Below are 71732 nucleotides of genomic sequence, written 5' to 3'. Positions count from 1 at the left end.
TAACTAGACTTAATTTTCCAAAACACAGATAACACAGGTCAAATGATTAGTATCTCTGTTGAAAAAAAGACTCAAAACAGCTACGTGTACATATTTATAATATAAACAGAGCTGTCAGTGTGATAATGCAAAAAAAGGCTCACTAAACATGTTTAAAAAAAAAAAGTGAATCTTTGAAGTCGGTGTTTCTAATAAAGTGGCCAGTGAGGGTAGCACAATAGAGGTGTTTCTAATAAAGTAGCCAGTGAGTGGAAGTACAAGGTAGGGGTTTCTAATAAAGTGGCCAGTGAGTGGAAGCACAAGGTAGGTGTTTCTAATAAAGTGGCCAGTAAGTGGAAGTACAAGGTAGGGGTTGCTAATAAAGTGGCCAGTGAGTGGAAGCACAAGGTAGGTGTTTCTAATAAAGTGGCCAGGAAGTGGAAGTACAAGGTAGGGGTTGCTAATAAAGTGGCCAGTGAGTGGAAGCACAAGGTAGGTGTTTCTAATAAAGTGGCCAGTAAGTGGAAGTACAAGGTAGGTGTTTCTAATAAAGTGGTCACTGAGTGAAAGTACAAGGTAGGTGTTTCTAATAAAGTGGCCAGTGAGTGGAAGTACAAGGCATGTGTTTCTTGCAGTGAATGTGAGGGTATAGAAAAACAACTGAAACCAAAAGGAAATAAAACCCAGGCTTAAACATACCTGCGACAGGACTGCCCTCCACTCTCCTCAGCCCTGGGTGAGTCTCATTCGCCTCCACTGCAAAGTAATAGAGAAAGTCCAAAGCGCTTTCACCTAGGAGACAGAATCCAGATGGTGTCTGATTTATCACTGTAGCTCATATCTGGGAATGGTCCGTTTTAAGTGCGTCATAACCAGCATGAGAGAACTGGCTGTTTAATGTGGTGGTTAAAACATTAGCACACAGTAATAAATATTGTATAAACATGTGTACAGTAAACTGATAACATTGACCTGATTAAATTTATGACCATTCCTTACACCAGTCTTAATGGTCAGTGACGTATTTCACAGCAGGACCAAGTTCAAACAGAACATGAATGAAAAGAGACCATCTGAATAAACAGAAGCCTCTATGCTTACAGACCTAAAGACCAGTGACCCACTAATATAGAGTTTATGATCGTATTCATGCAATATTGAAGTCTGACCTAATATGGTCAGATATAAATGCTCTGGTATTTGTTTAAAGACAATTGGGCAGACCTGCTCACCTAAGACATTGAAAGTGAATGGCCCATGGGCTGTGACACTGAGCTGCCATTGGCCAGGCTGTATGGGCGGCAGGAGTGTGACTCTGTACAGACCTTCAGACTGATCCAGTTTACCCAGAGGACCAGCTGTACTGAGAAGAGACTGATGGGCACCTGTGGGGGAGGGGGAGAGAGAAAGAGAGAGAGAGAGAGAGAGAGAGAGAGAGAGAGAGACTTGGTTTATATGCATTAATATGTACCTTGTACCTCCACTCATTGGTCACTGTTGTCACACTTGTTAGCCCTCCTTTAACTCATTCATCATCAGTGAGTGTAACCAATGTTGACCAGATTTGCGTGGCAGATCCTCAGCGCTGTAGTGACACTGCAGTGGTAGTGATATTGTAGTGTTTATGGCACTGCTACAGCAATGCTGCTGGGATTTTTAACCGCATCAGTGTCACACAGTGTTCAGTTGCTTGTTAACACAAATAGCTAATCAGCCAATCACATGGCTGCAGCTCAATGCATTTAGGCATGCTGAGGTTGTCAAGACAACTTGCTGAAGTACAAACTGAGTATCAGAATGGGGAAGAAAGGTGATTTAACATCTCTAGAGTTTACAGAGAACGGTCCAAAAAAGAGAAAATATCCAGTGAGCGGTCAGTTGTGTGGACGAAAATGCCTTGTTGATGTGAGAGGTCAGAGGAGAATGGGCAGACTGGTTTGAGATGATAGAAAGGCAACAGTAACTCAAATAACTAACCAGAATCTCTGAGCAATGTTTCCAACACCTTGTTGAAAGTATGTCACGAAGAATTAAGGCAGTTCTGAAGGCAAAAGGGGATCCAACCTTTTACTAGCCGGTGAGTGTATAATCAGAAACTGACCACCAATAAAGAGCTACAGGATAACACAAATTGTGCATCTACAGATGGGCTACATGGTGGAGCTACAAGTTAGGGGTTCCTAATAAAATGGCTGGTGGGTGTGTATGGGTATATCTGTGCATAAGTGTATGCATGAGACAATGTTAAAGAAAAAGAATTATTAAAATTATGGGTACTGGCATGCAAATAATACCAATACAAGTAAGCTGTGCAATAGATTAATCTTTAATTTATTTAATCCCAAACAGGAAATACCAAGGAGGGGGCTTGGGGAGGAGGGGCATAGCTAAAAGTAAATAAAAATGTATCTCTCTGAAATAACTACAGTGAAATGGGTACACTGTTAAAAAAAAGTGGGCATGCTGTAAAAAATAAAAAAGTGCCAGACAAAACATGTTAATTAACAGTAAATGTATTTTCTCATTGAGGGTAAATATCAGTAAAATTGCTTTCACTGTTATTTATTTATTTTTTAAATACTGCCTTTTACTGTAATCCAACACTTTCAACTAGTTATTCTGACAGACATCATTTTACCATAATAGTAACAGTAAGTTTATATATGTATGGTTTATTTACATGCATCTAAACTCTAAAAATATTATTACAGCACACTGACAATCAAACAAATAAACTTTTTTTTTCTTTTTTTCTTTTATACACAGTGTAGCTACAGTGATGTCTCTGCGACACTGGGACACAGTGATCCTTGGCTCCTCTTACGTCTTATTCTCTAATCAGGCCCCACAACATGGAATTCTGGCCTCTGCATCCACTCATTCTGTTTAATGCCTCAAATGCTACTACTGTATACTATATATTGAATGCTGGTTGGTATAGTGTAGTGGGTAAAACCTCGGCCTTCTACACTGTAGACTGGGATTCAATCCCCTCTAGGGCAAGCACCTTACACTATACCAATAAGAGCCCTTGGGCAAGACTCCTAACACCACCTTGGCCTACCTGTGTAAAATGATCAAATTGTAAGTTGCTCTGGATAAGCCAAATGCTGTAAATGTATTGTTTAAAGCCCTCTCATAACTGCATAAACCCTGCTGGTGTTACTGTAATGCGTGGTAGTCGAGTGAGTGTGTGTGCTCATGTGTGTACCTGTAGGGTTGCTGAGGACACACTGTATGAGTTTTCCTGCAACATGCAACGTAACCGTGCTCACTCCACGGTCAACTGTGAAAGAGTGGGATGAATCAGCTTCACTTTCTGCATGAAACAGAGTGACCTGAAAAAATAGCAACATAAACATTAATAACATTAATTGTCGGAACACATTTGCTGCATTGTACACACAATATTAGAACAAAAGCAAATAAATACAAATATAAGCTTGTACCAATAGAAGAACCCTTTCTGGTACCCTGGAGCCCTGTTCAAAAAGGTTCTATATAGAACCATACACGGCACATTCTCCATCAATCTAAAGGACAGTTTAAACATGCAAAGAACCATTTAATTATACAGAGGGTTTTTAAATGTTCAAGGTTCAACCATTTTCTTTACTGAAGAACCCTTGAAGAACCATCATTTCTATTGTGCATAACATGGAAAATGGAGCTTCCTGTAGAAAATCAATTCTTGCCCTTCACTTGCAGTTAGTGCCAGCAATGCAGTGATGCGGTATGCTAAACAGGCTGTTGAAACCAGTTCGCCTACCCAAAGTTTTATTTTTATTTTGTACTGTTTTCAACATTTTACAACAATTATTACAAAAGCTATAAAAAAAAAACCAATCAAAATGAACATGATTCTATAGAATGCATTATATGTGGAATGCATGCTTGTCTGTGCTGTGGTTTCAGCAGGGTTGCTAAAGCAAAGCCCTTATAGTTGGTCCTTTTTTTGTGAAAAATACACATTTAATACTTTTTTTCCAGATAACATAGCTTTCGCTCTCCATTTTAAAAATTCACTGTCAACAGTTGTGTACTGTGTAATGATCGACAGTGAGACCTTCTAGAAAATAGCTGATTTCCTGAGGAGAACCCTAGCTATTGAACTAGGGAGCCCTTTGAGGCCCTGAATTTGTGAGTTTGTAAAGCATGTTTCATTGTACTCTGTGCTGGGTCTTGTTGACCACAGTACTTTTGTCTAATTTGCTAAAATTTGACTAATTTATTAGGATCAAGAAATTCATGTCCAAACATGTAACTGGAACTGAATGACCCATGCTCTGCCCGTACCTTGCTGGAAGCAGTGCTGTCTTCTACAATGGCTGAAGCTTTGTGGATGTCTCTTTTAGTAGTGAAAATGGTCATCCCTCCAGACAGAGAGGACAGAGAAGAGTAGACAGAGAACCTGTCAGGAGACAACGTCTCTCTCCTCTTCCTCTTTCTCACGTCTCTCTCCCTCACTCCATGACTCGGATCTTCAGTCAACAGGAAGGTCACCTGCGGTAGGTAAGGAGACTGATTGCAATTGATGGTCACTGATCAGAAGCAAAGACCTAAGGAGAGAAGTATCCATCTCCTTGTCCACCTAATTCCATCTGAAATGACTAATGATGTTGGTGATGGTGTACTAAAGTACAAAGGATAGTCAAAGCAGAGCATTACCAGCAAACCAGCATTTTAGAGCATAGTTTTCCACCCTGCCTTTCTTCTGTTCCTCATACATGATGCCATATAACACCTCTAAAGGGATTTTTGGAATAACCATTTGTGTAAATGGGATGTGAGAATGTGAGGTTTAAGGAACATACACATAAATGAAAGGTTCTGGGAAGAACTTCAATTAGTAAAGAACCCTTTAGATTGTGTGAAGCTTTTTGAACCTTTGAAAAGTTCTTCATGTTCACAAATGTCTTCAGCAAGCAGACAAGGACACAGACATGTTTTTTCTATGGCATCGCTGAAAGAACCCTTTTGTAAGAAAAGAGTGTAGGTCCATCTGCATGTTATCCTGTTCACCTGTGTCTTGTTTATAACCCCAACCAGTTACTGCTCTCAGTTATTGTGTAATGGCTGATTTTACTAAATATCTCATTAATCAGTAGATTAGGAATTGAATAAAAAGGGAAATGTTTTGTCTTTGTACTGCTTTCATTTAAATGCAGGTCAAAGTGGATTTACTGATCATTGTTTTCAGATTTTATTTGCAAACCTACCCAACTTTTTTAGCATTGGGTTTGTATATGAGTGTGTGTGTCTACATGTGTGTGTGTTACCTTGCTCTTTTTTTCTAAGATGAGGGCCTTTACAGTGTTGTAGAGGTAGCGATCTTTAGGAGAGGCATCAGTGAAAACAAAAATCTCAGACAGTGGTGGGCTATGGATGAGGGCCAGCTGAAATAAATAAGCACAGACATAAAAAGAGTCATCAGACTGCAAGTCTGTACCATTAGTACAGTTAAAAATACCCTAAAATGGCAAACAAATCTTGGTTCATGTTGAGAGCCAGCACAAAGTTTAGAAGTGTGTTTGAGACTGGAAGACTGGGGACCGAAGGCACAAACAGTTCCAGTCTTGAAAGTGGAATTTTTTGGCTTTCCACCGTTATACAGGACTTCAACTGTGCAATTGTGCAGGAAATTTGTTGTCATACTTTGAGCTTAACCCCTTAAATGGCCAGTGCCCATTAGCAGGCCCAATGTTTTATTTTTATAACTTAAGAATAGCTCAGCTAATTTGCATTAAAATCCCTGTACTTACAGAATAATACATTTTAGTATGTAATAAGCCTGAGATTTTTAGATAAGGGGTTAAAAAGACATGTTTTCAATGGGAGACAGGCTAGGCTGTTGAAATAAGCACTGATGTCCCTGAAAAAGACGTTGTCTGAAAGGCTTTTAAACTTTACACTGGTAGCAATCTGGATGGTTCTTTGGTCCTGAGAACATTATTAAGATTTAAACACTTATTAGTTCCACAACAGGGACATTTCACCTCCGCATTTAACCCATCTGTGAAGTGAAATACCACAAACACACTAGTGAGCACACACACACACACACACACACACACTAGGGGGCAGTGAGCACACTTGACCGGAGCGGTGGGCAGCCCTATCTGCAGCACCTGGGGAGCAGTTGGGGGGTTAGGTGCCTTGCTCAAGGACACGTCAGTCACATACCATCAGCTCTGGGGATTGAGCCGGTAACATATTGGGGTAAAGAAATGAAACATAATATATAATATAAAAAGCACTTTTGCACAAGCCGTATTATAAGTAAAATTTTTCCCAATTTTTAAAAAATAATAAAAAATTCCACACTACATACATACTTTAACATACACTGATGTGCCAAAAGTCATGGGACTTTGATTATGGCGGAGACCCCATGAATCCATGGACCAGGCTGATGGTGGTTCCATACTGATGTGGAATGTGTTCTCATGGGTTGAGTCCACTGGTCTACCTAAACATGACATTGACCAGTGACTGATGTGTGTCACTGTTTGGTGATCATTTGCAGCCCTTCATGGACTTCATGTACCCCCCACAATGTTGGAATATTCCAGGTTAATGCACCATGCCATCAGGCCCAGTTGTCCAAAATTGATTTGAGGAGCATTCTGGAGAGTTCTGGCAAATCATGTGGCATTCCCCAAGAACCTGCACCTATAAACACCATGGAACTTTGAATGGCTATCCAGATGGCATGGCTCAACGTCATTCATCCACTTGTGGAATCGATTCCACATCCAGATGCTGCACTTCATCAGGCTAAAGGGGGTCCTACACAATATCCGATCTTGTCCCATGACTTTTGACACGTCATTGTGTTTTCACTTAGAAAATAAACTAAACATGTAATTTGCCTGGGGATATTTAGACTTTTGCATATGACTGTACATCTTGCTCAATTTCTGTTTCCATGGCTACCTGAATGGCAGTGAGGCACATCTCTGGTTCATCTCCTCCACCAAGAGCCATTAAATTCTCCATGAAGCTCTGGAACTCATCAGGGTCATCCGTCTCCAAAACTGGACCTACATCTAAAAAAAAATAATAATAATAACGCTCTATATGTGCTACATGATACTACTATGGCCATTTGCCATAATTTGTTATAATTTTCTGCATAACTCAATTGTTGTTATATAAACAAAGTCATTCAGAGTAGTATGATGTGAAATGGTGCATTGTAGAGAAACACACTGAGCCAGAATTGTACACAGTGCTAGTGATAGGAACCAGACATCTGAACACACCGCATGCACGCCTACACCAATAATTGAGTTAGAAACATGTCTTTGTCCAAAAGCTTCCCTCAAAACTAGCATAAAACAATGTCTCTGGCTTAAGACAATGTATTTGTAACCATTGTGTACAATAACTTTGTAATGGAGCTTTTGGAGGCCTTAAACTCTTCAGACATCCACCACTGTGATCAACTCTGGCTCAGTAAGTTTCCTTTGAAGGCATTTCACATCAAACCACTGTGAGTGGCTTTGTTTACATCTTAACTATTTTGTTATTTAGTGATATTGAAAAATTGATGAACCCCCTGTTAACTGCCTTCATAGAAGGAGTTAACCTCAGTTGCATTTGTTAGGTTTTTGAAGCTAAAACTCTCCTTAGTTTAATATGCTTCATGAGACAGGTGGCTAGTCACAAAACTAATGTACACAAAACTCAAAGGCTGTTTATATAAATGTGTCAAGCCAGTATTTGTACTAAAAGTCATCACATTGCTTGCACGCAAGTCTGCTGTGGATTCCAGAAAACCGTTTGTGTCAAGGGGGGGCTCTTACTTGGGTCGTGGAAAGGGACCAGAAGGAAAGTCCCGGGCAGGCCAGGAGCTTGATTACTGGCCCGTGCCTGAACGATGGACAGGACGCGCATGCGTGCAGCTGTGATCTCCTCAAACATGCTGCCTGTTGTGTCTATGACAAAAACCAGGGCCGGCGGCTGCTGGACACTGAAGAGCCTGGAAGAAGCACACATGATGCGGTGCAGAACAGCAACAGCTCAGAGCATTTCAGCTGAATTTGATTTGATTATGTTAAATCTAGTTATGGCCGGTCAAATCCAATTAAATCCAGGACACTGTCAGGTCAGTGCAATTGTGCATTATTTTAGACCAAAGCTTTTCCATTTAGAATTCAATTCAAAGGATTCAATTCAAAGCTTGTGACTCAAGGCTTACAGAGAACACACACATGTGCTAGGGTAAAATAGGATTTATAATACTGGTTATCATTAATAACCATCACTACTTTTAAACTGTCCATAAACATTTTACAGGGATTGTCTCATTGTAAAGAAAATTATATGGTTTGGGTGGAGATGCAGCCCAGAGTAGGATTCCACTTAGAACCCTTAAATGTTCTGAAATGGCCCTGCAATCAATGCCCGCCTGTAAAAGTTCAATTCAAAAATATGCAAAGATTGCATTAAATAAAATGTATTGCTTTTTTACCCTATACACTAGATTGGTGGTTTTTGATGGATTCTTAGACAGGTGGTTCCCAAGCTACTCCTCGGGGACCCCCAGACTGTCCCCATGTTAGGGGCGCCAAAATGTCGACCTCTGCCTTAGATCATAAATTTTGGTCCTGCCAAAAGTTGGCCTCTTTCTAGGTATTTGGTATTCAGTGGTGTGATCTTTCTTGACCCTGAATGAACTTAGAATAGCTGCTGTTTGTTTTGTTGTTGTTTTTTATAGTTAGTGTTTATTATACTATTTTTTGCTAGATTTAATTCTATGTATGTTGTCCTGTTCGTATCTATTACAAATTAAAAGAAAATATTTTCTATCATGGATCATGGAGATCATGGAGATGTCTTTAGAAAGTTGATGTGTTTTGACCTCTGACCTGAGGAAACTCTTGGGCCCCACCTCATCCCGGAGGTCTCGGAGCACTCTGAAGGTTGCCGTGGTTGCGAGCTGGGCAGCCTTTTTATGGAGGTAGTGGTGGGGGGAAAAGAGAGGGGAGGTGCTGTCCTTATTAATGCCACCCTCAGCTCCTTGGTGGCGACTGCTGTCCAGAACACCACCATGACTGCACTTTCCTGTAAGACACCAACATCCTGAAAGCTCATATCTCTCAAACTACACTGAAAAATTGAGTAGGCAGCTCAACAACTAACACAGCTGATTATACAACTGTTTTGAGGTTACTCAACTTGGAAGAACATGTCTGATAAACCTGAGTAAAATCCGATTCAATATGGTTTAACTAACTGAGAGCATAAGTAACAAAAGTTAGAGTTAGCAGAACTTTTAACTAAGAATTGGGTGAGTTGGGTGAACTCTAGGATCCTCAAGTGGAGTTAACTCAAGAAAAGATGTGCAATCAATAAGCTAATAATTTGAGGTTGAGGCGACTTTCTTTTTAGCAGTGTAGCCACCTTGTTAAATGGTAGAAAAAGAGGTTGTTTGCGCAGGTTGTTGTTGAGGTGGTTTAGAGCCAGGCTCAAGTCACCAATGTACTGATTGGCAGAGTTACTGCTGCACCACTGAGAAGCACAGGCAAAAATGGGAAAAATACCTCAAGGAATGGGTTTTAAAAAACTGGCAGGAAAGGCAGACAAAGGGGATGCTGAAAGCAGTGTGCTCAAACAAAGGCTGAGATAGAAAAATTAAATAAAAGATTGCTGGCGGCCAGCGGTGCAGGCTGGGCCTTTACAGATTTGCTTCCATGGTTTCCAGCATATATGGTTTCAACGTATATAATGGCTTTATATTTTGATAAAAATGTTTCTTGGCCAAAGCAATACTTTAAAATAAGTTTATGAAGAGTGACAGGTTGAAGGTTATTAAAGAAAATATGGTGCTGCCATTGTTGGATTACTTAACATGTAGATTTGTAGCTCTTTTAATCTTTGCATTTGTCTATAGCTTTGGGCTTGGCCGTCAGTAAATGTACCTTTAGGTTTGGCTGGATAATCGCTGAAGTAGCCAGTGGTCAGTAGAGGCTGTGGTGGACCCCTGACTAACTCTTCCAGAAGATTGTTATAACAGCTGAAGCGGTGGCATCCAGCACAAGTAGGCGTGTCCTCTGAAACCAACAAGTTCAACAATCGGTTAAGGCCGTGCTGCCTATGCTTTGGTTGCTATAAAAGAAAAAGCAGCATTATCGAGTCAACTGGGGATAAACAAAAAAGCTAAAACATGACATCTTTGTCCTGTTGAGAGACAACTAGAATAAAGTAAATGGGCATTGTTGGGTTGGATCTGTTAGCCATTTTTTTTTACTTTTTTATGTCTTGTCATCACAGTTCAATGCCCATATAGAGGTCTGGCTGGACACCAAAGTACTGTGGAATACCTCGTAGTGCAGGTAGTTGTAGCAATGTGGATAACACCATAACATTTCACACAGAAGATGAACGGTTCGATTCCCTGTCCAAGCAAGCATGACACTGCTATATCATTCTGACTCCTTGGGCTATACTCCTAAAGCTACATGATTCTATTGTTGTAAGTCACTCATTAAACATAGTGTAAACATCTGTGTACACATACAACTGCTGCCTGGGTTTTTAAACTGTTTATTAACTAAAGCCATTACTGTTATGCATGCAAGTCTTTGAATTGTCATACAAATCAGGCCATTTCACCTGTAGCATAGCTTACCTGGGGCCACAGGTACTGCAGGCTCCTTGGGGTGCAGCAAGTGAAGGTACTCAGAATATTGTCCCATTTCCACCCAGTTACTGTGACTATAAAAATCCTACATACACATAAAAATGAATAGAGATTTCCAACCACTGGTTTTATGATTAGCCTAAGCAATATATACAAGGAGATGATACTTGCCATTTAGAAATAACAAGGCCTTGTTTGTAACATTAGTGTAAAACACTGTTTAATTTATAATTCTTGTGATTAAGAAAGTTTTATACTTGTGATTAAGAAAGTTTATTATATTTAGTTAACATTAGTGATCAGTGCAATAAACCATCTCAATAAGTCTCAGTAAGTATCTATCTGGTTAAGGCACTGGTGAGGTAGCTCACAATAATACTGGGTAAATGTTTGTTAGCACAAATTGTATCAAAGAAGGCACACTGTAGTTGCATGACTAAATAAGGATGGATAATATCACCCTTTTAGTGTTTTCTTAGCTATCTAAGTAGCTAATGTGGTAAGCAATGAAGAAAGAAAGCTAATCTTACCTCAACAACGAGCATAAATCTAATTCTTTTATTTTGAACGGACAATAGAAATTTACAGTAGCTATGAGGTTGGGGATGCACCTAACCATAACCTTAATGTATCCTACCTCACTAAACACTAGTTTAGGGCAGCATACCGAGTTTCCCAAGGCCTTGTTGTTCTCGGAAGTCCTACGTGCCAAGGGTGCTATATTCCCAGGGTCCTGTGTTTCTTCAGCTCTTTATACAATATATCATACTTCAGTATGATTAAAAAGTTGAAAAAGGGAACCTTATATAAGAGTTCCTAAGGTTATGGTTTGGGTCTCGGGGTCACTAAAGGTTCTATCGGTTCGAAAGGGTTCTATATAGCACCAAAAATCTTTCTTCTGTTCTTCTGTTGTTAGGATGCTAGCTGTGATACAAAAGAAGTGCTATCTAGAACCCTTTTCAAAGAGGTTCTATGTAGAATCATCTACAGCACATTCTACACCTGCAGAACCCTTTCATAGTGCAAAAAACCCTTAATCATGCAAAGGGTTATTTGAATGCACATGGTTCAACCATAAGTTTTAAGTCTGTAGGCACGTTCTGCACCTGAACAAGTTGGGACTGACAAATGGCACCATGGGAACATGTCACTGAGTGCGACCCTGGAAATTTAGGATCCTGGAAATATAGAACCCTGGGAACATAGGGCTGTTTCCAAAATCACAAAGAAGGAACACAGTGCCTGTTAAATGTAGGGCCCTGGAAACAAAAGGCTGTTGTCTAGACATTTCAAATGGGAAACAATGGGCCCAGAGGACATATAACCCTGTAAACCTTGGACCCTGGGACCATAGGGATGACCTTTTAGATAGATAAATTGATTGGAACCATTCACCCAGTCTGGAGCCACTTTTGAGGCTTTGCCCAGCTTGGGGCTTGGTTTGTGGGGCTACAGCTGGATATTACCACTCTACATATATACATACCTGTAAGGAGTGAAAAAGCTGCCCCAGGCTGTGTCTTGCTGCCTCATACTCCTTCTTCTGGATCAACAAAATGGTCTGCTTCCAGAAATCCCGTAGCATCTGTGTGGCTTCTTCTACTCTTTCTGAGTCAAAGTGATACACCGGGTCAGATCGAGTGGAGCTCAGGAAGTCCATGGCAGCATTGGCACTGACCACCTCACCCACAGTCTGCCAGAAGGCCCTACCCAAGCCTGCCTGTGGACCACAGGTACAGGTGAGTGAGTCAGCATATAAAGTCTGCTTGAGACATTGAATCACAGTGTATATATTTCATCAGTGGAAGCTTTACATCCATCATTTTGTTCAATAAAGAAGGAGGATGATGGGTGATTTTGGTACAGTAAGCAGCTGAGGAAAGTAGAATTTGAGTTGTTGTGATTGTGGCAGTGTTTTTACAACTATTATATATAATTATATGTGCCATTATGTTCCTGTGAGTTGGCTTTTAGAAGCATTACACTCTGCATTACACGACATCTGGGGATGTATTACAGAGAATTCTTAAGTCTGAAATTTGCTATGTTTTCATGGCAACTTCAGTTAAGACTGAATATAGTCTATTACAGATCAACAGTTCTTAAGTCTATAATAATTTCTTATTTCCAGATAAGAAAACGGTTATCCTATGTCATAAATATTAATATCTTAACTTTAAGATAAACCCCAGAACATCTTAACATCTGTTTTAATTATCCATTCTTATTGTTTTATGCAGTCATAGGCATCACAATACACTATAACCAGCATAATGACGCTACATTTATCTACACTAAAAAAGGTGCTTTGACTTGTGAGTTTTTTTAACTGCATTTAAAGAGTTTCTGATTCTGCAGACACGATCTCCACTGTGCCCTCTTATTACTTTCAGGTATTATTGTTGATGATACAATATTACAGTGATGGTGGTGAACAATGAGAAGACAGAGCTGAACCTGTGTCTGTTCATTAGGAGGAATAACGTAAGCGTGCTTGGCTAAAGCGTTTGGGAAATGGAGACTGAAACTGGAGACAACAATGCTATGATAAACTTTACTAAGTGCTGACACATTATTAACTTTCAGTTTATCACAATTTAGTTTTATTTGACTTTCTTTACATCAGTAACGGTAGCTAATGTTAACTGTCTTACTAACTAACTTGATTGCATGTGTACGTTTCAGCTGTGCATGTATGGTTGGTTGCTAGGTAATAGGCATGATAGTTGATTGTCGACTTAAATCGGGCAAGTTAAGATTTCCTAACTTGAGATACTATTACTACTATACTATAATAATAATCATAAAATAATAATAATAATAATAATGGTGATTGTTATTATTATTATTTATATAATAATAATTATTGTTATTATTATTATTGTTGTTATTTATATAGCGCTTTTGCTGGTGGCAGCTCAAAGTGCTTTACAGAGAGGTGATAAAACAGTTATACAAGAAATCATTAATATTTATTTAGCATCAGCTTAGAAAAGATGCTTCATGATAAGACATGATTTTTAAATTAAGATCAGATTTGCTTCTTAAAAATGAATTTGTGAAAAATATTATCTTGACCTGTCAGATTTTAAGTTAAGGCAAAAAGATAAGAATGTTCTGTAATATGGCCCCAGGTTCCTATTGCCACTACTATGAAAAACTGGAATGGAAAAATGGAAAAATGGAAACTTGTTCTACATCTAATCACTACAAATGACTACATTCTAATGATTAAATTATGTGGACGTTTTGGAAAATCTGTGAAATTCCTTTTCAAAGCCAAAAGGATGTCCATATAAGTTCCATTGTGCTGCTTCATCTACCTGACTGCTGGTGTCCTTCTGGAATCCGTCCATACTGCTCAGTGTCTCCATAGTAACATTGACGAGGGCTTGCTCTGTCATGTACTGGTGTGTGTATGAGTCCCAGGACAGGGTCAGCACTCGAGACCAGAAGTTGGGCAGGAAGGCCCAGCAAATTGACGTACAGTGAATCAAAAGAATGAAGAGGATGACTTCTGCACAACCTTTACCCATCGCTCCACACTCACTGTGAACCAGTTTATCACGTGTCACATCTGTAGTTAAAGGAAAGGTATCAACATCAGGTTGTCACAGAAAGCAGGTTACACTTTAATTCAAAGTCCTTATGTATAAGATCCCTACTTATCAAATCAGTGCCTGTATTTACCCATAAGCATTCATAAATGTCTGTACAAGCAATATACACTAAAACAAAGGTGCCAAACATTTTCCTTGTGCCACAGATGAACCACTTCTTGTTCCATAAAAAAACCTTTAATTGATTGTTTAGTAATGCTTCCTATGACTGTCACATTTGTAAACCTCTACAAACACATATATAATATGTTATAATGCATTCATAAGGCATTATAAACATGGTTATAAATAATTTTTAAAAATGTATTGCACTTAATTACTATTGGAGTGAAGGTCTGGAGAGTGAGAGGTGAGATAGCAAGTGTACAACTGTCATTGCAATTTGTTCCCTCACTGGTTCTAATGTCAGGTGCTAGAACCCTTCACTCTGCATCATTACACTACACTACAGTACTGAATGCTCCTTTCTGTTAGCATCATATTGGATATGCAGTGCCAGGCTAACAGTGGTGTACATTAACAGTGGTGTACATTGACTTTCCTCATTGAGTAAAACACTGATGGCAGCACTAGTTTAAACTCTAACATTTGAAGCATGTAATGAGCTTTATTGTGTGTGTTTTAGTGTTTCAGTAAATTCTTCAACTTGAAGCCTCACTCTTAACACTGGAGGAGGCTTTAGTACAGTATGCTTTACTTTACTTAGAGTGGACAAATACAACTTATAAGCTCTTATAATTTGTTAGGAACAATGCCTATAATGCATTATGTTCACAATTCATAATGCATAATAAGCATGGCTATAACATGTAATGCATTTTTATACATGTGGTAACACTTTCCATGAATGTCATGTTTGTAAGCATCTATAAACACATTTAGAATATAATGCATTCATAAGGCATAATAAGGCATAATAATGCATTCATAAGGCATGTTTGTAAATATTTCTAGAAATTAATTACACTGACTTTATAGCCATGTTTATTATAAGTTATGCATTTTTAATATAATGCATTTTAAGTAGTGTTAATAGCATGCTGTACTTTCAGTACCAAAGAAGTCAGTCCCAGCTTGGAGAGTGTGAAGTAAAAGCAAATACAAAGTTTATCTACCCCCTGAGATTTCCGATATTTTATTTGAGCGTAAAGTCACTGTGGAGCGAAGGCCTGGTGAGGGAGAGGCTAGATAGTAGCATGCTGACATTGTAATTTGTTCCTTCACTGGTTCTAACCTTAAGCACTAGAACCTTTCACTCTGTAACATCAGTACACTACACTACAGTACTGTAATGCTAATTTCTGCTAGCATTCTATTGGATATGCAGTGTTATGTTAGTGCCAAGCTAACGGTGGTGTACATTGACCTTCCTACATTGGGTAAAGCACTGATGGCAGCACTAGTTTAAAAACTGACATTTGAAGCCTGCAATGTCTCTCCTACTGTGAACCATCATGCCTACTTAGATCACAAGGTGCTGGTTTATTACTTGTTTAGAATTAATAAAGTTACATTAGAGGGGAGAGCCTTCTCATACAAAGCCCCCCAGTTTTGGAATAATTTTACTGTTAATGTTTGGGACACAGCCTCAGTTTTTAAGTCTAGGCTAAAAACTTACTTTTATAGTCAAGCCTTTATTGATTAGTCTTCCCTGTCAGATCTAGACCTGCTGGAGTCTCTGCTGCTCTGTTAACACTGTAATCTGTGATCAGTCACTCATTGCAGAACTAACTCTGTGTTTTTTTCCCTTTCTTTGCTGTGTTGAACAGCTGCCAATCCTGTGCATTTGATACTGTTGCCTCTTCTGCCTTGATGCCCACTGCTCGCTAGCCTTCTGCACTGGCTTGACCACCATTGAGCTCCACCCTCAAATGCTGCTGCTGCCACTGCATAATCATAAACTAATCAAATTAACTACTGCCCCACCTGTTTATCCCACTATAATACAATAATACTAACAATGTTTGCTATCTGGTGTTGACCAGAGGAGGATGGGTTCCCCTTCTGAGTCTTGGTTCCTCTCAAGGTTTCTTCCTCCTGCCCTTAGGGAGTTTTTCAGTGCCACTGTCACCACTGGCTTGCCCATTGTTTGGACCCAGATTCTCTTTCTGTAATGCTGATTTTTCTGTAAAGCAGCTTTGTGACAACACCTGTTGTACAACTAAAAAGCACTGTATAAATACATTTTGCTTGCTTCAGTAAAATATTTCAGCAAATATTTCAACTTGAAGCGTCACTTTTAACATTGGAGGGGGCTTTAGTACAGTATGCCTTACTTAGAGTGGACAAATACAACTTATGAGCTCTTATCATTTATTATGAACCATACTTATAATGCATTATGTTAACAATTCATAATGTATAATACGCATGGCTATAATGTGTAATGCATTTTTATAAGTATTTACAGCCTTATGATGCCTTATGAATGCATTATAATATGTTATGAATGTGTTTATAGATGCTTACACATGTGACATTCATAGAAAGCATAACCATAAATGTTAATGGCTATGTTTATAATGCCTTATGAATGCACTATAACATGTTATGAATGTGTTTATAGATGCTTACAAATGTGACAATCACAGAAAATGTTACTGATTGTTCATTAAAGAGATACTTGTGAATGAGTTGTGTAAGTACAAATAACTTTTGTTAATCTTTTTAATGAACCTCTACATAAATGTTCTATGTGCTCTAAAAAATAATGGTTCTTAAATTGGATGTTTGGTATTGAGCCTTGGTCTTCAAAAGAACCAACCATCAAAATGTTCTTTAGAGAACCAAACTTGCAAAATCCCAAAGAATCCTCTTAACAGTGTAGATAAGTTATGTTTAAAAGTGAATAGTAACTAGATATATTTACCCAGTGCCATTGAATTAAGTAGAGACTATTTTAAGATGCTAATATTTATATTGGAGTACACTTAAGAGTCTACTTTTCCCTCAGCTCTGCTTTATTCCCGGCTTTAATGTCTTACTGTTCAGCTGGTTCATCACTTGTGCTGCTTTGCTTTTGCTTACACCTTTTACTTTCATGTTTTATCGCTTTGTTTTAAACCAAAATTATCAAGAAAGAGAAAAATAGTCCCTTACAAACTTAAGTTTCTATGCTGATAGATTTCAATGCGGTTCAACAGGCAACTCAGAACTGGAGGAGCTATGTATATGTTTACCATCATTTCATTTAAGCATTATAATAATAACATATTCTACCTGAGACAGACTTTGGGCAACTCTACCTGCATACTACCATGTACTAAGAAGCCTACATTCATAGTTCATAGTAATAAATGTGCTTATATCTTTGTTGCTTGGTAACTACTGCTTTCTAAGCACACTTACAAACTCTATGAATGCTAATGCCTTATAAAGATGTAATAACATGCTATAATTATTTCTTTGATGACTTAGAAACATGTAACAAAAGCATCACTATCCATTTTAATGCTTATTTAAAAAAATAATGAACAGCACATAATTATAAAGCGCCTATAATATTTATTAACCCAATAAAACATAAGTGTTTTGCTGCTGTTGGAACAAAACCTTGCAGCTCTTTTTAGTCATTTTTCAGTTTTTGACATAATTTGAGTGCGATTGTGGTTGTGTGTAAATTTCATGTGGAATGGACCAACAGAAATGATCCAAAATGATGTGGAAAAAAGTCCATTGACTAACATTAAAAATAATGTTTTTTCTTTCTCCTGTAAAGTTATCATTTCAGAGATATGAGGTTTTGTTCCGACAGTAGTGATTTACTTGATTCAAGTAAAGTGGTAAAATTTTTAGGCCGTTCAAATTTGAATGGTAACTGTGACGTGTACTGTGTCTGTTTATCAGTGAGACCTCAATAATATAATAATACAATTTCATTTATAGTTGCAGATTCAGCTGCAAGGTTGCGAGGTTTATTGGGTGCTGCTCACGTATTCAGGCCACGTTTGGGCATTGTAGGATAAACAAATGTTCACAAATGTTGTTCTTACTGTATAAAACATTTGAGCTCACTTGCAAAAACAATAAAGCACCTTATAATTTATTCATAACAAAGATACAGTAAGTAAAACATCAATCACTTGAAGCAGTGAAGGCATTTTAAAAGTTTATAATGCATTAATATGTATTATATAACTATGCATAGACCAGTTTCAATTTAAAAGGCATTATAATGCATAGTGACACCAAGTAGGTTGTTCTACAGAAACGTCCAGTTTTGTGTCCCTAGCATTTACAGATACATTACACTTGAAAAACATGTTATGGTTGCAATTTATTTATATTTTAAAATAAAGCAAGTTATTTTAACAAATATACCTTGATTCTCAATTTATCAATATTGGTTTTTGAATCATATAGAAATCCACATAAGTGCTCGTCCTCACAGTCATGTGCAAAGGGTGAAGGCATATTTTGAGGTAAAAAAAAAAAAACAAAACATGTTTTTCTGCCATTTTAACTACAATACTCTATATATGACTATGGAATACATACATTAAATGACAAATAAAACAAATAAATATAACAAAGTATATCATTAAAGTTGTGGTCCCCAGGAGACGTGCCACTGGTATTACCGCATAACAAAAATTCTCCTATTTTGAAATAACAGTCACACTGATGACATCACTTGACCTCCTTTTACCTGTTTTATGAGGATCTATGAAGAAAAGCACATGGTGAGTCCACTGTGTCTTTCAGTTATCAAAGATTTTATCATTTAGCTTATGATCTCATATGAAGCTGAAGTCACTGGTGTGACCTACTTTGTTCTGCTAAATATTTTTGTGGATATTCCATGATTGACAACATGTGGTTTGATGATCTAGCAGACATGTTGTAAAATAAATTTTTCATTAAAAATGTCTCTGGTGTTACTTTTCTTATGTGTAACACCAATGACGATACATAACACCAGTGACTCCTATGGAGAGACAGAAACGTGGACGTTTCTGTAGAATGACCCAAATAATTAATTAATGTTCACTGTTTGTGCATAGGGAGCATTATTCAAGTTTACAAAGCATTGTTACCAAGTTAGTAAGCACAAATATCATGGCTCATGAATACAGACTTAATAGAAAGTGTTACCAATTTTTTCTTCTTTCGTTTATTTGTTTTTGTCTTGTATATTTAGGTTAGCCACATGTCCGTTCACTTTAAACTGTGCTAAAAGGAACACAAATAAATGAAACTGTGCCAGTCAGGTTGAGGCAAACGTTCCCCACAAGCCATTGTCAGCAAATCTGACTTTGCTAGTCTAGCAGAGTGCTAACCTGTGGTTTAGTCAGCCGAGCTCTCTTTCAGATCATGTCAGTCTGCACAGGATGCGGTGAGACTGTGAGCGTCTGTGAGGGGGGAAAACAGAGGAGAAACTGAGGGAACTGGCTGTAGCTCTTCACCATGGTCTTATCTAGAGCCACTGCTGGACTTATCAATCATGCCAGAGCTCGCTGTGTGTGAGTGTGTGTGTGTGTGTGTGTGTGTGTGTGTGTGTGTGTGTATGTGTAAGTGTCTCTATGGTTGTATGTTTGTGCGTGTGTGTGTGTGTGTTTGTGTATGTTTGTATGTGCATGTGTCTCTATATGTGAATGTTTGTGCATATGTATGTGTGTGTGTATATGTGTCTCTGGTATATTTATGTGTCTCTGTGTGTATGTATTTGTGTATTTGTGTTTTGTGTGTTTGTGTCATGTGAGTGTGTTCAAGTGTCATGTGTTTGCTTTTTGTGTTTGTGTTATTTATGCATGTTTGCATGTTTATGTTGTGTGTATGCTCGTGTGTGTGTTTGTGTGTATGTGTGTGCATGCATGTGTTACTGTTTGTATATTTGTGTGTGCGTCATTTTGTGCCTTTGTCTCATGTGTGTTTGTGTTATGTGTGTATGTTTGCGTTGTGTCTGTGTTGTGTGCGTGTGTATTTCTGCGTGTGTACATGTGTGTGTATGTGTGTGTGTGTGTGTGTGCACAAATGGGTTGTTGACATTAAATCATTGGTGCAGTGTGGTTTAATTCAAATCCAGGCAAAAGAGCAACCATAATAATATTAAACGACTTTATTAAGAAAAGTGTGTGAACTGAATTCTCTGACTAATGTGTTTCTGTCTGAAAGGTTCAGTTTTCTTGACAGATTGATTACAATTAAAAATACTGGCACAGAAGTATTTAAGCATCCCAGTTGTAAAGATCATTTACATGTTTATTTATTCTCACATTTATAATTTTTTAGGTGGTTACTATTTACCAAATAAAGCCTGTTTACACTTGCAGGATGTCCATTAAATTCACTCAAAGCATCATTTAAAACCATTTAAAACAGCGAATGTTGACCAAAGTGCAGCCCAATCTGATCATTAAAATATATTGACGTTTTCGGGCCTAATATTTGATAAATAACAGGTTGAAATCACTGCTAGTTCTAGCATCCAAATGAACACCAGTGATGAAAATATATGCAAAATATCTGATCACTATTTCATATATGTATAGATAGATAGATAAATAGATACCACTGTCGGAATGAAACCTTGCATCTCCAAAATGTTAACTTTGCAGGAGAACGAAAAAACACACTTTACTTTTAATGTAAGTCAATGGAACTAGACATTTTTCCAGGTCATTTTGAGGCATTTCTTTTGGTCCATTCATCATGAAATTTACAAACAATATAAAGCACAGTAGGCATTTTTAAATTATGTTAAAAACTGAAAAACAACAAAAATGGAAATACAAGGTTTTCATCTGATAGCAGCGACATAATATGTGAATAAAGTGTATAAATAAGTAAAAAAATATTTAAATGATATGGGGGTCTAAAAATGACGGTGGATTTAGCTGAAGGTGTAAATGAAACTGTATTGACTTTGCAATGTTAGAATTAATTATAATAAATTCTCATTTGGCTTAAATCCCAACATAATCCATTTGTTGTAAAGTCAGAGACTTACTGGCTTTAGCTTTATTCATTGAATTTGTGCTTATAACACCATGTCTGATATGTACTTTCTGATTTATAATTTGATTGAATGGGATACAATGGAGTCTCTATGCAATTTCCTGTGGCCGATTCATAAGAAAGAGTTCTTCAAACACAAGCCGAACTACATATATAGTGCATGTACAAACAAACCTGACGCTTGCAGTCGCACCTGCGCTTCACATAACATGCTGCAATTAATAGATTCATCTTACCTTTCATTCTGCGTTTGCTTCTTTATTCTAACCGCTCCAATCAGTGATCGGCTGGGGCTTTTGTCACAAGACTGCTCAGACAAACCGAAAGCTCACATGTGAGGTCTTCTTGGTTTTTTTCAAAGCCACAGATTGTGTTTTGATTGTTGCATCACTTTTGATGCTGTTCCGTAGTTTCTGCAGCTCAGTTGAGTATTCTGAAGAAGCGTCACAGTTGTGAAGGCAAGGGACTTGGATGGGCGTAGGTTGCGTCTGGCTGGAAGATGGAAAACCACATGGAAGTCCCCAAAGCCCCTCTCCCTACTCTTTCTCCCCCTCTGTTCTTCTTGCCCCATTATAGCATGGTACACTTGTTCCGTACAATAGGCCTGAATTCATTAAGGGTCTGTATGTATAGGCCGAGGCCTCCCTGCCTTTCAATCTCATTCTTTTCTTCTCTAAGTAAAAAGGAAGCATGCATGCAGTTCTCTGGTGGCTTCTTCTTCAAAGTATCATGGGAGGTTGCTATCCAACCCAACTCATTAGCATTAGAGTGTGTATAAAGTTGTGGAGGATTACACACCTTTATCTGTATATTCTTTAAAATAAAGGTATCTATGGGTGTCTATGGTTATCTCAAAATACTTTTATTTATTTCAAAGCATTGCATTATGTAGAAGATCTTAAAACTTCATAAACATGCATTGCTGTGCAAAGGTTTCAGGCAACTAACCCATATTTTATAGGGCCTTTTTTAGATGTGCGACATGAAATGTAAACAAAATGTACTACAGATGTCTGGAGAGGCCATGGACTGCTGCTATCATTTTCTGGATTGTTATCTTTATATAATAAAATAACTAACAAGATAAGTAACATGACAATTCTGTTGTCTTTAGAAAACAAGATAAGTAACTCATTATTTCAAGATAACAACTTTGTTATCTTGAAACTACAAGATAATTAACTAATTAACTTAACAATTTGCTACCTTGATATGACAAAATAGTTACCTTGAAATGACGTTACTTATCTTATATCAAGATAACAAAAAATGATCTTGAGATACAAGATAAGTAACATGTTATTTATCACATGTTATCACATGTATAACATGTTATACAAAGATCATTTTTGTTATCTTGAGACAACAAGGTAATTTTGTTACCTTGATAAAACAAAACATAACTTATTATAACAAAAATCTTGAGAGAAGATAAGTGTAACACAGGGGGAGCGAGGAGGTGGACGCATGCGCTGAGATAAGCGACTTTTATTGAGGGCAAATCCAGGGTCATAGTCCAAACAGTCTAGGGTCATTGAGCCAACATGGACTGTTCGGGGGGGGGCAGACATGACAAACAAACAAGAATCAAACAACCCGAGAATACATACAGCCAACAAACAAGCATCAAACAAAGACCAACGAAAACTAGGAGCAAACACAGGGCTTAAATAATCACAGGGATGAAGAGGGACAGGTGTGAAACAGGTGAAACGAATCGGGGTGGAGTCACTAAACAAGGGGCCTGGACCAAAAAAACTAAACAAAGAAAACACGTGGACTATCAAAAGGTAAACAAAAAGCACATAGGGGAGTGGGAGGAGCCAAGCGTGACAATAAGTAACATGTTATTTTAAGATAACAATTTTGTTATCTTGATATAACAAAATAAGTAACTTGTTATTTCAAGACAACAACTTTGGTTATCTCATGATAGCAAGATAATTAACTTGTTCTTTCAAGATATCTTCAAGATATCCTGAGATCACAAGATATTTAACTTGTTATCTTAAAATAACCACTTTGGTAATCTTGAGATAACAAGACAAGTAACACCTTATTTCACAATAACAATTTTGTTATCTTGTGATCACAAAATAAGTAACTTGTTATTTCAAAGATAATAATTTTGTTATCTTGTGATCACAAAATAAGTAACATGTTATTTCAAGATAACAACTTGTTATCTTGAGATCACAAAATAATTAACTCATTATCTCGTAATAACAATCCTGAAAACTACCTCATGACCTCTCTGGACGTTCCTATATATCAGTCTCAAAGATAATTAACAAAATCAGTGTATTTTGAGATACAGATGATGCTGGAAAATGGTCAAGGAAAAATGAATTATCATGGTTTTGGTACACAAATGATATAAGGGGTAAAATAAAATACATAAATGTGGCACATTATGATGTTCAGTATACAACAACAGAGACCCCAGACTGTGTAGTAGCTGAAATGTTAAAGCAAGGAAGACTGCAAACAGTTCCACTTTCCAACTATAACAATAAGTATCCTCCATTCTTTAATGATTACTGGATGATTTTGTAAAAAAAACAGTGGTTAAAGTGCCCCTGCATGGTTAGAAATAAAGGGTCTGTTCAGGTACATTTTTCATTCATGAAGGTACAAACCGTGTAATTGTTCCCTCAAAGGTACAACAGTGACAGTTAAGGTCCCAGTGACAGTGTAGTACCTTTATTTCTGAGAGCGTGTCCCAAATTGTTTGGAACATGTTGCTGGCATCAAATTTAGAATAAGCATGTTAACAGTCTATTAGTTCAAACATTAAATATCTTTGTGTGTGTGTGTGTGTGTGTGTGTGTGTGTGTGTGTGTGTGTGTGTGTGTGTGTGTGTGTGTTTAGGGGAAGGGTTAACAGTGTGAGTAAATAGTGAGTAGAGGGTACACAATGAAAGCTAACGTGTGGTATTTCAATAGGAAGAAGTGAATGGACCAGAGCAGATCACAGCAGCAATAGGACTGGAGAATAAAGCAGTAGCTGGACTGAGGCTATGACTCAGCATCTGAGCATAAAAAGTTAGACTTACCAGTTACTGGACCTGCTAGATTTCTCATACATACAGTAATATGCTTCAGTTTTGACAGCCTTGCTTAGATTACATTTTGTTTATTTTCTATGTGGAAATTAGTTATTTCTTATACACACACACACACACACACACACACACACACACACACACACATATATATATATATATATATATATATATATATATATTTTTTTTTAGTTTTATCTTCTATAGGGAACATACACTAAATTGCAAAAAGTATTCACTCACCCATCCAAATCATTGAATTCAGGTGTCCCAGTCTTTTCCATGGCCACAGTTGTATAAAACCAACCACCTAGGCCTGCAGACTGCTTCTACAAACATTTATGAAAGAATGGGTTGCTTTCAGGAGCTCAGTGAATTCCAGAATGGTACTGTGATGGGATGCCACCTGTGCAAGTTCAGTCGTGAAATTTCCGCACTTCTAAAGATTCCACAGTCAACTGTCAGTGGTATTATTATAAAGTGGAAGCGATTGGGAACGACAGCAACTCGACCACGAAGTGGTAGGCCACATGAAATGACAGAGCGGGGTCAGTGGATGCTGAGGCACATAGTGAGCAGAGGTGGCAACTTTCTGCAAAGTCAATCACCAAAGACCTTCAAACTTCATGTGGCCTTCAGATCAGCTCAAGATCAGTGTAGAGAGCATCATAGAATGGGTTTCCATGGCCGACCAGCTGCATCCAAGCTTTACATCACCAAGCGCAATGCAAAGCATCGAATGCAGTGGTGTAAAACACCACCACTGGACTCTAGAGTAGTGGAGATGTGTTCAATCACAAAGTGTCGGATCACACTTCTCCATCTGCCAATCCGTTGGATGAGTCTGGGTTTGGCGGTTGCCAGGAGAACGGTACTTGTCTGACTGCATTGTGCTAAGTTTAAAGTTTGGTGGAGGAGGGATTATGGTGTGGGGTTGTTTTTCAGGAGTTGGGCCCTTCCTGCTCCAACATTGCTGCGCACCAGTGCACAAAGCAAGGTCCATAAAGACATGGATGAGCAAGTTTGGTGTGGAAGAAACTGACTGGCCTGCAGAGTCCTGACCTCAACCCGATAGAACACCTTTGGGATGAATTAGAGTGGAGACTGTGAGCCAGGACTTCTCGTCCAACATCACTTCCACTTCTGGAAGAATGGTCAAAAATTCCCATAAACACGCTTCTAAACCTTGTGGCAAACCTCCCCAGAAGAGCTGAAGCTGTTATAGCTGCAAAGGGTGGGCCGACATCATGTTAAACCCTATGGATTAAGAATGGGATGTCACTCAGAGTTCTGAACCAGAAATACCTATTCACACTTCGGTCTGCCAGACTTAGGTACAGACGTGTGATGTGTACCCCACTGGTAAAGAACTCTTTCCTCAGGAATAACCTGCAACTACTGTCACTTTAACTGTAGCACATGTTTACAATTGCACTATCGCACTTTACTACTCATTTCTGCTGCAGATAATTATGTTCCTGGCAAGGCACAGCACTATTTATCCATACCACAGTGCAATGTATAAATTACAATTTCTTGATTAATATATATGGTTGTATATACACTCTTTATATTCTTAATGTTATATCTGGCATTCTTAGCGAGGAGCAAAGTAAGCTTTTCATTGTATATAAGGAAACCTGTTTCCTCTGTACATATCACAATAAACACTTTGAACTTGAACTCAAGTTCATATGTGTGTGAAGGCAGACGAGCGAATACTTTTGGCAATATGTTGTACGTCTGTACATTTTGTGTTTATTTGCTTATTTTGACAGACTAGCTGTTTTTTCTACAGGTTTCTACAATCAATCCCAGGACAACATTTGAGCCCTAAATGACCCCTCCATCCCCAATCATATTATTTTGGATTAAAAAAGTTAAAACAATTTAGCAAAACTATATACGGAGTAAACAGCTACTTTGTCCATAAAATAAACTAAATGTTGATTTAAACAAATCAAACAAAGTATTGATTGTTCAGTGGGGTTGAGGTCAGGGCCCTGGAGTTTCTCCACACTAATCAAACCATGTCTATATGGACCCTGCTTTGTGCCCAAGGCGCAGCCATGCTGGAACAGGAAAGGCTCTGCCCCAAACTGCAATAAAGTTGGAAGCGTATAATTGAGTAAAATGTCTTTGGCTGATGCAGCATTAACACATCACCCTTTAATGGAACTAAAAGGCCCAAAAACAGCCCCAGGCCATTATTCCTCCTCCACCAAACTTTACTGTTGGCACTATTCTGGTAGGTAGTGTTCTGCTGGTATCCTCCAAACCCAAATTCATTCCATTGGACTGCCAGCAAAGTGTGATTCATTACTCCTCTGAACACATTTAGTTGTAGCATGCTTTACCCAACTACAGCCGACACTTTGCATTGCACATAGTGATCTTAAGCTTGCATGCCGCTGCTCAGCCATGAAAACTGAAACACCTGAACAAAATTATTGGAATACTTAACCAGTGTTGGACGAAGTACACAAATCTTGTACTTAAAATAGAGATACCCATGGTTAAATATTACTTCAGTAAAAGTAGAAGTCCTCCCTTTAGAACTACACTTGAGTAAAAGTACAAAAGTATTTGCCTTCAAACGTACTTAAGTATTGAAAGTAAAAGTGCTAAAAGACTAATGTCCTACTACTGTTTTTGTAACAAGACTCTTGTTTCTTTAACTGATTTTAGGTGAAAATACTCTAGTATCAGTATCTTGGTAAAGCAATCTTTAATAATGGAATGCCATTAATTAGTGCCGCTGATGTCTATTAACTTTGTCATAAGCGAAAATATGGTGTTGAACCATGTACTTGCACTGGGTCGGTATCACTAGTGCGCACTGTTGTCGCGTGGGTTAGTTAAATATAAGGTAGTGTTAAACCATGTATGTATTCCTAAAATAACCAGGGACTTCCAACATATCACATAGCCCCTAGGAATAGAATTTTAAAACAATCTAGAACACTTAAAACCTACTATTAAAATTTACTACTCCTAGGAACCATTGAGATAGAGAAAGATGTACAACCAGAACCCAATCTAACCCAAACTCCACACGACTCACCCACACTAGTAAAGAAATAATAAATTCGTTTGGGAGGGAACAGAGTATGAGCCAGTGATCCCAACAGGAGACAGCATACTCAAACAAGCAATGTTTTATTTTATACTTTGAGCAAATATATACACACTAAAAGCTAGGTCGTTGCAGTAGATTAATGGGAACGAAAGCAAAACAGGAAAATAAATAAACAAAAACGCAAAACAAAAGAATAATACCAAATAAACCAAAAAAAAAAACACAAAGGGGAACCAAGAATACACAGGAACTAAAAGAAAGGAAAGTCCGGTTCACTGTTTCAATAAAAGAAGTCCATAACGACCAGGGGAATGTAGACACGGCTCCCTTGAGTCTCACCACGCCGCTCTAGGACAAAATAAAAGAAAAGACTGACCAGTAATATGTCCTTTGTGTACTCAAGCTTGGGTTTAAATTAGCCTAGTGGCTACGGAGAGGGTTTCCGAGTGTAGTCAGTATTTAGAGTTAATTAATAAAAGCAATGGCAGTCCAGCACTCCTGGTTCCTTAAAATATACACCACCTGTAAAACAGCTGCTCGTACTCACACAGTTCCGGGTAGTGATCGAAACCACTACCCAGAAATTGCAGCAACACGCCTGTGGTGTATAGGATGACCCTCGGTCTTCTATCCAGCATTCCCTTTGAGCCGCCGCTGACGTCACCGCATGCACACACTCCAGCAGTTCCTCCTGAATCTGCTGCCAGCCGCTGCACTCACACGCCACTCGGACCAAGCCCCTACTGCCGGGTAATGCTGTGCCGAATCCTGCTGGCGTTCTAGCCACGCTCCCGGCTGCTTCCGCCTCTGCTGCACCATCCACACCCGCAGCACACCTGTGCCACCAATCCTTCCCCGGATCTCCTTCCCCGGATCTCCTTCCCCGGATCTCCTTCCCCGGATCTCCTTCCCCGGATCTCCTTCCCCGGATCTCCTTCCCCGGATCTCCTTCCCCGGATCTCCTTCCCCGGATCTCCTTCCCCGGATCTCCTTCCCCGGATCTCCTTCCCCGGATCTCCTTCCCCGGATCTCTCTCCCCTCCTGTAAAAGTCCGCTTTTAAAATAAGAGTCCCCGAGCACCCGCGCTCTTTCCACGCTGATAGGCTGATTAAAGAGACAGTTATTAGGTTCAGGTGGAGATAATCAGATGGCCCCAAAAGAAATCAAAAACACCCAAAATTACACAGCACATGAAAAATTTAAGTAAAACCAAACACTAAAACATATCAATACACACAAACATAAATCCAACAAGTATTTTAAAGATAAATCAAGAAAAATAACACTTTTTTTGACCCGTCTAACACCCCCCCACGCTAAAACATAAGCAGTCCCTGCTATAATTAAGAATTCTCTCTATAACGTACCGGTCTCTGTCCAAAATTAGCACGAGTGGAACGGCGAACAGGAACATTGGCCGAAACCTCATCAGGTACATTCGGGGTTGCAGTCCAAACACTATAGGGAATAAACCCGCCGTCAGCCCCCGTTTCCCTTTCCTCCTGCTGGCTCTGTTTAGGACCACTGGGCTTAGACAAACACTGTTTTAAGGCATTCCTATGGAACTGGAATAATCCTAATGGTGTAGCAAATGCAGTCTTTGGTTGATCATCTGGATGTACACCCACCTGCCAATAGCCACTAGCCAGGTCAAGAGTGCTAAACCACTGTGCTTGGGTTAAGGTAGTCAAGGTCTCTTCAATCCTGGGCATGGGAAAAGCATCCTTAAGAGTGACAGAATTCAATTTTCTGTAATCTACACAAAATCGCCAATTTCCATCCTTTTTCCTGACCATCACGACTGGGGCAGCCCAAGGGCTAGAACTCTCAGAAATTACCCCACTGTTCAGCATATCGGCAAGCAATGTTCGCATCTCTTGGTACATCTTAGGGGGTAGAGGTCGGAACCTCTCTCTAATAGGAAGGGCCCCACCTGTAGGTATGCTATGATGGATAGCATCGGTGCATCCAAAGTCTTCCTCGTTCTGAGCAAACACACTAGTCCACTTTTGAAGTAAGTGACCTAATTCAACCTGCTGCTGATCTGTTAGATCCGAACGGGTAGCAAACTGGCTCACCTCAAATGTGGGGGTACCCTTCCCCACAGGAACAGTCTCGATTACACTCACTTCCACCACGCCTTCTGACTTAACGTCCAGCTGGAGATCATATTGTCCATGGACATCAGATTGTTGCACTTCATACAGTTTGCCCAGCTTCTGAAACTTTCCTATAAACATAGGATACGGGTGAACATTACACAGGCGGACAGGGATTCGTCCATACTTTACCCTCGCTACTGTCCGTGCCACAGTCAAAGCACCTCCATCCAGCACTGGCTCCACTAGGCCACAGTATTCTTGGCCCCTCCTGTTCACCCGAACACGTCCCCACACGATCATTTCACTTTCTGGGGGAACACAGATCCTACGTCGGCTAGCAGACCAGACATGACCCACAAAGCCATCTCGCTGCTCTTGGGCAGCAATCCGTTGGCAGGTCGCAAGTGTTTGCTGCCACAGTTTGTCATTCCTGGGGGAGGTTCCTTTCCACCTCAGCTGCTCTCGTTCCTGGAAGAGATCATTCCAGCATGCAGACAGGACATTCATGCCAATAATCATTGGGTAAGTAGAACACTCATCTTTAACGATCACAACACCCCATTCTGGGATCTGAACTCCAGCGACTTCGAAGTTCAGAACAGCATAGCCAACATAGGGTATTTCAAGTCCATTAGCAGCTTTTAGTGTTAAAATAGGGGCTCTACCCATCTGATACTGAGGGAAATACTTCTTCAGCATTTGGTGTTGCATCAGGGTAACCTGAGAACCAGTATCTAAAAGTCCTGTACATTTTACATTTTCCACCAGAATTTCTACTATAGGGCAATTTCCAATAAAAGTCTCTGTGGTCCTATGATGGTCTGTCTCAGCCAAGGGCCCCACTGCTTGGACCTCTGTAGCAGGGCAATTTAGTTTAAATGCGGCCCTACAACAGCAGTTCCCCTGCAGTTCCTAGCAAAATGTCCAGGTTTCTTGCAACGACGACAAATAGGCTTACCATCAGCATCCCATTGATTTGGTTGTGTCGGATCCCGGTTTCGGCTGGTAGTAGCCCTAGTAGACGGAACATTCGGGCTGGGTTCACACCACAGAGGTTTCAGCTCTTTGATTACCTCTTGGGTCAACTCGCGCATTTGACCACACATTTCTTGCAGCAACTCTTGTTTCAGCTCCGCCCTCCAATCCGCCCGTTGTGGACAAGAATGAGATGCACTGGTCTCACGGATCACTGAACATGACGTATCATACCTGTTGGGCCCATATTCGGTTTCCAATAGTAAGGCTTCTTGGTGTAGGTCTGCGAAGGTCCCTGCAGGCATTCTCCGAGCAAAAGTCTGCAAAGCCCGTCTGAACGGTCCATCTTCTAGCCCCAACAACAGCTGGTCTTTCAACTGTGTTTCAGTGAGGGCTCCCTCCGGGTTTCGCCTCCGCAGTCTGCAGAAAAGTTCCCTCAATCGTAACACAAAAGCTTTAAAAGTCTCACCTGGCCTCTGTCTACAACTAAAGAATTGTGTTCTTAGGACAGGAAGTGGTACTTCAGCTGCATACAAGTTATCCAAGTGTTTGAAAATTCACTGCTGTATCTCTATCCCCAGATTCTAACACATTTACTTCTCGCTTTGCTTCTCCCGATAGAGCACCCATTAAAATCTGCACCTTCCTAGGTTCTGTAAGATCTTGTACCTCCAACAAACCTTGTACCTGTTCTTTCCAATCAGAGTACATAAAATCACCATCAGGTCCTTTAAACTTAGGTACCCAAGGGGCACCTGGAAACACCAGCATCATCATTATGAAAATTATTTTTTTTTTTTTTTCTGTTATCCTTTGGGAAAACTGGCACTCTTTCACTCCCAATCCTGCCGACTATGCCAGAAAAGGGGCGGGTGTCGCGTGGGTTAGTTAAATATAAGGTAGTGTTAAACCATGTATGTATTCCTAAAATAACCAGGGACTTCCAACATATCACATAGCCCCTAGGAATAGAATTTTAAAACAATCTAGAACACTTAAAACCTACTATTAAAATTTACTACTCCTAGGAACCATTGAGATAGAGAAAGATGTACAACCAGAACCCAATCTAACCCAAACTCCACACGACTCACCCACACTAGTAAAGAAATAATAAATTCGTTTGGGAGGGAACAGAGTATGAGCCAGTGATCCCAACAGGAGACAGCATACTCAAACAAGCAATGTTTTATTTTATACTTTGAGCAAATATATACACACTAAAAGCTAGGTCGTTGCAGTAGATTAATGGGAACGAAAGCAAAACAGGAAAATAAATAAACAAAAACGCAAAACAAAAGAATAATACCAAATAAACCAAAAAAAAACACAAAGGGGAACCAAGAATACACAGGAACTAAAAGAAAGGAAAGTCCGGTTCACTGTTTCAATAAAAGAAGTCCATAACGACCAGGGGAATGTAGACACGGCTCCCTTGAGTCTCACCACGCCGCTCTAGGACAAAATAAAAGAAAAGACTGACCAGTAATATGTCCTTTGTGTACTCAAGCTTGGGTTTAAATTAGCCTAGTGGCTACGGAGAGGGTTTCCGAGTGTAGTCAGTATTTAGAGTTAATTAATAAAAGCAATGGCAGTCCAGCACTCCTGGTTCCTTAAAATATACACCACCTGTAAAACAGCTGCTCGTACTCACACAGTTCCGGGTAGTGATCGAAACCACTACCCAGAAATTGCAGCAACACGCCTGTGGTGTATAGGATGACCCTCGGTCTTCTATCCAGCATTCCCTTTGAGCCGCCGCTGACGTCACCGCATGCACACACTCCAGCAGTTCCTCCTGAATCTGCTGCCAGCCGCTGCACTCACACGCCACTCGGACCAAGCCCCTACTGCCGGGTAATGCTGTGCCGAATCCTGCTGGCGTTCTAGCCACGCTCCCGGCTGCTTCCGCCTCTGCTGCACCATCCACACCCGCAGCACACCTGTGCCACCAATCCTTCCCCGGATCTCCTTCCCCGGATCTCCTTCCCCGGATCTCTCTCCCCTCCTGTAAAAGTCCGCTTTTAAAATAAGAGTCCCCGAGCACCCGCGCTCTCTTTCCACGCTGATAGGCTGATTAAAGAGACAGTTATTAGGTTCAGGTGGAGATAATCAGACGGCCCCAAAAGAAATCAAAAACACCCAAAATTACACAGCACAGCACACCACACGAAAAATTTAAGTAAAACCAAACACTAAAACATATCAATACACACAAACATAAATCCAACATGTATTTTAAAGATAAATCAAGAAAAATAACACCTTTTTTTTGACCCGTCTAACACTGTGTCCTGATTGGTGTTCTTACCTCACACTTCTTTTGTTTTGACATGTTATCTTTTTATACACACATAAACCCAAAGAAAAAGAAAAACTTTACTAAAGTACAGATACACGAAAAAAGCTACTTAAGTACAGAAACATTTATTTAATTCCCATCCAAAATGCTGGTCACAGCCTTAACGCTGGTGTTGTTCATTTCACTTAAAGAGGTGGCAAACATTGTTTTTCCTACATTAGGAAGCATATGAATAAAGGATTTTATTGATATACAGTACTTTTGTTTTGCTCTCATGCTCTGTGTGGATCACATGACAGAGGCCTTGACCCAGTATCACAGGTCCTGTTCAGCCAACCCAATAAAATCACTGGGTTCAACCTGTCCACCCTATTGTAAACTTCTTCCTGTGGCACCGATGTATCCTTGCTTACAGCTGTTAAGGGTGCGTATCCTGCATGTCTATACATTTTATTTTTATTCTGAGGTCCACTTGCCATCTGTGTGGTTTTATATCCCAAAAATAGTCCTCATTCATTTTTTACCTGTCCATTTTCCAACCTGTCTTCACCCCATAGAATTAAACAGGCTATTTTTGTTGCTGCGCCCTGTATGTTAATGAGCTTTGTCCTGATTGGCTGATTTGTCCTGTATTGTGACTAATTCAAAGGGCAGCCCAGCTAAACTCTCCTTATAACATCAGTACTGTAGGGGGATACATGTAAATGAATTGATATTCATTCATCAAAAATTGGTGAAAACAAGCTCTTTTGCCAGGTTAGGTTCTTTATATGGACTGTACGGACTGAGGGATGAATGATATGTTTTGCAATGTGAACAAAAGTTTACTTACTACATCAAAGTACATAAAAAAAGGTTTTCCATGATACTAACCCTTTTATCAAATTCAAGACTGACTCACTTTATAATATAGCCTGTCTAAAGGATCCACAAAGCAAAAAAATAAAAAATAAAAATCCAGCTTCTTTTATTTCATTATTTAGAAGGCATTTCTACCTGAGTTGTTATTTAATTGTAATAAGGCTAAGACGTTTTTGTTGCTTGCTCTTCCCATCTCTCCATACTTTTGGCTGAATTCCCAGTGAGGGTCTGGCAGGACCGCCCCCTTACATGTCAACAAGGGAAGAAGTAGCGGTCAAAACCGACAGATCCAGCTGCTGAAGAGATGGGGTGTACATGTTCTCAACCACAACAAGCCAGAAGCCAGGCACGTCGCCATAGGCCAGAATATGTAAGAAATTCCAGTATTTACTTCATTATAAAGTATACCTCACTTGGTGACAACGAAAAGAGTGTAATTGTATTGTTTCCTTTTGTTCTGTGAACTTGTGAAGTGATTTCTGGAGTAGCTTATTAAATAGCCTTTATGTTCATAGCTACACTTGCTGAGGGTAAATGATACATTCAGTTAAACGTGGTTAATACGGCCGCTTAAGTGCGCAGCTATTATACACTTTCGGTCTTCCTATATGACCCCTACGTCTACACGAAAAACCTAAACATGCTATAAAACCGATCCTCTCTTTGAAAGCACATGGGTATGTTTAACGTGGTATTACAGTGTGTTTGAAGACAGTTTAAATCACGATAACTTTCTTTTACATTAATAAAGGTCCTTTACTTAAGCGCGTTCTTACTCTTACCGCTAAGTACCGAATAGCCGCGCATCATATGTGCCGGCACGCCCTCTGCTCCGACGCATTTGAACACATCTTGAACGACATTCTGACTGTTTACCGGCTTCAAGAGCAAGATGTTTAACTGCGAATGTAACCAAAACCACCGTCTTTAAGCCAGGCTTTAGCGAGCTTACTGATAGTGGATTAATATGGCTTACATTCTTTTTACCACCACGCTGTTCTTGTTAGCTAGTTAGCTTTAGCAGTGCAGCGATATTCAAATATTGAGAGTCAGTCTGCTGGCATTAACTTAAAGGGGACGTCCACCGATTTTTCAAAATTTCTGTATAATTCAGAGTCGGTGATATAAACAAAGTCATTCAGAGTGGTTTGATGTACAGAGGTTCATTTGCAGAGAAACTTACTGGCTCTTGATTTATTTACAGTGGTGGTGATGGGAACCAGGGATCCCCATGTCTACAGTGCATATACTGCTGTTTTATTTAGCTAGTATCCCACACCACCAGTGAACCTTCATGAGTTGTTTTTTTTTTTTTTTTTAATGCAGTGTTGATAATGGGAAAAATAATGGTGAATCTAAAAAACATAAGTCTCAACGGGGCCTCAGCACCCCTCAGATTTTCCTCTCCCATGACTAGATGAAAGTAAATTTGTACTATAGTACATTTTAGACCAAAACTTTATCACAGAATTACTTTAACACAAGCAGTGTATTCATAAGCATTTCCTGTAATAACTTTTGTGAGGAAGCTTTTAGAGGTGGACGTCTGGTTCCTATCATCACCACTGTGAACAACACTGCAAGTTGCTGTAGAACAAAGCGAACCAATCTGAATGATCTAGTTTATATGGTAACAGTTCAGTTAGGTGTAAATCTTGGAAAATTGATGGAGTTTCCTTTAAAAAGGATGTTATTTTATTATTATTATTTTATTTTTTCTCCATAATCCAATGCTTAAGATGGGCCAAGCTCATTCACAGCGGCTGGATTTGAGACTGTCCGTTCTAGATCAACGTAAGTTCTGTTTACAGAGTCAGAATTGCTTACAACAGTGTGGTCGCAGTGTGGTTGCAGACCACCTTCACCTCTCCAAAGAAGGGTAAAAAATGTGAAAACATGTCATTTAACCATTATTTCATTCACCCTAACCACCTGTCTCACTGCCGTGAGTGACTGCAGTGCCTCATTAGCATGGGAATTCACAGCAAACAGACAACTTCACCACAGAAAATCAAGCTTTTGTCTTTAAGTTTTACATGTTCTGAGTTGTACATGTGAGGTCGGACAGTAACGTTACATATTGGCTTGATTTTGGCCACGGAGAACACGAGTAAATGCTTTTTTGAGTGCCGCCATATTTAAGAAACACATTTTACACAGGATATGACGTGCATAGAAACAATTAATATAAGGTGAGGTTATTTCTGCGACTACGTTTTATGGGAAGTTAAAGGTGCTGCAGTTTTTCCATACTATTTTGTAACATTGAATTAATTTGATTGGCACTATAGAAGTACTGAATACCCAGCCTTGGCTGTGGGGCTGCGGTCTCAATATGTCTTTAGTAACATGCGGTTAATCAGATGGTTTTTCTCAACAGGCTATCGTAGACAGCAACAGCTGCGGCTTAATAATGAAGAAAGGCCACCGAGGTATTTCCTGTTCAACACATATTACTGTTATGTACACTTTTGTTTACTATATTAGTATTTGAGGTCTACTGGAGTTTGAACATGTTCAGATGTGATGCTAATCTGAGACTAATTTCTGAACTTGATCTGCTTTATTTCTACATTTATCTGGAATGTTCGTCATTTAACTCTTTGCTGCACAGACAGCTCATTAGGTTTATTACATAGTATGTAAACTCATTGGCAATGTAATCAGACTTTTTTTTGCATTTTAGATACCTATCATAACTTCAGCATAAATGGGTCAGCATAAATCAACAAAAACTTTTGTGATGTATGAAAATGGCCAAAAATGTATTTGTTAACCTTTTCAACTCCTTGAGACCACCGGTGGTTCCAAAACACACTTTATCAAAAGTCGACCCATTTTTCCACAAATAAAGGCTCTAAACTATAAACAGATGGCGTCTCTTCAGTGATCTGCTCTATAAAAATGATTTTTATAAAATCTTTATAGAATCTCTTACTAATGAGCACCAAGCTGCCTCTGGAAGCAACATCAGCAAAAGAGCTGCATGTTCACGAAATGGTTTTCCATGGCCGAGCAGCTGCACGCAAGCCTACAATCAAAATGCACAATGCCAAGTGTCGGATGGAGTGGGCGTAAAGCGCTGCCACTGGACTCTGGAGCAGTATAAACACATTCTTTGGAATGACAAATCACTAATTCCCTATCTGTCAGTCTAAGTTTGGCGAATGCCAGGAGAACATGACCTGCCTGACTGCATTGTGCCAGCTGGAAATTTTGGTGGAGGAAGGCTATGGGGTTGTTTTCAGGGATCTAGAACCCTTAGTTCCAGTAAAGGGAAATCTTAATTGTTCACCACCAAGACATTTTGACCCCAGCTTTGGGGAGGACCCTTTTGTGTTCCAACATGACTGAGCCCCAGTGCACAAAGCAGCTCCATAAAGGCATGGCTGGGTGAGTTTGGTGTAGAAGAACCTGACTGGCCCTCACAGAGCCCTGACCTCAACCCCATCAAACACCTTTGGGATGTACTAGAACGGAGACTGTGAGCCAGAAATCAAAATCATTTCTTAGGTGTCTGACATAAGAAATGCATTTCTGGATAAATGGACAGAAATTCCTGCTGACACACTCCAAAATCTTGTAGAAAGATTCCCAGAAGAGTGGAAGCTGTTAGAGCTGCAAAGAGGGGACCAACTCCATATTAATGCCTATGGATTTAGAAAGAGATCCATAAAAGCTCCTGTAGGTGTGATATGTAGGTGTCTCTGTGCTTTTGTCTGTATAGAGTGTATCTATGCTGTAGCTCAGACATAGTTATTGTGAAATGAGCTTTAATTCCTTGATTTTCTTTGTTGCTTTCTTTGAAGGTGGTTGTGGTTTGGAAGCTTACATGCATGACGAAGCTGTTTTGTCTCCCGTTATCATTTTTAGCCTAATTTCTGCTTCCTCTTTTCCCCTAAGTTCACTTGAAGAGTGTGGAAGTGGAGGTGCAGGTGAAGGGATATGTTGCTACAGTAACGTCCACCTTGCAGTACGTGAATGAGGAGGAGCTTCCGGTGGAGGCCCTGTTCGTGTTACCGTTACCTGCAGAAGCAGCTCTCTGTCACTTCAGCACCAAGATCGCCGACCAGGAGGTGGTGGCCGAGGTGCATGACAAACAGAAGGTGAGCGTGAAAGTTCAGAGACTAAGACCTCTATAATTAGCTCAGTAAAGACCGTTACATACACCACATGGCTAAATGTGTGTGAACACCTCTTCTAATTAGTAGAATTGGCTATTTCATCCAGACCTGTTGCAAACAGGTGCATAAAACTAGACATAACATAGACAAACACTGGCAGTAGACTGTGTTGTACTGAAGAGCTCAGTGACGTCTAGTGTGGCTCTGTGATTAAAGTTACTTTTAATGTTTCTTTTTTTGTTTTTATAAACATTTTCCACCCCAAAGCCCACCTGTTTGTAACTGTAAAGCATAGCAGGCCCCAAAAAAGCTAAAACCGACTTCTTTAAGTAGTATTTTTTTCTTAGTTGCTTACATTTGTAGTTAAAAAAACATGTTTATAGAAATGTCAAAAAAGAGAAAAACAGAAAAAGCAGATGTGGACTGTGATTTGGAGCCCATCATGTTTTCACTGAAAATGCTGTTTGGTCTGGAGTGTCTTTAGTTTAGGGTTTTAGCACCTCTTTTGAAATAAATCCTCTCTACTCAGTGGTTGTTTTGGATCAACATCATCACAATCAACAATAATAATAATGACAATTTACTTGATCTCTGCTTCTTTGTCATTAGTTTACCAGTTTGAGTTTAACTCTGGTTGCTGATGTCGAGAATCAAACTACGAAGACTGAGCACAGTCTCCCGATGAGCACTGGCTCATGGACCACTAGAAGGTGCTTCACGGCCCACTGGTGGTCCAAAGCCCACAGGTTGAGAAACCCTAGTCTAAATTGATATTTTCTGAATTCTCAGACATGTGTAGTGCCCCAACAAATATTAGCACCCCTGATAAATATGAGCAAAAGTGGGCTGTAAAAATCCTTTATTGATTATCCGTTTGATCTTTTTTCACAATATGATCAAAAATTTACCCTCTATTTGAATTCCAATGACTGAAAGAAGATAAAACTTTTATCATGTTAAACTTTTATTAAACTTTTATCATGTCAGAAATATTTGTCTCAAATCCATTTCTGCCACAGTTGTTGGCACCGCTAGAAATTTCACCTGAAAGATCACCTGAGCAATTGGGAACACTTAAATGGTCAGCCATGACTTCTTGTTTCACTGGGGTATAGCTATGAGGTGACACACAGGCCAAATTATCTTAGTCGTGATGTGTGACAAGGTTGTTGAGCTGCCCAAATCAGGAAATGGCTATGAGAAAATAGAACAGTTGAAAATTGTTATTTCCCCTATCAGAGCAATAATTAAATAGGTTAAAGCAGCTAGACATGTTAAGAATGTGCCAGGAAGTGGATGCATCTATACTGACCCCACACACAGTGATGGTTCATGTGGCCAAAGAAGGATCATACCTGGGGAATTGTAGACATTAGTTAGGTCTTAGGATCAGAATGTCACAGTGTTATTCTCATTTAAATGTGAAGTATTTTCTCTCTCTTGGTCAGGTCCAGGAGATATACGCCGATGCCTTAAGGTCGGGACAGCAGACATTTTTTTGGGGGGAGACCCAAGAAAGCCCAGGTGTCTTCCGACTGGCTGTGGGGAACCTGCCTCCTAAAGAAAGCACTGCTGTGACTCTCATTTACGTCATTGAGCTGGCTGTGCAGGCAGATGATGGCCTGCGCTTCTGTCTGCCATCTGTGCTCAACCCACAATGTGCATCCACCAACATCGGCAAGCTATAATGCTTTATAACTTTTAGCACTTTTTTTATGACCAGTTTTTTGTAATCATTCTGTTCTTTAACTTTTCTAGCCCTGTTTGCTTTATGTTTATTGTGGTTGCTTTCATCCGTCTCTCTCTCTTCTCTCTCTCTCTCTCTGTCTCTCTCCTGTGCCCTGGATGGTAGTTGCTTGTACATGTAAGGTGCCTTATACTTTGTCCCTTGGCATCCACATCACCTCGTCCATCCCCGTTTCTAGAGTAGTGTCCAGCTGCTCTCTGGAGCCACTGATCTACCTCAACACAGCTCAGACTCAGGCAAAGGTGAGTGTGCACTAAAAATAAAGGGAAAATCCAGGGCGTCCATTTAGGTGAGCAGATGTTTCGTAGCATCTCTGGTTGTCTGATTGTCTCAGGTGAGTCTCTCTCCAGGACACAAGTTCAACAGGGATGTGGAGATGTTGCTTTATTACAAGGATGCCCATCAGCCCACTGCCATAGTAGAGGCAGGACTTCCTAATGCAAAACAAGGTAGGAGTTTTTTAGCTCATCTTTTTAATGTTTTTATGTGATGATGGTCCACTTTAATACAAGAAGTCTCTAGTTTGATCACTGCCCTGCCATGAGTTATTCTTTCCACTTTCATGCAATGATGGGAAGATAGCATTGTTAACTAGAAGCTATCAACTCCTCTTCAAGAGAAATCAAAAAAGATATTTTAAACATTTTTAAAATTATCCTATGATCCTATGAAAAGTATCCTATGATTGATGATTTTGTATATCGCTGTTGTCGATAAACTTCGTATCTCCATTTTTGTCATTTTTGTCAGTTTCTGTCATACTTTGAAAATGCCTGTTGTTTTTTACACTGTGTGTAAATTTCATGATGAGTGGACCAACAGAAATGACCCAAAAGTACTTGGAAAAAACTCTGGTTCCATTGACTTACATTGAAAATAAAGTGGGTTTTTTCCTTCTCCTGTAAAGTTACCATTTTGCAGATACAAGGTTTTCTTCTTCTTTGCTTTCTCAGTTAATGTTTTGGGCTTAAAAATCCTTCATCTTGGTCTGAATACTTCAAATATTTTTTACTGTGGGCTTCCAGTTTGAACTAAGTGAGTAGAATAACCCATATATGAAGGAGAAAATCAGTAGGAAAGAGATCAGCCATCCTCATAGTCCATTTATGCACATAGTGAGGTCATCTAGGGACATGACCATATATTCTGTCTTCAGACAACCCACAGTGGACTAAGTCAGTGAATGCTGTTACTTTCTGCTCGAAGAGAGCCTTGATCATTACAGAAAACTCTTCCTTTTGCAGGTTCTCTGATGGGTGACTCTTTGGTCATGCTTAGTCTATCCCCAGAATTTCCTGAAGAGGTGGTATCTTCTTTTGGAGAACGTGGGGAGTTTATTTTAGTGATGGATCAGTCTGGCAGCATGGCGGGGTCCTTAATGAGAAATGCCAAGGTAAAAGCTTTGCGTTTGTTAAAAATAATGCATTGGTTTGTATTGAACTCCAGTGATTTTGCAAAATTACTTCAAAATCATTCAGAGTTTGACGTGCTTAATGGCTCTAAAAGAAACTTCCCATTAAGTTATTACACAAAATGGTTATGAATGCATGGCTTGATACCTTTTTTTGTTATAAAGTTTTGACCCAAAACCGTATTTTTTGTATAAAGTTTTACTTCTTTATAGAACCATTTTCTTTACAAAGGAGCCCTTGAAGAACCATCTTTTTAAAAAAATGCTATTGAAATGATAAATGCTATGATGTAGCACAGCATTGCATTCCTCAGCTTGATCCACTTGACAGAATTCATAGATTTATATCAGAATTCTTTGTGCAATATGCAACTGTGTCATTCCACTGGAACTCCATGTTTCTAGTCATGTGATGTGTCACATTGTCTTGCTGGAAGAGCCCATCGACCATCAGCATGTATGGGTGTTCGTGATCTGCAAGGATGGATTTGTACCCAAATCGGTTAAGAGTGCCTTCCGCACAGATGAGTGGGCCCAGAGAAAGCCATGAAAACAGACCCCAGCTTATGTGCCATCAAAACTGTGTATGTAGATACATGTGGATGAGTGGAATTAATAAGCTGAAATAACTCTGCTGTACATACCATACAGAATACATAATTACTCTCTTAGAAGTGTTTTTGATGATGTCAAGCTTACAACTGAACAGTAGAACCCTTTTGGTGCTATATAGAACCATAAGAAATACCATCCATCCATTTTCTAAGCCGCTTCTCCTTCAGGGTTGCAGAAGGGTGCTGGAGCCTATCACAGCGGTCCTCGGGCGGAAGGCAGGATATACCCTGGACAGGTCGCCAGTCCATTGCAGGGCAGACAGACAGACAGTCACTCACACCAAGGGGCAATTTAGCATGTCTGATTGGCCTGACTGCATGTCTTTGGACTGTGGGAGGAAACCAGAGAACCCGGAGGAAACCCACACAGACACGGGGAGAACATGCAAACTCCACACAGAGAGGACCCCACTCACCCAGTCGGGGAATCAAACCCAGGCCCTCCTCGCTGTGACTCGACGGCACTACCCACCGTGCCACCATGCCGCCCCATCACTGCTCCATTTCACTACATAAAAAGACCATTTAGGCATGAAATAGTCCTACATAGAACTCGCAGTTCTAAATAGAACCATTCCCTTTGCTAAAGATCCCTCTTTGTTAAGAGTTACTTTCTTCACTTTAAATACTGAAGTTGATGTTAATAACATGTTTGTTTCTTTTTTATTTTGTTCTTTAATTCATTCATTTCTCATGCTATTCTGCAGGAAACTCTTCTCCTGCTGCTGAAGAGTCTTCCCCTGGGCTGCTACTTCAACATCTATGGCTTTGGCTCTGACTTCAAGTCCTTTTTCCGGTGAGTGCTCGGTGGTCACTTAGGTGACCATGGACCCCAGTTCAATTGGTCATGGATGAGATCATCTCTGAGCTGCTCTCATTATTAATTAATTCACAGCACGGCTGTAGCTGGGTAGAGCAGATTTAGCATGAAAACTATAAGAAACAATAAGAAAACAGTCTATTTTTAATGTATGGTAGTTTCAGCTTTGCTGATTCATGTGTCCATTTCTATTTTCAGTAAGAGTGTGGCATACACTCAGAAGACAATGGAAAAGGCTGCAGAGAAGGTGCAAGCTATGGAGGCAGACATGGTTGGTACCGAAATTTTGAAACCACTGAAGCACATCTATAAGCAAGATCATCTTCCAGATCACCCCAAACAGGTACAGTGTTCCTCAGTTCAAGAACACAGAAATGTTTGATCTGAGTTAAAGGGCTTATATCATTTAAAATGAAAAAAAGAGTGATGTAGTATGTAAAAACTGCTAAAATTTAAAAACATACCAACATACCATGAAACAAATTCATTGTTTCTGTAAAGTCACAAAAACCAACACATTTACATTTATCCACCTATTGAGCCTACAGCAGGTTAGCCCCACCCATTAATCACCAGCTTGTGTGCCATCGAAAGTAGGAAGTGGTCATAATAGTGTGACTTAACTGTGTAGTTACACAAGCTTTGTTCTGTTTGGCCTGTATTATTCAAAAAAGCAGTCTGAATGGAAACATTGCATTCAGCGTGAATGGGTAGGGCTAAATAACAGTAGGCTGAATGGGCAAATACAAGTAGCTGCACTGGTTTTCTGACATCATGAAAGCAACAAACAAACTTTAACAGTCCTCACATACTACCTTAAACTAATTTTGTATGTTTGGAGGCTTGTTTTGTGCTCAACGATGGAAAGTTTCTTTTTTTTCTTTTTTTTTTTTTACACAAGGTGTTTCTTTTCACTGATGGAGATGTAAAGAACACCAAAGAGATCCTGGACCTGGTCAGAACTCACTCGAGATCCCACAGGTCAGTTTATTCACTCAGGCACACATGAGATCACAGTCTGTTGTTTTGTAGAGATGGTAGGATGGACTGATACATTGGACTTATTCACTTCCAGATGCTTCACCTTTGGCATCGGGCAGTTTGCTGGCACTGCACTGATCACAGGAATGGCCAGAGAAGGCCGTGGATTTGCCCAGTTCATCACAAGCAAAGACCGACTGCAGCTCAAAGTAAGTCTGGGCGTGGCTGTGTGTGCTTACACTGTTAGTAGAATATAAACAAAGACAAGAGCAGAGTGAAGATCGATTCTGATCCGTCTCCTCTTTTCTGCAGGTGATGCAGTCCCTCAGCTTCGCCCTGCAGCCCGCTGTTGTTGACATCTCTGTGAAATGGACCCTTCCAGAGGGCATGTCTGTCACTACTTTGTCTCCTCCCCTCAATGTTCTCTTTCAGGGTCAGAGAGCACTGCTGTACGCTCAGCTCACAGGAGAGGTGAGAAAGCTCTGCCTGCAGATTTAGTACAGTCGAAAACTGTTTATATTTGCATAGGACGACTGTAACATGCTGCATGGACATCTATTGCCACTGGATCTTATGTCACCGTAACAGCGCATTTTATCGCTGTTATGGTGAGATGTCAGCCAGTGTCTCATGTGCTCCAAACAAGAGCAGTGAATGAGAGCCTTCCAGTTCACTTACCACATCACTTCCATTTGATTTATTAATAAAAGATAGTGGAAGTAAATTCATTATTGGATCATTACAAATATTTTGCTTTAAAACCTCCAAATTAGAAATCTTGTGTAGAAAAAAAAGTTTGCATCGATATTCATTGTATAATCGCATCGCAACCTCTGAATCATAATCAAATCGAATCATGAGGTGCCTAGAGAAAGCCTTGAAATGCCTCATTGTCAACTCTTGAAGGCATTTTCACCATTGAAGCACCTTTGATCCAAGAACTTTTCTCTCTGTTTCTTCTTCAGATCTTCTCCTCTTGGCTGTTTCAGCACAAAGCCCTTCCCCTTCCCCTGTCCTGTGTATGAGCATGAGCGCCCCCTGTTGCTCATTGCCTGTCGGCCCAAGATGCTCTGTTTGTTTTCCATTTACAGAGCCAGGGCTATGTACAAAACACTAGAAGAAGATATACACTGACTGCATATACTGCACCTTTAACTGAAAAGCTTTTCTTTCATGTGTGCTAACGTAACCAGTTTGTGTCTGTGTAACTTTCTTAGAGCTCAGGGAGTGATGAAGGAACCGTGACTGTGCACTACAGTCTGGAAGGACAACCAGTGAGAAACCAGTTTACTTTCTGCCTAAAAGCTGCTGAGGACACTGGGTAATACACACACACACACACACACACACACACACACACACACACACACACACACACACACACACACATACTGGATAATCAATGAAACATTACATGAATGTAGCAGACCTTTCTTACAGTCATTGCATAGTCACATCTGGCTGTAAATAGTAGCGATGACCTACTATTTACTTCTGCCTGCTCCGTTTAAAAGAGCGGCATTGGAGTTTCAGCCTCCCTCACAAAACTTCCTCACCATGGCCAATGGGAGAGCAGTCTGGTAGTTCCCCCCAGCATGGACGAAAGGCTGTTTTTTATTTATTTAAGCAGTATGGAAAATACATTTTGTACAGCAACCTTGAAAAACAGACCAGCAATAATCAGTTCAGTTCATATTAATAGCATAAATCAATGCATGAATTATGCATAAATTATTCCACAGTTTGTGGGTTTCCTCCCCTTGTCCAAAGACATGCAGTCAGGCCAACTGGACATGCTAAATTGCCCCTCGGGGTGTGTGTGTGAATATATACCGACCAGGCATAACATTATGAGCACCTCCTTGTTTATTCTCTCAGTGTCCATTTTTTCAGTTCCATTTACTATACAGATGCACTTTGTAGTTCTACAGTTACAGACTGTAGTCCATCTGTTTCTCTGATACTTTGTTAGCCCCCTTTTACCCTGTTCTTCAGTGGTCAGGACCCCCAGGGACACTCACAGAGGAGGTACTATTTGGGTGGTGGATCAATTTCAGGATTGCAGTAACACGGATGTGGCAGTGTGTTAGTGTGTGTTGCGCTAGTCTGATTGGATCAGACACAGCAGTGCTGCTGGAGTTTTAAACACCTCATGTCGCTGCTGGACTGAGAATAGTCCACCAACCAAAAATATCCAGCCAACAGCATCCTGTGAGCACTGAAGGACTAGAGGATGACCAACACATACTGTGCAGCAGCAGATGAACTATCCTCTCTGACTTTACATCTGCAAGGTGGACTGACAAGGTAGGAGTGTCTAACAGAGTGGACAGTGAGCGGACACAAAAACTTCAGCAGCACTGCTGTGTCTGATCCACTCGTACCAGCACAACACACACTAACACACCACCACCACATCAGTGTTACTGCAGTGCTGAGAATGATCCACCACCCAAATAGTACCTTCACTGTGAGGGTCCATGGAGGTCTTGACCACTGAAGAACAGGGTAAAATAAATAACAAATAATTGTTTAAGAGTAACAATAAAACATGTATTGCTATTGAAGTGTTTGCTTGTAAAAAACATAGTTTGTGAGACAAAATAAGCAAAAGTCTGAATTTTTGGTTTTGTTAGATGTTCCTTACGTATCAAATCAATAGAACGAGAAGAGCAGATTAAACAGGTTAATTGTAAGTATATTAATTGACAGGTTTTTGTTTAGCGCCAAAGGGTTAATAATTACTGAACTGCTGAATTTACTCTGAGAAGAAGTTGGTGCTATTAGACTATTAGCTTATAGTTGCTTTAGTTTCTCTTAAATGTAATGTCCATGCTTTGTTTTATGTCTGTTGATAAAAAATTTGTTATAGTCTTTTGCTGTATGACTCACAGGCGTTTGCTTTGGCTCTCAATGAAAAAACGTTCAATTCAAAATCGCTGGTTCTCAATGTTAAGCTTGTGCTTTATGGCTTGATTAAATGCCATTCAGTAAATCAAGCTGCAGGTCTAGTCAGAGAAGAAAGGCCCTTAAACTCTAACTGTATTACCAAGATGTGGCGCATTACACTGTAATTTTATGGTACTACTTCCACCATCAGGTGAAAGGAAAAACTGCTACATATCGGCTGATGAGCCACTTAGACCACACTCTAAAACAGACGTCAAAGGATTAAAATCTGCTTGCGGCCAAATTTGACTTTGTACGTTATGTTTAGCGAAATTTACAACAGACATCTGGTTGTCCACTGAGTGCCCATTATAAAAACAACACATTTAATATAATATTCAGGGCTTCTTTGCTTTACATTGTATTTGTTTTGCCAGACTGTTGTATTAAAGCAATAGTACACTTGAGGTTGCGTGTTATGACAGGTAACATCACAAGTGACGACACAACATCACTACTCTCCTTTCAGACTGTGACTGCAACTGAAACACAGCCGTGATGTTATTTGTGATTACATACAAGCTTTATGGTTTGGTAACTTAAACATAATATGATGTAATATGAAATAAAGCCATTGTCATTCTTGATATTCTGTGAAGGCTGGGAATTCATAGGCTGGCTGCTCGTTCCTTGATCCAATCTCTGGAAATGGAGCATAGGGAAAAGAAAGATGAGAGCTTAAGAGAACAGGTGGTGGAGCTCAGCGTGCAGTCGGGAGTGAGCAGCTCTTTCACTGCTTTCCTTGCCGTCCACAAGGGCAGTGGACAGCCAGTGAAAGGACCGTTGGTGAGGGATGCAATACCAGCATCATATCTAGAATATGGTACGTATGGTTCTGTGGTACTATTAGTCTTATTTTTTAATATGGCTTAAATCATCACTGGTGACATAATTAGTTAAATGGAGACAACTCTGGTCCTGGAGGTCTGGTGTCCGCATAATAAGCATGGCAGTTATCAGCAGGGAAATCACCTACTGTACTGGATACTGGCCCTCAGTATGCAGTCTGCAAGCCTGACCCTTTGGAGGAGATGTGTCTTCCAGCATGACAGCAAAAACAGCCAAAGCTCTAAAAATATTATGATTTAATGTGTGTACAGTTGTTCAACGCTGTGTTTGCTAGTCATGTACTGGCTAGTGTTTTTTTTTCTCATGAAAATAAGCAGGCAGTCACTACTAAAACATTTTGCCAGTATTGTAACTGTTGTTATTGATTTTTGTTGTTGTTATGATTATCAGGTAACACGTTGGTGTCTGTCTCCACACCATTGAGAGTATTAATTCCTGTGCTGTGCATTTCTTTTAGATGAAGAGTACGATTCAGATCCTGGACACCAAGGTAGATTCCCTCAGCTGTTGAACTCACATACGAAATGATACCAGCACTTACACCAGCACATTTGTACCGCTTCATTCTTTTATATAGTACTATTTCTTCTGTCTCTTCAGGAAAGCCCTGTGAACTCTACATGTAAGTTTAATAGCCACACTTTTTACACATCATTCAACAGTGCAGTTAAATTCAACACTAAGAATATTCTACCAAAAGGAAACGAGGATGTGTTAGTACCTGTAGTTCAGCTCTCTTGGTCTGGACCAAAGCAGAAATGATACAGTGAATCATTTTAGTTCTGATTCATTTAGCATTCACACTGACTTATTTAACTACAAACCAAAATATTCAAACAAAAGTCATGGAAATAAAAAGTTGTAACTGATTGGACGGATTTTATGACATACAATAACTGTGATAATGTCCACTGGACTTTATGAATCATGCTGTTCTGTGTTCTCTCTGGGTCCGTAGGTTTTATTTATGTCTTGTTTTGTCTATCTTGTGATATTAGAGCAATGAGCCCTGAGACTCCCAGTGTTACTGTTGTTTTTCATGATACCAGGCAGGGTGACACTCTGCCGCCGTCGCCCTCTGTTGGCGGTCGGCGGCACAGGCTGGACCATTACACAGAGTTTATGAAGAGATAATAAACGCAGGCATGTGTCAAAACAAGATCAGCCTCTTCCTTTCCACATACAATGGTTCTTTCCGTATTTGGTCTGTTTAGATGTCTTTGGTCCGTATTGTGCTCATACTCCAGAGCTAGTGTTGAAGTGAACCAAGACTGAGCTGGACTGCTTTTCCCAAAAGCATCAATGAGAGACCAGTGTGGTAACCATGGAGAGACAGTGTCCTGAATGATAGTGCCTCTATCATTTAATCTTTGTAGTTGTTTTGGTAAAGGCACCCTTTTTCAGGGGGTCTTGGCATGCTTGTTTGTTGAGCTCCAGTGTTTGGATGGCAGTTTTCTTACTTGCTCTAATGAACCGCAGTAACAGAGCAGTCGCACCAGCCTTCTTTTTAATTGTACCAAACCTGCCAGATCTGAACGCCCCCTAAGAAACAGATTTGTTAAAAGTGGCTGTGCGGTTGTTTTTCAGGGGTGGGCCTAGGACCCTTAGTTCCAGGGAAGGGGAATCTTAATTCTTCAGCAGACCAAGATAATTCTGGACAGTTCTTTGCTTCCAACTTTGTGTTAAAAGTGGCTACATAATTGCCTTAATGAGCAAGCCTTAGTTTGAAAAGGAGGTCGTCTTCTAGATGAGCTCACCTGAGTAAACCTCAATGGGACCTTTTCACAAAGAATCATGATGACTTCTGGTTTAAGCGTTAGCCGGGTAAAACTCACTTCCGTTCCATACAGCTACTGCAGAAGTGATGACAAAATGTTATAGCAGTTGTACGATAAAACTGAGCTACAACATCGATATTTTGGTTTTCCTGCACTGTCAAACAGTGAGAATAAGAAGTGGATGGAAGCGCTGATTTAACTTTAAACCGAGCTAAAATGTGTGGCACAGCCTCGTTTTTACTGCAGTCTGCTGCAGCTTCTCACATCAGGCAGTCTCTGTGTCTTTATACAACATGCCAGTGATTTCTGTAATAATTCTGTTTTCAAAAGAAAGAAGAACTTTTATACGCAGTTTGCATGAATTTGATGGACTCTGTTTATATTAAGCTAGCTAAGCTGGCTAGAAGCTATTGCTAACAGTAGCTATAATCCCATAAAGCAGCTTTCTTTTATATTTACTTCTGTTTAAAAAGCTAATGCAGACAATAAACCATCAACCAAATCATTCTTACATGATCAGTTTGGTATAAACAGCAAACGTTAGCTGGCACATTATGTCAGAAACCTTACGTGGCTCTTCTAAGATCCCAAACTACCAGCTAAGCTGGTTACGCCAGAAAATGGAAATCAACGCTTCACAGTAAAACCGCGATGCTAAGATACAATGTAGTGTAGTGGTAATGCCTCTACCTTCTACGCTGTAAACTGGGGTTCAATCCCCACCTGGGCAAGCCCCCTACACTATACCAATAAGAGTCCTTGGGCAAGACTCCTAACCACACCGTCACCTACCTGTGTAAAATGATCAAATTGTAAGTTGCTCTGGATACGAGCGTCTGTCAAAATGCTGTAAATGTAATGTAAACTAAGATATGTCTGTTGTAGCTCAGTATTTGAGCATCACAGTTCACTACTATTACATTTTGGCATCGCTTCTGCACTAGTTATATGGAATGAACGTTAGTTTTACCCTGCTGACACTTAAACATGAAGTAAGCGTGACTCTCTGTGAAAAAGGCCCATACAGACATAAACCGGACTTAATAGGACTTAATTACACTCAAAGAGAGTGAAGCACTTTCCTCTCTAAATAAAAGCGCAGAGTGTGGTGAGGCTTACTTGGGCGACACCTCCTGAAAATCTCTGTTGTAAAAGATCTTTTTACTGTGATTATAGATTTTATCAAACAGGGGTGATGAGCCTCCTTCTCCTTCTCTTCCCACAGACCATCAAGTTGGCATTCACCTGTATGTGAATATTCAGTGAGGGCATCCGCTTCACCACGTAAGTCACAGCATCCTCTTTTTAAACAGGTCAGAGCTCAGAGAAACGGTCAGAAATGCTGTGCAAAACGTGAATCAAAACAAAATGCAATGATGTTCAGATCATTTAAATCCTATGTTTAATTGAGAATAGTACAAAGACAGCACAAATATTACGAGCTCCCATCTATAGAAATGGATATGAATTTCTAGACGTGTACTGTCTGACGTTAGAAGCAAAGGTTTTTTACCTCTGCTGTTTGCCATGTTTAGTCTCCTAGACCATGTATCCATATCAGAGATACTTGCTGTGTCCATATTAAACACTCAAACCAAGGCTTCCTTTAGAATCTGGAGTACTTCAACCGTTTACTGTCATATGCATAAGTTTGAATACTTTGCAGATTGACGTTTGAATACTGTTCCATATGACTGCGAACATAAGATGTTTTCTGATTTTCTAAATGAAAATAACATCAAATTTTAATGAACAATGTCTATTTATTTGCAGCTGAGTTTAAGATTCTAGAAAAAATAAACCACAAACCCTAAAATGTGCCTTGTGTGTTTCACAGGCCATATTTTATGTTTTATTATATCGCAATACAATAAATTCAGTGAATTACTGTCATTGTGCATTAAAATGTCCAAATGTCTTTTCTCCATTAGAAGATGTGTTCACTTATTTTCAATTAAAAATCAAGATGAATGACTTTTGATGAATCTATACATTAAAACCCCCCAGAAAATAGTATGTTTTGAGTTTATATTACAATGTATGGACTTCTCAAATTGTGTCCTTCAGCCTGGCTCACTCTTATTTATGTGCTTCACCTCAGTGCTATAGTTCAGGCCCCAAGAGGGTGAATAAAATAAGAGAAGGTGTGAATTCTGTAACACAGTCTTCATGGCCAATCTTGAAAAACATACCTGTCTGACTGCTGTGAACATTCACTGATGACATTGCTATGAGAAAACGAGGAAATGACCAAAAGCATGTTTTACTTGAGCCCATTTAACTACATAAAATATCCATCTTAGTTTCACTCCACATTGGGTTTTGCCCCTATATTACAGTATAGTACAGCATGTTGTTTTAATCAGTGCGGGTAAACTATTAAAGATGTTGTTAATATAAAATGTGTTTGTGTATTTGTGTTTACATCAGACTGTCCTGCCCAGAGGGAGCCCTACCTGGACCTGGTTTCTCTTCAGAAAGCGGCAGGGAACTGGGATTTGGAGGCCAAACTCTTTGACGTGCTTGGCAAGACAGAAAAGGAACTGGCCAAACAAAAGCCTCTACAGGTTTGTCATAGACAGTGTTACTGAGTTATAACAGCTTTTATAGAGATGTGGTCTCAAGTCACTAGATTAGGACTCGAGTCAGACTTGAGTCACGAATGATTTCAGTCTCGGAGCTCAAAATGAATGAAACGTGGACGTGTGTCTGGCTGCAGACGGAACTCTCTACAGTCAGCTACTTTTCATGTGAATACATTTGTTTATTAGGGTAAGTACGACAGACCTGCATGGACAGTATAAACCGATCAGCAATAGAGACAAAACCACCTCTTTATTTTTACACTCAGCGTCAGTTTGATCAGGTCTACTAACCAGTAGGAGCATCTCGTAGTTCTCCAATTACAGACTGTAGTCCATCGGTTTCTCTGATGCTTTTTAGCCCCCTTTTATGCTGTTCTTCAGTGTTCAGTGTCAGTGTTCTTAGCTTCACGTTCATCAAAGTGTCTTCCTCATTATGAAGAGCAGGTTTTGACTGAATAAAGATTTAATAGTTTTCTTCTCCAAACTTGTTAAAAGCCATCCATCCATCCATCCATTTTCTAAGCCGCTTCTCCGTCAGGGTCACGGGGGGATGCTGGAGCCTATCCCAGCAGTCTTCGGGCAGAAGGCAGGATACACCCTGGACAGGTCGCCAATCCATCGCAGGGCAGACAGACACAGACAGTCACTCACACACTCACACCTAGGGGCAATTTAGCATGTCCAATTGGCTTGACTGCATGTCTTTGGACTGTGGGAGGAAACCGGAGAACCCGGAGGAAACCCACGCAGACACGGGGAGAACATGCAAACTCCACACAGAGAGGACCCTTGCCGCCCGGCCGGGGAATCGAACCCAGGCCCTCCTCGCTGTGAGGCAATAGCGCTACCCACCACGCCACCGTGCCACCCACTTGTTAAAAGCACATATTGAAAATCATTCAGGCCAAAGGGAGGTTAAAGTCCTAAATAGTACTGACTTTACACCAAAGGGAATAGAATTCATGAGCTTTACATTCTCAAGCTAGAGCTGCTACACATATTGTCACAAACTTGCTTTTCTGAGAATGAATCTGTGTCGTTATTGGAAATCGCTAAAGAAAATAGGCTCACTTGTAGATTCTGAAAACGTGCCACTGTGCGCTGAATAAAAACCTGCTCTTAAAGTAATTTACAGCTGAAAACACATTAAAACAGACTAACCAGAAAAGACTTTTATTTAAGGTTAATTAAACATATAATGCAATAATTAAATTCATTTCATTCAATCATTCATTTAATTAATGAAATAATCTCCTCTTGCTGAGGCTGTCGTGCGTCGCAGGGCTGTTAAAGTCTCGCTTTCTGTTCCTCTTCCTGGAGGTGCTCTTGGTCTCCAGGCTGCTGGAGCTCTGGCCCCCAGAGGGACCAGTCTCAGCAAATAAAAAGAAATACTCTACAGTTTGCAGGAATAATACCATATTTTGGATTGTTATCTGTAGAGGATGTCTTAGGGCTGTTAACCTCTTATTCTCCAGGGTATATTTTGGTTTGTTCATCTGATTTTACATGACCAAATCGCAAGGCAAATTATTCAGTAACTGCATGAAATAAATGCAGATTTTTATTTTATTTATTTTTGTAAAAGCTCCCCTGAAATGAACCCAAAATGTGTTTTATGATCATAAACATATTGCTATATGCTTTCACTGCTGAAAGATGCCAAAAATCTTCATATATAAATATTTTTTATACACTAAATCACTGAAGAAGACAGTTACAGCCTCATATGACACCCAACTTTTGAATGTAGCTTATGAAATATCAAACATATGAAGAACATGAGGAAGTGCGTTTTGGAACCATCTGTGTTCTCAAGTAGTTTAAGAGGTTAAAGGAGCAGCTTGGAAAGTCTCTTTCTCTTCCTCTTCCTGGAGTTGCTCTGGGTCTCCAGGCTGCTGGAGCTGTGGCCGTCAGAGGGACCAGCATCAATGGAGCTATGAGCTTCAACATTATTAGAAACTTCCAGCTGTTTTCCAGAGACAGGGTCATTCCCGTTTGGGTCATTCTGAGGTGGTGTGGAGGCATCAGGACGTGGCATTGTGGAGGCTGCGAGTGAGAGATATGACAAAAGTGAAAACGACACTCTAAAAATACAAAACATGCATCAGAATATGTCGTCCTGAGGCCCGGAAACAACATCCACTCTGCTAATTATTATGCTTGTACAGTTTCTATCTACTAGTTGTTGTTGTTGCTGTTGTTAACAGGACGAGTCATCTAGAGATTTTAGTTATTCAGTATTCTTTAAGTACTTACAACATTCAGAAATGTCTATTGTGATGTTATGATATTAATAGCATACCGTTGTCGTCTGTCTCGGGGCTGTTACAGGACGAGCTTGGGAAGTTGATCTTTCTCTTCCTCTTCCTGGAGTTGCTCTGGGTCTTTGGGCTGCTGGAGCTGTGGCACTCAGAGGGACCAGCATCAATGGAGCTATGAGCTTCAACATTATTGGAAACTTCCAGGTGGTTTTCAGAGACAGGGCCGTTCTGGGTCGGGTCATTCTGAGGTGGTGTGGAGGCATCAGGACATGACATTGTGGAGGCTGAGAGTGAGAGATATGACAAAAATGCAAACAACAAATTGCGATGAGGCTGTTTGATTGAATTTTTGTTGCATTTAGAAACACAGCAGTGATTTCAGACAGTATCAGCCATTGTTCACAGCGCAACCAGAAGCCGTTTAACGCTGCTATTTGCTCGTCTGCAGTAACGAACATGGAAGTGTGAAAATGGTCTGTTACGATGTAATTAAACATCCACTGTTCTACTTATTACTATACTACTTGTACAGTTTCTATCCACTTGCTGTTGTTGTTCCTGTTGTTAACAGGATGAGTCATCTAGGGTTTTTAGTTGTTCAGTATTTTTTAGTACCTACAACATAGAACAGAAATGTGTATTGTGATGTTATGGTATCAATAGCTTACCATTATATTGCTCCGGGATTCTGGGATTCCTGTCTTGCCTGGAACAGCTGGAGGAACTTCCAGACTCTTCATCAGTTAGATTCTGCTGGGTCCTTCGCATGGCCTCTTGGGGGAGGTCTTTGAGATTTCCCAGGCTTTCCTGATGATGGCCCATGACAAAGCTCTTCTCAGCTTCAGAAGAAGAGTGTGGTAACTCCACGAAAATGTTCCTGTGCTCACTTCTGTTGTTTGGATTCCTGTTGCCACCCTTATCCTCAGCATCTTCCAGCACATTTCTTTCTTCACGCACCTGTTCCTCCTCACGGAAATATCTCATAGGCCGGAACACTTGATGATGTGCACCTCAGATTTTGTTAGTTGTGACTTGATCCATGCGAACTGTTTATTTCGGTAAATATTATTGCTGTAAATGTAAATGTATTTCTTGACGTCATAGATGCTGCTGACGTCCAGGCGCACGACAGAATGATTGAAATATAATGCAATATCTACAAGACAGTGTCTGCTAAAACGAAACTTCATGGTGATCATGCAGATGTGTGTCTAGTGACTGTCCCCATCACTATCCGATCTTCTCCTCTTGCTGGGGCTGTCGTCTGTCACGGGGCTGTTACAGGACGAGCTTGGAAAGTTGCTCTTTCTCTTCCTCTTCCTGGAGTTGCTCTGGGTCTCTGGGCTGCTGGAGCTGTGGCACTCAGAGGGACCAGCATCAATGGAGCTATGAGCTTCAACATTATTAGAAACTTCCAGCTGTTTTCCAGAGACAGGGTCATTCCCGTTTGGGTCATTCTGAGGTGGTGTGGAGGCATCAGGACGTGGCATTGTGGAGGCTGCGAGTGAGAGATATGACAAAAGTGAAAACGACACTCTAAAAATACAAACATGCATCAGAATATGTCGTCCTGAGGCCCGAAACAACATCCACTCTGCTAATTATTATGCTTGTACAGTTTCTATCTACTAGTTGTTGTTGTTGCTGTTGTTAACAGGACGAGTCATCTAGAGATTTTAGTTATTCAGTATTCTTTAAGTACTTACAACATTCAGAAATGTTTATTGTGATGTTATGATATTAATAGCATACCGTTGTCGTCTGTCTCGGGGCTGTTACAGGACGAGCTTGGGAAGTTGCTCTTTCTCTTCCTCTTCCTGGAGTTGCTCTGGGTCTCTGGGCTGCTGGAGCTGTGGCACTCAGAGGGACCAGCATCAATGGAGCTATGAGCTTCAACATTATTAGAAACTTCCAGCATTTTTCCAGAGACAGGGTCATTCCCGTTTGGGTCATTCTGAGGTGGTGTGGAGGCATCAGGACGTGGCATTGTGGAGGCTGCGAGTGAGAGATATGACAAAAGTGAAAACGACACTCTAAAAATACAAAACATGCATCAGAATATGTCGTCCTGAGGCCCGGAAACAACATCCACTCTGCTAATTGTTATGCTTGTACAGTTTCTATCTACTAGTTGTTGTTGTTGCTGTTGTTAACAGGACGAGTCATCTAGAGATTTTAGTTATTCAGTATTCTTTAAGTACTTACAACATTCAGAAATGTCTATTGTGATGTTATGATATTAATAGCATACCGTTGTCGTCTGTCTCGGGGCTGTTACAGGACGAGCTTGGGAAGTTGCTCTTTCTCTTCCTCTTCCTGGAGTTGCTCTGGGTCTCTGGGCTGCTGGAGCTGTGGCACTCAGAGGGACCAGCATCAATGGAGCTATGAGCTTCAACATTATTAGAAACTTCCAGCATTTTTCCAGAGACAGGGTCATTCCCGTTTGGGTCATTGCCACCATCATTCTCAGCATTTTCCAGCACAATTCTTTCATCAAGTGCCTGTTCATCCTCCATCAAATCCTCAATAAGAAGACCAAAATGTTCCTCTTCATGCTCTTGTTCTTCTCTCAGATCAAAGTCAATCATGGCTTCATCAGCATTTTCCTCTTCAGGCCCCTGTTCCTCCTCACCGAAGTCCTCAATCATAACACCAAGGTGTTCCTCTTCATGTTGCTGTTCTTCTTCCCCGAAAAACTCAATCAGAGCTCCTAAATGTTCTTCCTCATCCTCCTGTTCGTCCCTCATGTCAAAGCCAAACACAACTTCACCGACATGTTCCTCTATATGCCGCTGTTCCCCCTCCCCGAAATACTCGATCAGAGCACCTAAATGTTCCTCTTCATGCCTGTGGTCTTCCCTCATATCAAAGCCATTCATGGCTTCACCGACATGTCCCTCTACATGCCCCTGTTGCTCCTCACCGACATACTCCATCAGGACTCCAAAATCTTCCTCCTCATGCTCCTGTTCATTCTCAGGCACCTGGGCCAGGGGGCCTCTCCGGGGGTTCTCATGCAGACCAGGTCTACAGACTGGAGAGAGACAAAACATCGTCACATATCATTCTGTCTTTGCTGTTATTTCCCTAAATAGAACATACTGTTAATTTGAAACTTGTCTGTTGAACAAATTGCATATCCCTGATTTAGCTTTATGTTTTTAACATAGCTGTGCAGTGAACCCAATGCAGCCAAATGACTATAAGCATTGTTAGTACAGAAGAAAATTATGAAGGAAATTATGTTTTTTAAGATACTAAGAAAGCCGTTGCTGATCAGCTACCTTCGGTTTAGGTCACTTTGTGCCAATGAGCTTTTATTATTGGCTATTTAGCTTTTTTTTGTTTTTTAGGCACTATATGAATTGAAATTATCATTATTATTATTGCTGTTGTTGTTGTTGTTGTTGTTGTTGTTGTTGTTATTATGTTACACATGATACATGAGTTGCTGTAACTTTTCAAATAGGATTCTTTCACCCCTTAAATAGCCAGGGCCCACCAGCAGGCCCAAATATCTATTACACCCTTCTGTAACCTAAGACCGCCTCAACTCAACCACCTGGGAACCCTAAGTCTAATTCCTGGATTGCACTGACTGTCGAACAATGAAATCAGGTGGCCTGTGCACAGATTTTTGGGGGGCAGCAGCTTGAGAGAAAAAAGAGGACAGGAATGTCACTGAATTTAATTTACAGCACATTGTAAACACTTATATCAGGAGAGTTTCTGAGGAAAGCAAACATAGTGTTAGGACACTTTCCCGAAGCATAGCATACAGGCATATGTATCCAAAGGGGAATCAAACCTCAGTCTTCTGTATGTGGGTCTTTGGTATTAACCAGAACCCCAGAGAGTTGCTGTGTGCTTAAATAACTTCTACAGCACAAGTAACAGCTCCCTCTTTAATAGCTCCACAGAATCTCAAAAAACATCACTTTCAGGTCTCCTTGTTAACAGTTTTAGCGAGACATTGATCAAAGCAATAGTAAATATAAACATATAATTTGTGTGTAAGCTTTGAAATGTGGTATAAATGTATTGATGTGATGTATTTATGCTTTAATAAGAGCTTCTCTAACTTAGTTACAAACTATTAGTAGACCTAACTAGTAGATTAGTAGACCTGAAACTATATTAGTGAAAGGTGAACAAGTAATAAGACACTAAACATGGTAGTAAATGCAGGTAAACAGTCACATTTATGCTTGAACTTTGAACTTTTTCCTTGAATTTTACAGTAACCTCAAAGAAATTTTCTTAAATAACAGTATCACTACATTTAGCTGTAAAGTCAATCATTTCTAACATGGAAATATTATTTGTTAGCACTTACTGGGCAGTGGATACTAAGAATGAATGTGTCATTTATTTATGGTCATTAAGACAGATCTTTGGGAAATTTTTCCCAGTGGTTTGTAAGCATTTGCTTACTAGAATTTTCTATCACGTTTGGCCATTATAAATTCAGATTTATTGAATTATTAACTTAATATTCCATTACTAACATATCGCAACGTGTGTCAAGTATGCATACAAATCAAATATAATAATTAATCAACATTCAACTAATTCATCAATAAACAAACAGTTAATAACTCATTTACCACATTAATGCATCTAACAGTTTTAACAATTCCAGCTTGCACAAGTCACCAACACTCAACACCATGGTCAGTCACTCCCAGTTCAAACCTTTTAGTGCGTACATACATACCTGGACAGTCGACCCGATGCAGGGGAACAACTGGAATCATTTTTCAGTACAGAACGTACTAAACATTAGTAATGTAGTTTGTTTTATCGACGACAAAACTGTCCTTCCTTCATCTCTGCAGCTTAGAATTTGGTTGTCTGCTGCGGCTGGGATTCTATTTTGTAGATACCATGGTGATGTAGTGATGTCATCAAGGTGATGTAGTGATGTCATAAAGGGCTGTATGTCCAGTGGTGGAAATAGGCCAGAACACCAGGCCTGTATCTATTATATAGATATACCTGATCATGTGCACCTCAGATTTTGTCAGTTGTGACCTGTTACATGTGAACTGTTTATTTCTTGGAGCCATGGATGCTGCTGACGTCCAGGCGCATGACAGAATAATTGATGTAATTAATAAAACTATAAAGATTAAAGAGCTTCCTCCTGATTTTTTACACCTTACATGAAAAACCAAAGCTCTCCTTTGATCATCATTTTATTTCTTCGCACTTTCCCCCAATTTAGTGATGTCTAACCCCACCTGCTTACTAAGTCTCCCCCCGTCACAGGATACTACCACAGCTAGGACGGTGAAGGCTAGCACCTGTTTCATTTGAATGGGTGATAATACATCATTGAACAGCTCCAACACGCTTGGAGGAGAACATTAACTGCCAATTATATTACATAAACTAACAGATGCTCATACTGGCTAGCATCATGCTAAGTGACGGGGGAGATGGAGAAGCATCTGACCCACTCAGAGGGAGCGAGGACTGCCACCTCAGATGGCTGTGGCATCACTGTGGATCAAACTTGTGATCTCCTGATGATGGACAAAGTTAGATGGTTGTACCACTCGGGATCCAGTCATGTATTTTCACCCGTGATGCTGTCACCACGGCTGTTACTGTCATTTTGGGGGTTTGTTGTCCACTGACCAGTTCAAAAATTGCATGTTGACTTGATTGCATCTCAAAGTAGGACTCAGGACTTGACTTAAGACTTGTGTTAACCTCAAACTTACTTATTTTTTAACTCAATGAGTTTCTGCCTATAAAAATCCCTGTGGCCCTTTAAATTGTTTGTAAATTTCATGATCTATGGAGCTAAAGAAACTTCAAAATGACTTGGAAAAACATCCACTGACTTACATTAAAAGTAAAGTAGGTTTTTTCTTCCTCCTCTAAAGTTACCATTTTGGAGATACAACAGTGATATGTATGTTCTGTGCTGACAAGAACAAGATTAACCTACTTGGATAGAAAACACAGATTCTTGAGGTTTCAGTGCATCTTTCTTGAGAGTATGGGTGGGGTTACAAACTTAATGCATGTGAGGGATGACAAGGGGGTTGAGCTAAGGTGAAAAAATGGGGGAAAAGAAGCAAGCAAGCAAGCAAGCAAAATTAATTTATATAGCGCTTTTTACAACAGGTGTTGTCACAAAGCAGCTTTACAGAACAATCAGTATTACAGAGAGAAGAGAAAAGAAGAAAGAAAATCCGGGTCCGAGCCCCCATGAGCAAGCCAGCGGCGACGGTGACAAGGAAAAACTCCCTAAAAGAGGAAGAAACCTTGAGAGGAACCAAGACTCAGAAGGGGAACCCATCCTCCTATGGTCGACACCGGATAGCAAACATTATTAGTATGAAGTATTATAGTAAAGTGGGAAAAGAAAGATCTGAGGGTGAGGACTGCACAGCGCTGTACAGCAAGAAGCTCAGTGGTGGTCAAACTGGTCCAGAAGGCTGGTGAGCAGCGGCACCAATCAAGGCAGTAGAGGCAACAGCATCAGACGCACAGGATGGGCAGCTGATCAGCTCGGCAGAGAAAGGAAAGAAAAAAACCGAGTTAGTACTGTAAAGAGTGGCTGAACACAGATTACAGTAAAACAGAGCAGTGTAGACTCCAGCAGGTCTAGACCTGACAGGGAAGACTAGTCACCAAATGCTTGACCTTACAAGTAAGTTTTTAGCCTAGACTTAAAGATTGAGGCTGCGTCTGATTCCCGAACATTAGCAGGAACATTTGTATGAGAAAGCTCTCCCCCTGATGTAACTTTATTAATTCTAGGTACCAGTAGTAAGCCAGCACCTTGTGATCTAAGTAGGCCTGACGGTTCATAGTGGGAGAGGAGCTCACTCAGGTACTGAGGGGCGAGTCCGTTTAGAGCTTTATAAGTCAGTAATAGAATTTTATAATCAATGCAAAATTTAACTGGTAACCAGTGCAGGGCTGATAAAACTGGCCTAATATGGTCAAACTTCCTAGTTCTTGTGAGACTCTGGCTGCAGCGTTCTGGACTAGCTGAAGCTTGTTAAGGCTTTTGCTGGGACATCCAGACAGCAGGGCATTACAATAATCTAGCCTTGAAGTGATAAATGCATGAACTAGCTTTTCTGCATCCTGTAGAGATAATGAATTTCTTAATTTAGCGATATTGCGGAGATGCAGGAAGGCTGTTCTAGTGATATTAGTTATATGTGTGTCGAAGGAGAGATCAGCGTCTATCATGACACCAAGATTTTTAACAGATAAGCTTGATGCAACTGAGAGATTGTTAAGTTTTAGTGTTGAGTTAGACAGTCTGTTTCTGGCTAATTTTGAACCAAGAAGCAGGACCTCTGTTTTATCTGAGTTAAGTAGCAGAAAATTATTTGACATCCAAACTTTTATGTCTTTTATACAGTCCTCAATCTTGCCAAGTTTAATTTTAAGAACTGAACCAGCAAAACAATAACAGAACATGGTATGTGACAATGTGAGTGTCCGCATAGTTAAGACCAGTAAGCTCTAATTTCACTTCTAATTTACACACAAAAAAGTTTCACTAAAACAACAGAAGAGTTTCATCAATATTTGTAGAAGCCTTCACTATTGATCACTACTGTTGAATTGTGAGGTGTCTTTACACTCATCTTGTCATATTCATGTTTTTCTTTATATTTTTATCTGTCATTTTTATGAAAAGTCAGATTCTCTGTTTTCGTGTGTGCTCTCTTGAGGGCCTCACTTGCCCCCCCTTAAGAGAGGGAGCAAATGTATAGAACAATGTTTGCCGGGGGTATCTGATTGCATTAAGCCTTTCCAGATGTTTTCTTATGGGGGTGTATGGTTGTGTGTGTGTGTGTGTGTGTGTGTGTGTGTGTGTGTGTGTGTGTGTGTGTGTGTGTGTGTGTGTGTGTGTGTATGTGTGTGTCTCTAATCATCTTATGTATGTGTGGTCATTCACCGTATATAAACCAGAGCCAACTCGGACGGACAAGGGGATCCCACATTGGCCTTTGGGACTCTCACAGGGCTTTAGCACTATCTTTTAATTTGAAATAAAGTTGTTCATGTTTAAATCCAGATAGTGTCTATAGAGCTTTCGTCTCCACACCTACACAACTGAGAATAAACACCAATTGAAATGATAGATATGTGTTGTTGATGGTGTTGTGCAGGTGGACAGTGCAGTGTGGGCCACTGTTCTGGCTCTGATCTGGCTTCACGGCTTCAGGACAGCTGAACAGGAAGAGTGGAAGTTCATTGCTATGAAAGCCACATCCTGGATCCGTTCTCAGAAAGGTGACGCAGAACATCACCATCAATCACAGCATAGAATACACAGATCAGGCATAACATTATGACCACCTCCTTGTTTCTACGCTCACTGTCCATTTTATCAGCTCCACTTACTGTATAGGGTCACTTTGTAGTTCTACAGTTACAGACTGTAGTCCATCTGTTTCTCTGATACTTTGTTAGTCCCCTTTTACCCTGTTCTTCAGTAGTCAGGACCCCCATGGACCCTCACAGAGCAGGTACTATTTGGGTGGTGGATCATTCTCAGCACTGCAGTAACAATGATGTGGTGGTGTGTTATTGTGTGTTGTGCTAGTCTGAGTGGATCAGACGCAGCAGTGCTGCTGGGGTTTTTAAATACCTCAGTGTCACTTCTGGACTGAGAATAGTCCACCATCCAAAAATATCCAGCCAACGGCGTCCTGTGGGCAGCGTCCTGTGACCACTGACGAAGGACAAAAGACTAGAAGAGTCCACTGATTTGAAACACTGATGTGTTTTATTAAGTGTCAGCAGTTCTAAGCAAATGTGAATAGCAACACAGACCCTTATAGTCAGAATTTATGTTGTGTCTCATCTACAGCAGAGACTCATCTACCAGCGTCACATCATATAACGGTGGTGGTTTATGTCTTGTGATGGTGTGTTTCAGTGGAGAACCTGTCTGAGTGTGTCCAGGCTGGAAATGCTGTGCTGGGCTGTCGGGTGGAAGAAGAGCGTCTGACCTACATCTGTCCACGACACTGCCATTACTACCATTAGGCTCACACTCCCAGACTCATTCTTGTTGGAAGTAGTTTTATCAGTATTTACAGGGATTTGAGTGACTCTGTACCTTAATTATATCCATTTATTAAAACAAATGATCGAATTTTCTATTTTGTCACTATCGAAACAATAATAACTAAACAGAAACTTTACCAAATATTTCAGTAGTGACTGTTTCAGTAGTGACTGTTTCAGTAGTGTCTGTTTCAGAAGTGATTGTTTCAGTAGTGTCTGTTTCAGAAGTGATTGTTTCAGTAGTGTCTGTTTCAGTAGTGTCTGTTTCAGAAGTGATTGTTTCAGTAGTGTCTGTTTCAGAAGTGATTGTTTCAGTAGTGTCTGTTTCAGAAGTGATTGTTTAGGTAGTGACTGTTTCAGTAGTGTCTGTTTCAGTAGTGACTGTTTCAGTAGTGACTGTTTCAGTCGTGTCGGTTTTGTTGTACACACATAACCTTTCATCACAACAGAACATTTACCAAATGTCTGAATTGTTTCGACAGTGATGTATGATCTGCTCTGTTGTTAAAAATTCAATAAAAATTTAAGTTCTAAAAAAAAAAATTGTGATCTAACTGGGTCATTTTACAGAAACATCCATTTTTGTGTTCCTAGTGTTTACAGATATTTCACACTCAAAAACATGTTAGGGATACAATTTATTAATATTAGAAAATAAAACAAGTTATTTGAACAATTATACCTTCATCAGCCGTCAATTTAGCAATATTGGTATTTAAATCAATTATCTAGAACTCCAAGCACCACAGAAGAGCTCCTCATCAACATCATGTGTAAAGGCTGAGGCCATATTTTGAAGAAAAAAAAGACATTTTTCTGCAGTTTGAATTAAAATAATCTATACATGAATAAGGAATATATGAATTAAATCACATAAAGAAAATAAATGGCAAGTAAATATTCTAAAATATATAATGAAAGTTGTGGTCCCCAAGAGTCGTGTCACAGGTGTTACTGCATAGGAATAATCTCTTATTTTGAAATAAAAGTCACACTGATGACATCACGGCTTCCTATTACCTGTTTTCTGAGGATCTATGAAGAAAAGCACATGGTGAGTCCACTGTGTCTTTCAGTTTTCAGAGGTTTTTTTTTTTGGCTCATGATTTTATATGAAGCTTTCAGCTGACGTCACTGATGTGACCTACTTCATTCTGAGGTCACTGAAAATATAGAATAAAATTGAATGAAATCCCATATTTTAGTGGACATTCTGTGATTGACAACATGTGGTTTGATTCTCTGTAGCAGCCGTTTTGTAAAATGCATTTTTCATTAAAATTGTCTCTGATGTTACCTTTATTATGTGTAACACCAATGATGATCAGTAACACCAGTGACACCTACGGATAGATATAAAGTGGACGATTATGTAGAATGACCCAACTGCTCACCATGTGGCCACAAGGGACAGGGATGCAGTCTCACTTCCTGCTCTAAAATAAGCTCCACCTATGAACTAAAACTCTGTTCAGTAGTGACATAAAACTTAATTTAAAACTCAGAATAAATGCAAAAGATTTTTATGTAAAAAATGAACTAATATTTAACTAGACAGCCACCCCATAAATGGTGATTTGTGTATCAATAACATATTAATATCTCAATGAATGCCTTGAGTTTTAAAAGATCATATAATTCTTGTAAATATTTAAAGTCTAAGTATTTATTTATTTAGGGGGGGGGGGGGGTTGGGGGACTTACTGGCCTTACAAATGATACACATGAAATTTCTTTACTAGTGTCAGAAACATATACGCAGTGTACAAAGAGGAACAAGACGAATGTTGATTCAAAGTGTTGGCGAGATTTGATCTGATGTACCTTCTTGCTTTTGTTCATCTGAACGGGTCGTTTGCTTTGTTTCAGGTTTGAAGGTTTTCATTTGACTTGAGTTAAACCAGCTGCTCTGCTTCAAGTACTTTTTAGAATGTATGTTTCTATGAAAAGCTGATCCTATGAATGGAGCCCCATGAACCCTCACCGAGCAGGTACGATTTGGGTGGTGGATCATTCTCAGCACTGCAGTAACACTGATGTGCTGGTGGTGTGTTAGTGTGTGTTACGCTGGTCTGAGCGGATCAGACACACACACGTTCTAAGCCGCCTCCCCTGTAGGTATCTATCTATAAACACTCACCGGCCACTTTATTAGGTGCACCTTGGTAGTAAAAGGTTGAACCCCCTTTTGCCTTCAGAACTGCCTTAATTCTTCATGTCATACTTTCAAAAAGGTGTTGGAAACATTCCTCAGAGATTTTGGTTGGTTATTTGAGTTAATGTTGCCTTTCTATCATCTCAGACCAGTCTGCCCATTCTCCTCTGACCTCTCACATCAACAAGGCATTTTCGTCCACACAACTGACCATTTCGGACCGTTCTCTGTAAACCCTAGAGATGGTTGTGTGTGAAAATCCTAGTAGATCAGCAGTTTCTGAAATATTCAGACCAGCCTGTCTGGCACCAACAACCACGCCACGTTCAAAGTCACTTAAATCACCTTTCTTCCCCATTCTGATGCTCGGCCTGCACTTCAGCAGGTTGTGTTGACCATCTCTACATGCCTAAATGCATTGAGTAGCAGCCATGTGATTGGCTGATTAGCTAATTGTGTTAACAAGCAACTGAACTACCTAATAAATTGGCTGGTGAGTATATGTATGTATATATGTATGTATGTATGTATGTATATATATATATATATATATATATATATATATATATATATATATATATATATAGATATAGATATAGAGAGAGAGAGAGAGTTTATCATTTGTTAATGTTTTATTGTTGAGTTTTAATTATTAGGCCTAAGTTCAACTTTTTTCCACTTAAAATGTCATTACTGGCCCATTATCAACTACTGCTTCCCCATGAGTACAGGCCCAAGGACCACTACAAGGTGCTTTGCAGCCCACCGATGATCCGTGCCTCACAGGTTGAGAAACCCTAGTCTAATCTAAGTGAACAGACACTTAATGGAGACAACACAACACAACAAAACATCTGTTTAAACAGAACCAGTTGTAGCTACACCGGTCTAATGAAATAATGGCCACGAGTCATACTGATGTCTTCTGAAGATTTATTCTCTCTTTCTCTTCATCGGACACCGTGAAAACTATAACAGAAACAAAGCATTCTTTCAAGATATGCATTTCTCTCGTTTCAATGTCCTTTGAGCTAGTGTCCATTACTAGTTACGCTGGAACAAGTTAGCTAGTACAACAGTGCCGTATATAACACACAAATATAAGATTAATTCAAAAGGCATATAAAAATGTACATCAACACACAATATAAACAAAGAAATATTTACCGTGTTCGCCTCTTAGACCTTGTGTTAGCTATGGTAGTTCGTTCCCTCTCTGCTCCAAGCTAGTTGTCTCTCTGCCGCCAAGTTAGTTCTGGCCCACAATTCCTCAATTACCCGCGTAACTAACTAGTGTCACATGACCTATTACCTCCACAGTAAAATGCCATAATTAAAGTACTCATTTTTTAACCATAGGTTTTTAGATTTTACTCTCATCTTTAAACATGTTCTTATTAGTTTTTTAGCACTTTAATTAACCCTATGAAATTAAATGACATGAATTTATAACGATATACAAAAAATAATAAACATGTCACTCTGACAGTTACACTCCCACCAAATTACTATGATTTATGATATCCCTCTCAAATGAATAAATCTAGTAATTTTCAGAACTGAGTATATAAACCATTTAAACTCTGAACACAAGTGTTTTAAAGCTTAGGAACACTTTAGTTGTTCTCTACAAGTACAACTAATTTATGAATTGGTCTTTCAAGAATGGATGTGTTCACTACATACTGGCCTGCCCTTTCCAGCTTTCTAGTGCTTATTTGTAGTGTGGCCTTTCGCACCAGTTCATCTTCATCTTTACAAACATCAAGTACTCGTCCAAGTCTCCACTCATTGCGTGGTGCTTCTTCTTCTTTGACAATGACAATATCCCCAACCTTCACATTTCGTCTTGGGGAGTGCCAGCGTTGTCTGAGGGTGATGTTTGCCAAATATTCCTTCCTCCATCTACTCCAAAATTGCTCAGTCAGATACTGCACCCTGCGCCATCTCTTTCTGGCATACAGATCCTCTGCTACAAATTTTCCTGGTGGAGGCAGCGGGACAGAGCATTTCATGGTGAGTAAATGATTTGGTGTGAGTGGTTCCAGACTTTTGGGATCATTGATGTTGTTGGTAGCAAGCGGGCGGCTATTTATTATTGACATAGCTTCATAGAAAAATGTTCTTAAAGAAGCATCATCTAATCTTCCAGTGCTTTGTGAGAGGACACAGTTTAGGACACTCCTAATAGTTCTGATCTGCCTCTCCCAAACTCCTCCCATGTGACTAGCATCAGGGACGTTCATAATGAAGTCACACTGCTTTTCAGCAAGAAAGGCAGTCAGTCTGTCTTGGTTCACTTCACTCAAAGTCTTTGCCAATTCATTTTTTGCCCCAACAAATTAGTCCCTTGATCTGATCTGATTTGTCTCACAGCTCCACGAATAGCTATAAAACAGCGCAGTGCATTTATAAAGGCATCAGTTGTTAGATCTTCTAACATTTCAATGTGTACTGCCCTCGAGGAAAGACAGGTGAATACTAGTCCATATCTTTTACTCTCCTTACGACCCTATTTAGAATGAAAGGGCCCGAAACAATCCATCCCACAGTAGGAGAATGGTGGTGAGGGATCAACACGGTCTGCAGGTAGATCCGCCATCTTCTGCGTTTCTGTAGGCCTGCGAGCTCTCCTGCATGTCACACATTGTTTAATGTGGTTTGCCACAACTTTGCTGCCACTTAGAACCCAGTATCCATTTGCTCTCAGTTCATTAAGGGTTTGTCCTCTGCCTTGGTGCTGAGTTTTTTCATGACAGTAATCTACAACCAGGCGTGTGACCTCGCCATCTTTGGGTAGGATTACTGGATGCTTTAGGTCAAGAGGTAAAGAAGCATTCTTTAAACGCCCTCCCACCCTAAGAACACCGTCTTGAATTATTGGGTCAAGCTGATATAACTGATGACTACTTGGCAGTTTTCCTTGACTCAGTATTTGCAATTCTTCTTCAAAGGCATCCCTTTGAGCCAATTTTACAAGTGCAAGACTGGCCTTTCTTCGATCCTCAACATTAAGAGGTTCTGCTGCCTTAGTTTCCTTTGCTAGGTGTTGGATACGTGCAATGACATTCAGTGCTGTATGCCATTTTGAGAATCGTTTGAGCCTGTTTGAGAAATTGTCCTCTTCTGTTACTTTTGTTTGTAACGCTTGTGTCACTTTGACTTCAGGATCCCCCACCAGAAGCTGGGGAGCTAACTTTGGTGTGACAATCTCTCTTTCCCACAAGAACTTGGGCCCAGTCAGCCAATCTGACCTTATCAACTCTGCTACCTTGAGTCCTCTGGAAGAGTGATCTGCTGGATTTTGATCAGTGCTGATATAGTGCCACTGAGCTGGGTCAGTCATTTCTCTGATTCTTTGAACTCGATTGGCTACAAAAATGTGAAATCTTTGAGCTTCATTGTTAATGTAGCCCAAGACCACCTGTGAATCAGTCCAAAAATACTCCTGATCAATTTTAAGCTCTAGCTCCTCTTTTAACATACTGCTTACTGCTGAGGAGACCACTGCAGCAGTTAACTCCAGCCTTGGTATGGTTACCACTTTTGTGGGAGCAACTCTAGCTTTACCTATGACTAGAGAGCAGTGTACTTTGTCTTCACTTACCACTCGAATATATGAACACTGTCCATACCCATGGGTGCTCGCATCCGAAAAGTGATGCAGTTCAGTTCTCTGGATTTTTCCCATTTTTTCTGGAATGAAGCACCTTGATATCTGGAGCTTCTGGAGATTCTCTAGGTCACTAACCCAGCTCTCCCATTGAGGCTTCAACTCTATGGGTAGAGGTTCGTCCCATCCAGTGCCTCTTTGACACATTTCCTGTAGTACTTTCTTTCCCAGTAGGATGAAGGGAGCTAAGAAGCCCAGTGGGTCAAACACAGAAGCTACAGTTGACAGGACTCCCCGCCTTGTTGCTGGTTTTTCATCCAGGGTGACTTTAAAGGAAAAGGTGTCACTGTTTGCACTCCACCTAACTCCCAACACGTTTTGAACTGGGAGTTCTCCATAATTCAAGTCTACATCTTGAATTCCACTAGCTCGTTCACTCTCAGGAACTGACTCCAACACTTCTCTGCTGTTTGAGATGAACTTGTGGAGGTGTAATTTCCCTCTTGCACACACATCTTGTGCATCTCTCACTAGCTTGATGGCTGTGTCAACAGATTCTACGCTAAGAAGCCCATCATCGACGTAGAAATTCTTTCTGATGAAGTTGGCTGCTGCAGAATACTCTTTTTCATTCTGGCACGCAAGATACTTCATTCCATAATTTGCGCAGCCAGGAGAGGATGCTGCTCCAAAAAGTAAGTAATCTCTGTCTTCTGGGTTTACGTGAAACCTGTGAAACATTTTTTCCACATCACAGATGATTGCTATTGGATGCTTTCGGAATCTGCAGAGAACTCCTGTCAGCCCATTTGTAAGATCAGGTCCAGCTAGTAAGTGATCATTTAAGGCAGTGCCCCCATACTTGGCAGAGCAGTCGAACACGACCCTAATTTTGTCTGGCTTTCTAGGGTGATAGACCCTTCGGTGTGGTACATACCACACATTTCCCGCCTTGGGTTGGTATTCAGCTCTCTCTGCTTCACCATTCTTGAAGACACCTTCCATAAACTTAAGGTAGTCATCCTTGAATTTTGAATTTTTCTCAAGTTTTCCTTTTAGGCACTTCAGTCGAACCAGGGCCAAATGCTGGTTGTCTGGCAACTGTGGACGTGCCTTAAAGGGAAGGGGCATTTCCAGGTGACCATCTGCATTCTGATGTACTGTGTTATTCAGTAATTGCATGAACTGTATATCATCTTGTGATGCGCTCTTTTCACCAGGGTTTGTGTCTTTAAAGTCCAACTCGAGTGCTCTGATAACAGTGGCTGGTGTCAATGATGGTATCTCTTTGACTGTTACACGATGACACAGACCCGTCACTTCTGTTGACATTGAGGCTTGTGGTGAACTGCCTACAATGCTCCAACCCAGGTCAGTCTTGATTGCGTATGGCTCATCATCACCTCCAGTGATAACTTGACGTGGAGCCAATGCTCTGGCACAGTCATAGCCAATCAGGAGACCGACCTCACAGTCCATCAATTCTGGCAGTTCCTGGGCTATTGTATTTAGATGTCTCCATCTTTTGGCAGTGTTAGGAGTTGGAATGTGAGAACGTTCAAGTGGGATGAAGTCTCTGGTGTAGGCAGGTGGCAAGTTAATAAAGCATGGTGAGGAAAACCCTCTAACTTTAAGTCCACTTACTCTCTCACTCTGAACAATGGAATCTCTTCCCAACATAGTGGTAAGCTTTAATTTAACTGGCTCTAAATCTGCCCCCATCTTCTCACATACCTCCTTGTCTACAAAGGTGTTGCTACTCTGGGTATCTAGTAAAGCGTAAACTAATGTCTCTATTCCAGGAGAGGTGTTTCTGGAAATCCACACAGGGACTATCATGGATGTGCTTCCACCGTCACATCTATCAAGACAGCACGAAAGTGAAGATGTGTTCTCTGGTGCTTCTCTAGCAGAAGATGTGTTTGCAGGAACAGAGGAGCGGTCTTCATGAAGTGGAGTTGGATGATGTTTCTTACATATGCCACACGTAGCTTTATTCTTGCATTCCTTTGCATTGTGTCCCTTCCTAAGACAGCCAAAGCATAGGCTATTATCAAAGATAAAGCTTTTCATTTGTGGATAGAATGGCTTTCTCCACAGCATATGCATGCCTTCATAGCTGTATTTGCATTTTCTGATGCTTTCACATTTGTCATGAATGCATTAGCCTTTGGGCGCCTTGTGTCTCTAACGGGCCTTTCGTCAGTATGCTTCAGTGCATGAAAGGATGTCACAGGATTGCATGCAATCTCAGCTTCTTGTGCCATGAATTCAGCAAACTCTTTGAAACTGGGGTATTCCTCCCTTTGCCGCAAGCGCTTTGTGACATGACGATTCCAGCGAGAGGTCACCCAGTCAGGGATTTTGTGGAATATCCTTTGATTCTCTTCAGTCATTTAACACCTGAAGCCCTTTGATATGAGGCATTGCATTGCTACAGGCAGTTAGGAAATCACTAAATTGTCTCAGTTTGACTGACTCTTTAGGACCAATCTTTGGCCAGTTGTTTAATTTTTCTCTAAATGCACGCTGAATTACAAATGAGTGTCCATAGCGAGTGTTCAAAGCCTCCCACGCTTGATCGTAGGCTTCTCATCCTTCCTGTAGAAGCTGCCTTCTAACATGGACCTTGCCTCACCGCTAATGTATTTCTGTAGGTAGAACAACCTGTCAGCTGGACTTGTGCATCGCTGTTCTATCAATGTCTTGCAACTTGTGCTCCACTCTAAGAACTTGAGTGGGTCTCCATAGAAGACAGCAGGCTCAGGTGCAGGAAGTCTGGTAAGAACTAGTGTGTGATGTAGGACTTGTGCTAAAGATGCTTCATTGTTGTTCTGGGCTGTTTGTTCAATGCCACCATTCTTCCATGTTTGTTCCCTTTTCATTTCTTTATGGGGTATTTGAGGACAATTAGTGACTTTGTTCTGCCCTGTTCTGCTTTCATCACAGTCCTGATCTGAGTCAGCATCGGAGTATGCTTTAAGCTTGGCAGTTAGAACGAAGATTTTCTAGTCTCTTTAGTTCTTGCCTTTGTGTAGCTATGGTCTCTTCCATTTTTATTTCAGCCTGTTTTGCGGCCAACTGTACGGCACACTCTGCTCGTTTTGCTGCAATGCTTTGCTGTTCTGATGACTGAGAGTGGCTACTACCATCTGTAGACCTAGAGATTGTAGTCCCAAATATTGAATGGGCATACTCTCTATC

General features: G+C 40.2%; 3 protein-coding genes and 1 long non-coding RNA gene across 8 annotated transcripts in view; 1 reads left to right on the top strand and 3 right to left on the bottom strand.

Annotated features, from left to right (window-relative positions):
- Positions 1 to 21537, bottom strand: part of vwa7 (von Willebrand factor A domain containing 7) — a 28149-nt gene extending 6612 nt beyond the window's left edge. Inside the window, exons 1-14 of one of the 3 annotated variants that reach the window (XM_017709084.2) lie at positions 21441 to 21537; positions 19527 to 19598; positions 13951 to 14204; positions 12114 to 12347; positions 10616 to 10712; positions 9906 to 10037; positions 8853 to 9048; positions 7788 to 7963; positions 6916 to 7028; positions 5259 to 5375; positions 4276 to 4482; positions 3191 to 3317; positions 1212 to 1364; positions 679 to 771 (exon numbers count right to left, since the gene is read on the bottom strand). In XM_017709084.2, the coding sequence (XP_017564573.1) occupies positions 679 to 771; positions 1212 to 1364; positions 3191 to 3317; positions 4276 to 4482; positions 5259 to 5375; positions 6916 to 7028; positions 7788 to 7963; positions 8853 to 9048; positions 9906 to 10037; positions 10616 to 10712; positions 12114 to 12347; positions 13951 to 14163 (1858 nt within the window). In that variant the 5' untranslated portion in view covers positions 14164 to 14204; positions 19527 to 19598; positions 21441 to 21537. Of the gene's footprint in view, positions 1 to 678; positions 772 to 1211; positions 1365 to 3190; positions 3318 to 4275; positions 4483 to 5258; positions 5376 to 6915; positions 7029 to 7787; positions 7964 to 8852; positions 9049 to 9905; positions 10038 to 10615; positions 10713 to 12113; positions 12348 to 13950; positions 14205 to 19526; positions 19616 to 21440 lie in introns of those variants that run through there. The other 2 variants (XM_017709083.1, XM_017709085.1) reach the window with 2 other exon arrangements.
- Positions 21538 to 27401: 5864 nt separating this feature from the next.
- On the bottom strand, positions 27402 to 28269 carry LOC119263680. Its single transcript, XR_005130455.1, has 2 exons — positions 27895 to 28269; positions 27402 to 27774 (listed from the first exon to the last, which is right to left on the bottom strand). It is a non-coding gene; the product is annotated as an uncharacterized LOC119263680 (long non-coding RNA).
- Positions 28270 to 28346: 77 nt separating this feature from the next.
- Positions 28347 to 32608, bottom strand: LOC119263744. The gene is made up of 2 exons (XM_037540259.1): positions 32079 to 32608; positions 28347 to 31958 (listed from the first exon to the last, which is right to left on the bottom strand). The coding sequence occupies exon 2, from the start codon at positions 30158 to 30160 to the stop codon at positions 28691 to 28693; it is 1470 nt and encodes a 489-aa protein (XP_037396156.1). The 5' UTR covers positions 30161 to 31958; positions 32079 to 32608; the 3' UTR covers positions 28347 to 28690.
- A 457-nt stretch (positions 32609 to 33065) lies between these two features.
- On the top strand, positions 33066 to 63010 carry LOC108434144 (von Willebrand factor A domain-containing protein 5A-like). Of its 3 annotated transcripts, XM_037540161.1 has the most exons (21): positions 33077 to 33150; positions 33809 to 33957; positions 35968 to 36019; positions 37491 to 37693; positions 39160 to 39388; positions 39564 to 39700; positions 39793 to 39907; positions 40703 to 40851; positions 42191 to 42279; positions 42502 to 42646; positions 43205 to 43284; positions 43379 to 43493; positions 43597 to 43755; positions 44502 to 44605; positions 46833 to 47056; positions 47540 to 47572; positions 47683 to 47704; positions 50086 to 50144; positions 51291 to 51427; positions 61857 to 61980; positions 62630 to 63010. In XM_037540161.1, the coding sequence occupies exons 2-21, from the start codon at positions 33892 to 33894 to the stop codon at positions 62737 to 62739; spliced, it is 2352 nt and encodes a 783-aa protein (XP_037396058.1). In that variant the 5' UTR covers positions 33077 to 33150; positions 33809 to 33891; the 3' UTR covers positions 62740 to 63010. The 3 variants fall into 3 exon arrangements, with proteins under 3 accessions (XP_037396059.1, XP_037396060.1, XP_037396058.1); XM_037540162.1 differs by lacking the exons at positions 61857 to 61980; positions 62630 to 63010 and adding an exon at positions 53777 to 54218 and having other exon boundaries at positions 33066 to 33150; XM_037540163.1 differs by lacking the exons at positions 47683 to 47704; positions 61857 to 61980; positions 62630 to 63010 and having other exon boundaries at positions 33066 to 33150.
- The last annotated feature ends 8722 nt before the right edge of the window (positions 63011 to 71732 follow it).

Source organism: Pygocentrus nattereri, chromosome 7 (genome assembly GCF_015220715.1).
Source record: "Pygocentrus nattereri isolate fPygNat1 chromosome 7, fPygNat1.pri, whole genome shotgun sequence".
In the NCBI taxonomy this organism is placed as follows: domain Eukaryota; kingdom Metazoa; phylum Chordata; class Actinopteri; order Characiformes; family Serrasalmidae; genus Pygocentrus; species Pygocentrus nattereri.
The sequence above is the reverse complement of the archived record's forward strand: the minus strand, read 5'-3'. Positions and strand labels throughout refer to the sequence as shown.

Coding starts and splice junctions, on each gene's coding strand:
- LOC119263744 (XM_037540259.1), bottom strand. CDS start 30,160: ATGCAACACCAAATGCTGAAGAAGTATTTCCCTCAGTATCAGATGGGT.
- LOC108434144 (XM_037540161.1), top strand. CDS start 33,892: ATGGGGTGTACATGTTCTCAACCACAACAAGCCAGAAGCCAGGCACGT. Junction 43,285..43,378: donor ACTCACTCGAGATCCCACAG/GTCAGTTTATTC, acceptor ATTCACTTCCAG/ATGCTTCACCTTTGGCATCG. Junction 44,606..46,832: donor AAAGCTGCTGAGGACACTGG/GTAATACACACA, acceptor TATTCTGTGAAG/GCTGGGAATTCATAGGCTGG.